General features: G+C 38.4%; 1 protein-coding gene and 2 long non-coding RNA genes across 6 annotated transcripts; 2 read left to right on the top strand and 1 right to left on the bottom strand.

Moving 5' to 3' along the window:
- The first annotated feature begins 30,987 nt into the window (after window positions 1–30,987).
- LOC126625662 (uncharacterized) lies at window positions 30,988–33,673 on the top strand. Of its 4 annotated transcripts, XR_007624434.1 has the most exons (8): window positions 30,988–31,250; window positions 31,355–31,393; window positions 31,651–31,733; window positions 32,052–32,158; window positions 32,261–32,368; window positions 32,474–32,532; window positions 32,715–32,753; window positions 32,882–33,673. It is a non-coding gene; the product is annotated as an uncharacterized LOC126625662 (long non-coding RNA). The 4 variants fall into 4 exon arrangements; XR_007624435.1 differs by having other exon boundaries at window positions 32,052–32,368; XR_007624437.1 differs by lacking the exon at window positions 31,355–31,393 and having other exon boundaries at window positions 31,671–31,733; window positions 32,052–32,368.
- An 842-nt stretch (window positions 33,674–34,515) lies between these two features.
- Window positions 34,516–36,830, top strand: LOC126625661 (uncharacterized). Its single transcript, XR_007624433.1, has 3 exons — window positions 34,516–34,700; window positions 35,349–35,794; window positions 36,696–36,830. It is a non-coding gene; the product is annotated as an uncharacterized LOC126625661 (long non-coding RNA).
- A 4,585-nt stretch (window positions 36,831–41,415) lies between these two features.
- Window positions 41,416–52,198, bottom strand: LOC126625654 (L-lactate dehydrogenase B-like). The gene is made up of 2 exons (XM_050294681.1): window positions 51,461–52,198; window positions 41,416–42,111 (listed from the first exon to the last, which is right to left on the bottom strand). Exons 1-2 carry the CDS (start codon window positions 52,067–52,069, stop codon window positions 41,668–41,670), a joined length of 1,053 nt encoding a protein of 350 aa, XP_050150638.1. The 5' UTR covers window positions 52,070–52,198; the 3' UTR covers window positions 41,416–41,667.
- Between the last annotated feature and the right edge of the window lie 19,891 nt (window positions 52,199–72,089).

Here is a 72,089-nt window from a genome sequence, read left to right as displayed (position 1 = left end):
ATATATATATATATATATATATAATAAAAAAATAAAACGGCAAAGCCCAAAATAAATAGGCTGGCATGTTGTGTAGAGGGCGAAGGCCCATAAGCCCAAAATAGCTCCAACCAGGCGATCAAAAGTAATCCCAGTACTCCATAATTATTAGGCAATCTGCCGCTATTACCACCAACCAGGTGATCAAAAGTACGCCCAGTACTCCACAATTATTCGGTAACCTGCCGCTATTACCACCAACCAAGTGATGAAATGTACAACCCATACACTAATAGCATTTGGCAACTAGCCATTCATGCCACCAATCAGTTAATGAAATGTACAACCCGTACTCTAATATCATTTGGTAACTAGCCATTCATGCCACCAACCAGGTGATGAAATGTACAACCCGTACTCTCCTTCATGCCACCAACCAGGTGATAAAAAGTAAGCCCAGTACTCCGAATTATACATAAACATTACTCATGTCATTCATACATAAACATTCATGAGCATCACTCATGACAATCATACATAAACATTCATGACCATCATTCATGTCAGCATTCATGAGCATCACTCATGTTAACATTCATGAGCACCACTCATGACAACATTTATGAGCATCACTCATGTCAATCAACATAAACATTCATGAGCATCACTCATGTTAATCAGCTTCAAAAGCTTCATTTATAGAGCTCTAGCTTCAAAAGCTTCATTTACAAAAGCTCTAACTTCGAAAGCTTCATTTACAAAGCTCTAGCTTCAAAGCTTCACTTGCAAAGCTTCACCTACAAAGCTTCAGTGCAGGGTATACAAATACCGCCTCCAAACAACCGCCATTTCAACCCATACATGGATTCAATTTGAAGTCTCCAGCCAACAGACTCTATTGATCGAAGACTTGGGGGACTACATTATGTGCCGTATATTGGGCCTCAACTGGGCCTCATGAAAAATACTTGGAGGACTTATCTCATTATTCATGTACTGAGGAGCGAGCCCTTATTTTATAAAAGGGGACTCCCTCACCTTCATTAGAGAGCAACGCCGCCAGCTGAGCAACCACCTCGCCGGGAGCATTACTCTTAGCCCATCACTTATGTATTGAGGAGCGAGCCCTTATTCTATAAAAGGGACTCCCTCACCACCATTAAAGAGGATCACCGCCTACTGAGCTACTGCCTCGCCGCGAGCATCAACTCTAGCCCATCATTTATGTATTGAGGAGCGAGCCCTTATTTTATAAAAGGGACCCCCTCACCTTCAAGCACCACAAGCCGAGCCAACCAAGGCAACATAAGCCACAAGCTGAGCAGCGTTGGAACATGTGCTACTTATAGTTGAGCATCATTTTACTTTGAGCACTGCCTCATATCAAGTACCATTTCAAGATGACATCTAGTTACTTCGGCCCACACATGGACTGAATTTCAAGTCTCCAGCCACAAGACTCTCTTGACTGAAGACTTGGGGGGCCTCATTCTCACCCTCAGAGGTCAATGCCTGAGGCTCCTCACTCCTTCTCAAAGCTCTCACTCTCAGAGCTCTCTCTCCCTTAGATAAATACATAATCAGTGTGGACGTAGCCCAAACCTTGGGGTGCACCACGATACATCTTGTGTTATTTACATTTCATGCAGATTCACGGTCGGATTTACGTTGTTCCAATACCTCCGATTTTGTGCATCAACATGTTCAAATGTTTTCATGTGTTCTTAGCTAGGACAAATTTTTTTCCTTAAAAAAAAACAGCCAGTTGTCTCAAAGTAGACGTTCACGTTAGTAAGCGACCCGTCCTGCAACAATAGGATTCTAAGGTGTCACACCCTGATCCGGAAAGTTCACTTGGACTCCAAATCGAGTTATGTTGGCCGACACCAAGAGGGTGACGAAGCCATAAAGTATAGTGATGTGGGAAAATATGAATAAATTTAAATCTAAAAGTGCCAAAATACAAGAGTGCGCTGTGAGCGGAAATGAACCCATTTCACATGTGATGTCAAAGAATAAGTAAAGTACATTAGAGTGGATTGAGAATCATACCATCGAAGGTAATCTCCAATACCAAGATTTTCCACGAATCCTCATCAATAAGAAAGCTCAGCTAAAAAAAAAAAAAAAAAAACTTGGAGGGTTGAAAAAATGCAAGGGTGTGTGGCCCTGGAAATAAAATTTTAATAAAAATCTTCTAAATCGTTATAACCCCTCGCTGTGACACCTGTATAGTTTTCAAAAAAAAATCATACCACCTATCAATGTAAAATCAAAAGTATATCAACAGTAAATCCATAAATATACCACGACACAGCATCTCATGAGCAATACAAATAATCAGGTGCTCAATAAATCAAAGCTAGCAGATAAGTCGTAGTCACCTATAGTGACTTGTATGACTCATCCATATCTCATCAATCAATGATAGCACATAAGTCAGAGTCACCTATAGTGACCTATACGACTCATCCATATCTCATCAATCAATGCTAGCACATAAGTCGGAGTCACCTATAGTGATCTGTAGGACTTATAGACAACCTGTACAACAATGTCGGAGTTGCCTCTATAGCTCATCTACCAATTCCTGCACATGAGTTGGAACCACTGAATGTGGTCTATACAACAACAGATTAGGAGTAAATAAATACGCTCAAGTGCTACGATCACGTGAAGGCTAGGCCCTGTCCTCGGGCGAAGCACTAACACCAAGGTGCAGCATAATGAGCATTAAATGCATAAAAACATAACCATACACACTGAAATCACTATCATCAACATGTACTCACCTAAAGCTTACCTGGGCATCCGCAACGTCATTTGGCATAACCATTTTAGCGTCCCAACATTCTTAATTGGAACTAAACCCAGTGATAGACCAGAATAAAATCATGGTTAATCTCTACACTGTTAAACATCATAACTTTTTTCCTTAAAGAAATCAAGTACCATGTTAAATTTGGATTGTTTTATGGTCATTTAATTGTCTTGTTAGACTGGCTACGTACCCTCAAACGGAATCAAGCCATTCGTAGTTCAACTTAGTACTTCAAAGCAATCATAGTAATTATATGCTGATAATATGCATATAGATATACCATAATGCAATCCAAAACTGAACCATACCATAGTATTTTAACACACACACACACACACACACACACACATATATATATAACATGGCATAAAATGCATAGAACAATTTAAAAGAATTTGTGGAATTAGCAGTCATATCTATATACGATAAAAAGAAAAGACCCACTCACCTGAGGTCCGCGCTACGACTCTCTAACATGAAAATCGAGACATCACAAACCATCGTCGTCTATAACAATTATCAAATCACATCTCAGAGTTCTTATCGATGAAACACGTAACTTACATAAAACATATCCCCAAGGACGTTCTAGAATGATTTGAGACCCATTGAGCAAAAGTCAATCATCGGTCAAAGATCGATGGTAGGGTCCACAACCCTACGTAACTTGATCTAGAAGATCCATATTTCAGATTTTCGATCCATAACTTCCAAAGATCCACATTGTGCTTCTAAGACATCATACTGAAGTTTCATTATGATCCAACGGTTGGATCTCCTCCAATTACTGATTCAAGTGGTGGTCAATGTTTTATTTTACGAACTTACAAATCCAATTTGGGAAGATCCATACATCAGATTCCTAATCCATAAGTTTCTAATATCCTCAAATATTACGTACTATAATCTATTAAAATTTAATGACGATCCAACGGTCGGATCATCAGTTGCTGTAATAATCAAGTGGCGGACCTTAATGGAACTAAGTTCAAACGACGGAATTTCGTCAATCGGACTTCAAAAATGGAACCAAGGTATTCAAATTTAGCCTAGGAAGGTTAGGGGACCCCTCGGCCCATGCGCCACCTCATGTGGAGGTTGACCACCCCTAATTGCTGAAAATTCAACTATTTCTAAAAATTACCAAAATTCATAGAAATGAAGATCTCAAAGAGAGGAATAACTTTCATACCTGCCACGAAGTTCAAAAGTGGATGAAAAATAGTCAATTTTGCCCACAAAGCCGACAGGTGCCTAAAGCTTCCCAGTGTCAATTTGTTGTTTACGGTGGTTTAACGGGGTCAAGGTTGGTTGGGAAACTTTCAAGTTCCTTGCAAGTTCAGAAACCTAATCATACCCTTAGTTTAGAGAAAGGACCTCGAAAACCCGGGGACTCGTGAGCTCCGGCGAGGTGTTCTGCTACTCCATCGTGATTGTGGACGTTTCACAGAGTTTCAAGGCTCAAGGGAGTCTAAAACAACTTCACATAGATCATAGAGAAGTTTTGCAAGGTTTTGGATGTCGGGAAAGGTCAGTTCCTTGAGTTGCAGTTTTGACCGGAATATCAAAGGATTTTCTGACTATTTCCCGTCGATTTTAGGACTTCAAAGTAGTAAGAACATCTTCTACTTGTTCAGGGCTTCAAATCCATGTAAAGTTTGTGAAATTTGGTTGAGATTTGTGTGAGATATTTAAATTTGAAATTTTTCCAGTTTTCGACGACGCAGCGGCTTCCAATTGCTTTTCCAATAAACCATGAACCTCAATGCCCCAAATTAACCGTGAAAAGCACTAATTAACCTCATATTTTCCTTAAGTCATTGAATTGGATGGACAACGCATCGGCAACCAAATTATTCTTCAATAGTTCCCTACATTACAACATGATAGAGATACAATCAAAGATCATTAAGCTTTGTGAAAATCATAAGCATTGACAAGGCATTCATAACTACGAACAACATGATACTCCTGTCAGGAATTCACTTAACGCGATTGTTACTAGCAACCTCCACTACTTATAAATATAAGTTCATAACTATTAGGTGAAACTCCCTTATATTTTAGCATCAAATCCATGCATGCAAACTAAGTGTACACCCTTAATCAACAAACAAGAATAAGTTCTGAATCAAACAGTTAAGTAAATTGCATTCACAATTCATGAAATCACAACTGGAAGTAATCAATTCATATTGCAAATATGTTCATGGCTTTGAATTTCCCCTTAGCTAAAACGAGTTTAGCTCCTCATGTTTGTAATTAAACAAAGACAATTAAATTTAAACATTGAAACAATGGATAGAATACACCTAGAAACGCTCCAACAATTCAACGTCTTGAATGGCAAGCACGGCTCCGAGGTCTCCTCTCCTATCTCCTTGCAAAGTTGTGGCACAATGGGATGAATGAGTATGAGGGATGTATAGGACGAATTTGTGATGAAATGTGGGTTTGAATTGTGTTGAATGATGTGTTCTGAATGAATGCTGCAGCACTTGTATTTATAGGGAGAAAAAGGCACAGCCTAGGTAGCTTTGGAGAAGGATTGGCACTCCAAATCCCCAAGGAAAAAGGTTAACTAAATGGCAGAAACCAGGAAGAAATAGGAATAGGTTTAGTGGCAGGAAACATGACTTCTAGAAAGGCTAGGTGCGGCTGATTTGTAGGAAAAGGGATAGGGCTTCTAGAAACAGGTTCTTATAGTCTGAAAATAACTCCCCTTTGCAGCTGGAATTAAGGTATGATAAGATTATGATAGGATAAGATAAGATAAGGTTAGTTTGGATAAGATAAGGTTGGATAAGGTTTTGGATAATGTTCTGTCATTTTAGCTAATTCCTTATCTTCTTTGTCTTGAATTTATTTTCTTCATCTTTTTAGCACATTCATAGCCTCTTGAACTTCAAAAATGTCCATCCACCTTGCTCCATGCATGTGCTATCCATTCTTGGCCCAAAACTACTCCAAAATGCTCCAAATTGCACTTTCTTGTCAACTTTGTCATATGAACCTACAAACACACGAAAATAGCTTAAAACACTATAATAAGTAAGAACTAACAACATAAATGCAAGAAAACAAGCTAACTAAGTCGCATAATTATGCTCCTATCAAACCCTTAAGAGTGTGATGTTACCTTAAGTGAACTTACAATTACTAATCACAAGAAGCCCTCCTCAATTCCAACATAAATTGCATCAAATTACTTGTCTAAAAATCCTAATGGTCGCGAATCACTAAGACAATTAGATAGTTTAATCATGGTGATTAATAATTCAAGGCAAGCATGCATCCATCCATAAGCAAATTAATAAAATCACATATTCATGCTAAGGCTCAAGGCATCGCCCCAGCAAAAGAACTAGTTATGAACATTCATAAAAAAAATATTATTGAGAATAAGGATAGAAAACACCTAGAAAATAAACTTGAAAAACTCTCTAAAGTGTGCGTGCGTTTGCCCCTATTTCTTGCGTTCCAACCCTAACGGCTAAAAAGTCTTATTTATACTACTACAAATTCAAACACTAAAAGGTTTTGTAAAAACTAGGAAATAAAATAATAAAAAGATAAGTAGGAATTCATTTCTATTCTGACTAGGAAATCTGCCCAGCAAAGAGATAGCCACGTTTCTGGATCTTCAGGGCTCCAAAACAGGCCCAAAATGGCTAGATTTAAAGATTAGGACCTCCTCTTCAATTTCCAAGAAGAACCTAAGAACAAAATCTAGGCCTGGCAATTCCTAACACGACACGACACGAAGTTAACAGGTGTTCAGGTCGACAAGATAAAGAATCAGATCGTTATTGGGTAACCCGATAAGCACCTGTTAAGATAACGGGTTGGATTGGGTATACACGTGGGTAACACGATACACAATAAGCAAAATATTAATTTTATAATTTTATAACCCTAAAAATTACTATAATAATTATTTATATACATATATTAATTTAACAATTTTATACCCCTAAAAACTATAATAATTATATATATATATTAAATTAAATATTAAAAATTGGTGACAATTGGATCAGCTTAAATATACATACCATTCAATTTCTTAAGTGTTATATGTACAAAATAAATAAATTTAAATCTAATTAATAAATATATATATATATATCATTGAACTTGATGGGATACGAATTTAATTTCAACGATCTAACAATCAAACTTGTTTGTATATGCTTCGAGATCGCATCAGCAAAAAATTGCAAAAAACAAACATTTAGAGATCAAGTAACGGGACAAAACTTTTCGATGATTATCAACGAAAAATCACGATTTAACGGTTATTTTAACTCCAATTTTGATGATTTTTTACAGCTACGCTCCTTGACCCTATATGAATACAATGAATGAACTCAATCTTCAATTTAAAATATTTACACTAGTGGATACCACAAAATCTTATGTTATACTTCATGAAAGTTTAAATAAACTCTTCAGTGTTAGTTAATCTATTGTTTTGATGGGATACGCATTCTACGAAACTAGTTTCAACGATCCAACTGTCGAACATGTTTGTATATAATTTGAGATCACATACACCAAAAATAGCAAAAAATAAACATTCAGAGATCAAGTAACGGGACAAAACTTTTCGATGGTTATAAACGAAAAATCACAATTTAACGATTATTTTAACTCCGATTTTGATGATTTTTTACAGCTACACTCCTTGACTCTATACGAATATAATGAATGAACTTGATCTTCAATTTAAAATATTTACACTAGTCTTATGTTATACTTAATGAAAGTATGAATAAACTCTTAAGTGTTAGTGAATCTATTGTTTTGATGGGATACGCATTCTACGAAACTAGTTTCAACGCTCCAACCGTCAAACATGTTTGTTTATACTTCAAGATCGCATACGCCAAAATTTGCAAAACACAAACATTCATAGATCAAGTAACGGGCTAAAACTTTTCAACGATTATGAACGAAAAATCACGATTTAACAGTTATTTTAACTTTGATTTTGACGATTTTTTACAGCTATATGAATACAATGAATGAACTCGATCTTCAAGTTAAAATATTTACACTAGTGGATACCACAAAATCTTATGTTATACTTAATGAAAGTATGAATAAACTCTTAAGTGTTAGTGAATCTATTGTTTTGATGTGGATACACATTTTACGAAACTAGTTTCAACAATCCAACCGTCAAACATGTTTGTATATACTTCGAGATCACATATGCCAAAAATTGCGAAAAACAAACATTCAGAGATCAAGTAACAGGACAAAACTTTTCAACGGTTATCAACAAAAAATCACATTTAACAGTTATTTTAACTCGGATGTTGATGATTTTTTACAGCTATACTCCTTGACTCTATATGAATACAATGAATGAATTCAATCTTCAATTGAAAATATTTACACTAGTTATACTTAATGAAAGTATAAATAAACTCTAAGTGTTAGTGAATCTATCGTTTTAATGGGATACGCATTCTACGAAACTAATTTCAACGATCCAACCGTCAAACTTGTTTATGCTTCAAGATCGCATACACCAAAAATCGTAAAAAACAAACATTCAAAGATCAAGTAACGGGACAAAACTTTTCGACGATTATAAACTAAAAATCACGATTTAACGGTTATTTTAACTCCGATTTTGATGACTTTTTACATCTACACTCCTTGATCCTATATGAATACAATGAATGAATTCGATCTTCAATTTAAAATATTTACACTAGAGGATACCACAAAATCTTATGTCATGATGATCGATGAAAATTGAGGATTTTGTAAAAGGAATAACATGCAAGCTTTGAGTTCCATTGGCAAGGTTTAAAGTTTTGAGAAAGGCTTTAGAACCTTGAAAACAAAAACTCTTTCATTTTGCATATCCTTGCACATTTAATATTTTGTAATAGACTAGTAGTGTATGGATGTTTGTTTATTAGGCTCTTATTTTCAAGTGTAGATGTAGCACTTAAATGACAAATGTGTTTTAATGTTTTAAAGTAATATATATGTCACAATGTGTGGTATGTGCAAATTTAAGAAGAAAAAAATTATTTTTCTTAACGAGTCATAATGGGTCATAACGGGTCGGGTCACTTTACTCGTTGGGTAAAGTGACCAACCTGTTAAGGATCCGTTAAGATAATGGGTGTGACATGACCGACCCGTTAAGATAATAGGTGTTACACAAAAACGACACGAACACGATAGACACGACCCGGTTGCCAGGCCTACCAAAATCCATCATCTTCCAGTCCAAAAGTCACAAATAAACTCTGCAGCCCAATTTGCCAGCACTGCACGCTGGGCATAAATTAATTCGCCACAATCTAATGCTTCGAGACAAAATTATGAAATTTTGACACAATCTTCTTGACAGACTCAAGAACCCACTCCAATTGGAATCACTAAAAAATTACACCGTTTGATTACTTTATGCTCAAAGCAAGTTCGCATGTCCAACATTAAAAAGACATAGCAAAGCATCAAAATCTCACCAATAACCTAAATATGCCAAGAATAGGGAATAATATATAGTACAAAATTGACTCATCATACACAAATACTTGCATACACGTAAATTAAATAACAAAAATTATACGAAATAACTTAAATTAATAAAAATTAAATTAATGAAGAAAATACATTTTAATTCGTTCTTCACTGATAATTGTATACAACAATCCTATAGAAACAAATTTAATTTGTTAGATTGAATTCACAACAGAAAATTTTAAATACAAAATTGAATCTCTTACCGGATAAAGCGTGATAGACTGAGGAGATGGAGGTGGAGAGAGATGGAGAGAGATGGAGGGAGTGGAGGGAGAAACTGAAAAGAGTGGAGCAAATGGAGAGTAGCTGCTGCAAATGAAAGCTTGCAATTTTCGCCTTTCGCGGTTGGGGTACTCTAATTATAAACATGGCCTCTTTGTAAGACGAATGGTTCGTCGTATAAAGCATCTTCGCGCTGCCGATGTCATATTCATCCCGTGAAGTACCTTTACGTGACCAAACTTTCTTTCGTCGCACATTCTACCTTTAAGCGACAACATAATAGCACAAGTTATTTATTTATTTTTAAATTTAATTAATCAGGACTAATTTTTTTTAATAATTAAAAAAATATAATATTTAAATCATCTATATATAAGGTATGACACATCCCGACCCGGATTGTCCACTAGGACTCCGAATCGAGTTGTGCTGGCCAACACCTGGAAGGTGACGAAACCATAAAGTGTAGTGATGTGGAATATGTGAATAAATTTAAACCTAAAAGTGCCTAAATACGAGACTGCACTATGAGCGGAAATGAACCCATTTCACACGTGACGTCAGAGCATAAGTAAAGTATAGTAGGGTGGATTGAGAATCATACCATCGAAGGTAATCTCCAATACCAAGATTTGCCACGAATCCTCGTCGATAAGAAAGTTCAGCTATTAAAACCTGGAGAGGTGAAAACAAAACAAGGGTGAGTGGGCCTGAAAATAAAGTTTTAATAAAGACCTTCTAAAACGTTATAACCCCTCGCTGTAAAACTTGTATAGTTTCCAGAAAATCATACCACGTATAAGTAAAAAATCAAATGTAAATCAACAGTAAATCCATAAATATTCTAAATCATTACATATCAGCAGTAGCATAATAAAATCAGGAGCTTATCAATCTATGCTAACACATAAGTCGGAGTTGCCTAATGCAACCTGTATGACTCAGAAATCAATCTATGATAACACATGAGTCAAAGTTGCCTAATGCAACCCGTACGACTCATAGGCAACCTGTACGACAGTGTCGGAATTGCCTATTATTACAACCTGTACGACAGTGTCGGAGTTGCACATATCACAAATCTAGTCATGCCATAACTCAATCATTTCAAATAACATAATAAACTCACTTGAACTTACCTGCACGTCCCGCGTTCACCTTAGCACTTCAAAGCATTCATAGTAATTGTATGTAGGTAATATGCATAAGGATATGTCATGATGCAATCTAAAACTCAACCATATCATAGTATTTTAGAATATATAAATATATGTGACATGGCATAAAATGCATAAATCAATTTAAAAGCACGTGTGGAATTATCAATCATATATATATATATATATACCATAAAAAGGAAAAGACCCACTAACTGAGGTCTACACTACGACTCCCTAGCACGAATATCAAGACATCACGAACCATCGTCGCCTATAACAATTATCAAATCACGTCTTAGAGTTCTTATTGATAGAACACGTAACTTACATAAAACATATCCCTAAGGACATTCTAGAATGATTTGTAACTCATTGACCAAAAGTCAACCATCGATCAAAGGTCGACGATAGGGTCCATAACCCTACATAACTCAATCCAGAAGAATCGCAACTTGGATTTCCAATCCGTAACTTCTAGAGATCCACATTATGCTTCTAGAATAACATGCTAAAATCCTACCACAATCTGACGGTTGGATCTCCATTAATTGCCAAAATTAAGTGACAGTCGACGTTTTATTTTACGAACTTACAAATCCAATTTGGGAATATCTGTACTTCGAATTCCCGATCCATAAGTTCCTGTGGACCTCAAATATTACTTACTATAACATATTAAAGTTTGGTGACGATCCAACAGTTGGATAATCGATTCATAAAATGGTCAAGCGATGAACCTTCATAGAACTAGGTTCAAACAACGGAAATTTTGTCAATCAGACTTCACATATGGAATTGGAGAGTCACCTTTAGCATAGGAAGGTTAGGGGATGCTTCGGCCACGCGCCGCTGTACACGGCGGTCAGCCGCCCCGACTCTTCGGAAAAATCAACTATTTCTAAAAATTCTCAAACTTCATATAAATGAAGATCTCAATGAGTAGAGCAAGTTTCATACCTGTAACTAAGGCCAATTTGGCCAGGAAAATCCCCAATTTCACTAAAACCCGTCGGAACCCTAGATTTGGGTGGCTTTCGATTCAACTTCTCTGGTGCTCCGCCACCTCCAAAGTTGTTTGGGATTTGATTTAGGCCTCAAGGGGAGTTTAATGGTGGTGGTAATTGGAGGGAATCGTTTCACAAATGGTGGTTCTCGCCGCCGTGGCTTCGGGACACCCACGACGAAATTCGTCGTGCAACGGGACCAATCCACTCGAATCTATGGTGATCAATGAAGGAGGAGGGACGTGATAATGTTTGCAGGTGTTGGAGGACCCTAATTCGTCGGGAAAAATGGCAGAGATCATCGAAAAAAAGCCCGAGGAGGCCGGGTCTAAACTGGGTCACAAAAGGGATGTCGGGTACAGAAAGGGGCTCTAGTTCGCTGGGTCTTTCTCCTCTCATTTCCCTTCCTTTCTTCTCTTCCTGATTGGGCAGCTTCTTCCTCTCCCCTCTCCTAATTCGTCCATCTCCCTCCTTTTCTCTCCTGTTACTCTTCTCTCTTCCTTTGATTGGGCAGCTCTACCCAATCATTTTCCTCTGTTTCTCCTCCTCCCCAATTCCATTTTATTCCCCTCTCAGCCACAGACATGTGGCATAATAATTTAGTAGTATAAAATAATATAATATAATTAAAATAGTGATTTCTTCAAAGTACTTTCGAGTTCGTAGCTCTGTGAAACTTTAACTGTAACTCCAAATTAATTTCTGCTTGCACTTACACGTTCGTATCGTCTAGTACTTCAGGAATACGCTAAAAAATATTTTGTACATCTCACTATACGTTGGTCAACGAAAGTCAAAACGACTCTAGGGCATTTTCGTAAATTCACACTTTTAAATTTTATAAAATCGTAGAACTAGGGACGGGTTATCACAAGGTAAACCAAATTAGGCAATCAAATACTCAAAGTAAATATTTAATCCAAATACAAATAAAAAAAATATTTGAAGCTAATTTACATACCAAAAAACTATTGCACATCATCTTCTTCTTTTGGGTTGGATTCCAAAGTCTGCAGTTGTATGATTCCTCTTGGTGTGATTGGATTGCTTAAGGTGATGACATCGACGACTAACTTGACAGGAAGTTCAGGCCATTGATAGATTAGCCCCTAGTCGCATCCACAATTGAATTTGTGTGAAAATCGTGGAATATTATTATTTTTAAATAAATTAACATATTGGGTGTTTAGTACATTGATAAAGAATTCGAACTGTAACACTTTTTCCTTTATACGTTTAGGTTTTGCAGTTAGGTATTTTGAATTTTACAATATATTTTTTTTTCAATATATTTACACTAAGAATTGAGAGAATCTAAGACCTCTCCCCTTAAAATAGTGAAATAGAGGTTTAGGGGCTGTTTGTTGCACTGGACTGTCTCGGACTGGACTAGCTGCAAGGACTAAGCTGGACTGGCTTAGAGTAGACTAAGCTGGACTAACTTAGTGAAGCGTTTGGTGCAGTGTCGGACTAAGAAGCAGGATAATGAAAACAACACTGTTCACCAGATTTGTGTTTGCTTAGACTAGGACTACATTATTATTCTATTTTAATATCTCCAATACCTGTGCCCAACGCCCTAAAATTTTTGTCATTGTGTAATAGAGTAATGCTACAAATCTCATGATCTAGGTTAATTGGAGCATATTTTTGCCATGTATATTATGAATCTTAAAAAAAAAACAGGACAATTGTTTTGTTTTTAGTACCTGCTAATAGAATTGGGAAATATTATAGTTGAGTTTAAGATGGCAAATTGGTGATCAGATATTTATAAATTTTCAGAATTCTTCAGCTTATCATATAATGACCAACATTACATTTCAAGTGGATGAGACTCCCCACCCCTTAAGGCACATTCAGGCAGCAAAGTGAGTGTTTGGCAACTTGAACTATGGAATTTCTCAACTTTATTCTATATAAAGGCTTTTGCAGCTAAGCCCTTATTGGCTTATGGGATCCGTGTACACAAACCCTGAGCTCTTTTAATCCACATCCCTTCTCTAAGCTCTTTTAATCTACAAATGTAGTTTGGTTTAAACTCTATCACCCAAAAGAAGAAAAAGAAGAGTGCCCAATACATGCAACTTCAACAAATGCAAGTACATAAGAAGATACTTGTGATAAGCCAATCTTTGCCATTGATTGACTCTTAAAACATCATTCACAAGTACATAAGAAGATAATTGTGACAAATCAAACTTTCATCCAAGATATTTTACAAAATGCTAGTTAACTATAGTATAGCATTCTAAAGTAGATCTTCATAATTTACAAAATCCTAGTTAACATTAGCCAAAATACTTCATAGTGCAAAGCTAAGTTATAAGCCATAACCTAAGATTGTACAATTAATAAAATACATCTATGTCAAAAGGCACCACATAATAAACTCATCCGCTTGCTTTGTCGCTTAAAAGCCTTTGGAAGAACACTTTCTTGAGTTCCAATTTGATTGCCCTGAACACTGCCACATTTTGTGATTTTTTCTAAAATAAGAGTCAATGCATCAATTTGATCCATAGGAGAAAGACCCATTGCTTCAAGTTCATAAGCTATGTTAGTATGATCTGCAGTACCTTGAACTAAAGCTTCAATTACCATTTGCATCCTCTTCCCACTTTCAACATAAAATTCTTTCAGTCCACTAATAATTGTCTCGGTTCCATCACTTATACTTCCCACAACTCTTTTCCTCTTTCTTTGGCTATTTTTCAGATGGGGTGCTTGAAGGGAAAATTATGAGATTCTAGAATGGGATTTCATAATGACTATCATGCATATACAAATCAAATTTAATATACGAAAGCAGCGGAAGCATTTATAACAAATTATCAAAGCTATAGTCATGCAAATCCCCTTCAAGGTTCATAGGTTTATATATAATGCATCAAAACAATTTTTAGAATCAAGAACAAAGTGAAGGTTAGTCTTATACCTCTTGATCTAGACTTGAGACTAAGGATGGACCACCTCCAAGCCCTTTGCTCCTTGAAATCCTTGAGCCTAGCTTCCCTCCTTGCCTCCTCCACTTTGTTACAATGAGTGCTCCTAGGTTCTCTTCAAGTTCCCAAAGTAGGAAACCTCTAAAGATCCTCACCCACTAGTGTAGTGAGAAGGATAAAGGAATAACCAAAAGGGTGTAAGAGATGTTAGTAAAAACCCCCTTTGGTGGCCGGCCTTTGTGTAGTTTAGAGAGCTATTTTTTCTTTTGCCTCTTTGTTGTTTTAACACACAAAAACCCTAATGAACAATATCTTATAAAGTTCCTTATATAGACAAAAGAAACCTAGTCAACACTTGACTAAATATCTCACCCTTTCACCTTAAAGTGGCCGGCCTCTTTGTTGTTTGTTTGGGCTTTGGGCTTTTATTATTTCAAGTCATCCAATGCTTGAATAAAAGCCCAATGGGTTTAGGCCCAATGGGCCCAATTAAACCCGAACGTTTCTTAAGCCCAAAACGATCTTTATCGCTTTTATGATTTCTTTAGACTTTCTAAATTAATCACAACAATTAATTAATCCAATTAATTATTTCCATCATCCATTAGTTACTCACTACAATAGTGTTGTGGCGAACAATCTTTTAGGTTCTAATTAGCAAGGCAGTGAGGTGATTGGCATCAATCCAATTGCTTATATTTAATTCAATCACTTAGTGAATTAAAACTTCATTTTAATTCACCTTTCTTCTTTGACGACTACATTTAATCATCTAGAAGAACTCACAAGCTATGAGTGACATCTAACCATATGTCATAGCTACCCAAGCTAATGTAGAAGTTTATTCGAAGAACCTAGTCAGTTGGAATTATAATGTAATTCAATCCTTCTCTAATATAATACTCTCAATCACATCATTAGGGTATGGATATATCATGTCAAACCCCTAATGTGATTATTCCTTCTTATATGATCCAATTGAGTCGTATAGGAACGCTTTCCTTTATTACGCTCGATACTTCGGCCGAAGATTCCCGAATCATATCTTAGAGTATTCTTCCTCTCTTATCGAGAATTAGAGATTCCTTGTTGCGCATACACTTGCCTTCATGACTAAGTGGCTTAACCCCAACTATGCCGTTGACATTCTGATAGAGTGACGTTGACATAATCAAAGATTAAGTACTTAACCACAAGACAACGACGATGCCTCAGGTTAAAGGACTACTTACATTATTCCAACCATTAGAGTTACTTGCTTGACATGTGAGTAGACCTCCATGCATGTACTCTCTTTCGATTGTGTTCAGTGAACTCATTCCCTTAATGAGCACCTACATACTTGTCTTAGTGTCACAACACGAATGGGATGAGACTTTCCATCCTTCCAATTGAAGCGGACACAGTATGTACCAGTCTAAGCATTGTCAGTATCCCTCCGACAATCCAACGACCAGGAACCTTTTGGACATAATGGTTATGTGAAGAAGGTCTCTGTAGTCTAACTTCATTAGATTACTTCTTCAATCGATCCATTGTCCATGGATTCACTATTCAGGACATATATCGTTTATTGAGATAGTCCTAATTAGTATCTTTGCCATTTGATGTATAAGAATCATCCATACATCGATTCATTTGTCCTGAAAGATTTCTTCCAAAGATTGACTTTCAGGGCATATTTCCAACAGTGCTTTGTTGGCTTTGTTGGTTCATTGAAGAAACAACATTTTCACCTCTAATATCTCATGCACCAACTTCATCATGACTTTGTTCCTCCATCATTTCAACAGGGGTTTCCATCATTTCAACAGGGGTTTTGGCTACATTACATGTAGCCTGATCTTTTCCAAATATATATGCAAATCTATCATATAGTGGAAAAGGTTTGCTTCGCCATCCATCAGCTTCTTTATTTTTCTAAGATTATATCAACAAAGCAAAACTAAAATTTAGCATGCGTAACAAATATAGCAACAAGAATAAAACTAATGTATAAATAAAATAGGATATGAACCTGCACATAAGTTTGCCATGCGTCATCACTGTCAACTTCAACGCACTTTTTCACATCATTCCATGCAAATCCACTTGTGTTTATCATGTCAAGGACCAAACTATATGTTTTTTTTCCATTTCTTCAACTTTGACACAATATGTGGAGTTGCCTTTATATTTGAATGAGGACATAAAACATTGACAGCTTTTGCTATTTCAATCAAAGTACCTTGTTTGAAAGCACCTGTGTCACACCGTTGCTTCCGAGCAACAAAATCCTCAAGAACGGATAGTAATACTTCTTCCTCAAATGCTTCCCATTTACGCCTTATTCCTTTTCGCTCTTGAGCAGCATTCAAATTATTGTTATCCATACCTAAACAAAAAATATTTGAATGTACTAAAATACAATACAAAGAATCAATTTGCATAATATCCAATCAATTTGCATAATATCCAATTAATTTGCATACCATCCAATCAATAAATCGAATGACATTCACTGATGAGCAATGTAATCATTTTGCTAATATCCAACATATGCATGATAAAAAGGAAAACTAAAATAAAATGTTATCATGAACACATGTAGCTAGTTCGGTTGCTGGTTCCTAATTGCTCTCCACTGATTATACATTTCCTGAGCCATGGCATTCCTCTTTGCAGTCCATTGGTCAGATGTTTCAACATTACCAACATATTCACCTTCTTCTGTATTTTGTCCATCTTCTATTATTGGCAAATTCTCCATTGGATCTACAAACATCTCTTGTCTAATAAGATTGTGTAGTAGGCAACAAGCGGTAATTATTCGACCTTGTGTCCTTATCGGATAGAAAGATTGACTCCTTAGTATCCCCCACCTTCCTTTTAGCAAGCCAAAACAGCGTTCAATTACATTCCTTGCCTTAGAATGCTTCATGTTAAAATATTCTTCCTTATTAGAAGGTGTTCGTCCCTCCCATTCAGATAAATGATAAGGTATTCCTCTATAGGGTGCAAGGAATCCTTCACCATTTGTATAACCACCATCTACAAGGTAATAATAACCTAATAAAAAAAAAAGACCTTATTAGTATTTTGTAGTTCACAAACAAAACTAGACCTAACTTACAAAGTTGATGTGCTAGTATTTGTAAAGTCATACACACCTGCTCCTCTACAGATACCAAACCATCCGTTTTTACCCTCGCATCTTGACGAAGTAAGTCACATAATATGCCAAAAGTCCTTCTATCCATTCTCAATTCATTGACACATTCAATATCAGTATTTCCTATTATGCCATTCAGATAACACAAACTAAGCTCTCCTCTAACAAGTGAACGGTTAGTCAAAGTGTGTCGTTCAACATGTCTCTGTTTGGCCCTTAGCATCAGCAACACAAGAATCATACAAATGCAAATTGTCTCTAAATAAGGCATCTCTAACAATAAGATCAATAAAAGCTTCCTTCGATCCATATCTATCCAAAAAAAATAAGGAAAAAAAAATAAGGACATTATATATGTAATATTTATTGTTATTAAGGGTGATGGAAATAAAGTGATTATGATATGAAATGAACTAGATCAAAAGAAACGATATACAAAGAAGAATTCTGAAACGACTAACTACATCAACAACCCAAAAAGAACCAACGAAGTCACAATTAATGTTGGATCAACAAATATACGGCTAATAGGGGAAAAAGACAGTCTCCCATATGTAGCATGTGTGTTAAGATTAGTCAATTAAGAAATCATGCCCAGAGAGCTTAATCCAAGAAATTACTTTGTTCAAGATTGGGGATTAAATGCCCGGAGAGTTCAATATTTGTCACAAAATACCTAATCATTATTTCTTCTTTCTTTCTTGTTTTGTAGTAGTGAGTCATAAAAAGGGGCTGGGCTTGGCCGAGTGGTACAAGTTTTGCTTAAAACCCATATGTTGCAAAGATTTATTAGATGCAAGATTTAACCGTTGATTTCCAAACCATTCAATCGCACATACAACATAAACAACATTCCAAAAACGGCATTCAACTATATTTCAAACAGATCAACAACAAGTAGACCCAAATCAGGCTCATCTTTAGTTCTTCATTTCAAATTTTCACATGCAAACTAAAGCAAAGCAATGTGCAAAATATACAACGGAAATATATCACACCCCTCAAAATTTGTTAGTATTAAGAATTTCGAAGAAAGTATTCGATGTTTAAAAATCAACCTTCCTGTTGAATCACGATGTACAGCACGCCTTGCTCTTAGCTGGGATTTCTTGTGCAGGGCCCGGGATAAGGATTTTCTTACCAGCAAGAGGTGCAGGGTTCCCAAAAAAAATACAAATCCCCAATATCCCCAAAGCCCAAAACTTTCAATCACACACTTCCTCCACCAACCCTAATTCCAAATTTCCAACAATACCGTATTTTTACATTGCCTAAACAGTTTGTTTTTTCTATAATATCACAGAAGTCATATTCACAGAGATGCAACACAGACTTTCACACATCCAAGGACTACATTCAATATATCCATGTTGAAAATTGATCTATGGGTTTGGGAATTATACCTTTTTCTAGACTCGAGGGTTTTGAGTCGTTTGTTACTTGTTTTCCCTTGGGTTCTAAGCACTGGCCACTTCCATTTATGCTCCTCTTCTCTACAACCAACAACCACAGAATATTGCAATTCAGCATCAACCCCACACAGTACAAAACATTCACATTGTAATATCATGGTTGGGCATTGACAGGACATATGGAATTTCTTCCTGCCTATCTCCAATGCCATTTAAACAAGGTGGTCCGAGGAAGGTAAAAGGAAATAAAAAAATTGCAGAAACAAAACCAAACAGAGGATACGACTTCGAACATAACCACAAACCATTAAATAGTGCATAACAAAAATTTCTTCAGCTTACATAATTTCTCATCAAACAATTCACAAACATCCAACCCTACATGCAATTTAATAAACTGGTAAAGATTCCCAACCACAGTATGTTAAATTTTTACAATGTACTATACCAAAACGATATACATTATGCAAAGACATCAGCTAGAAGAACCGGTATCATTCTCATTCATGACTTCTCCGATTCACGCTTCAAACAGCATTGGGAATCTAGATTGGATGAGCTTTAGGATGGAAAATAATGGACAGAATGTGACACAATAGCTATGGAGATCCTATTCACCTATTCAGATTGGCAAATTTTGCAAAATTTCGTTTGATCACACACATCATACAAGATTCAGGAATTGGAAAACAAAAAAGATGGATGCCATTTTCGAACCACATTTGCTCAAAAACAACTATACATAGGGGATCAAGAAACAAACAAAAACTCATAAGCATTTGACATTATCGTTATATCATATGCAGAGCCTACAGAACAGGTCTCATACCGCACGTTTAGTTGTAGAAAACTTAACTTTCAGCTGTAAATGCAGACAATTCTGCAGTGTAGTGAGTAATACTTCATATCATAGTGAGATTTGTGGCACTCATTCATTAACATTGGAACACCACGCTCACATATTAGAGGGAAGTGTATGTGTTTTGTGATAAGGGATAACGGAAAGTTGCAGGAAACACGATAGCAGTCTTTGAAGATGATTAGTTGTTGTTTCTAGTTTCTATGAATAAACATGAATAATAGTGTCCAAGCTTCAAATAAATCAGTAGTATGAACGGTGATGCACAATTTAATGATCTCATCCCGTACTTTTTTTCTTTATGCTTTTTCAATGTAATTCCTATTGCAAAGACACCAACTTTTCGCAACAATGAGATTAAAAACCAAATCAACCAACTATCAAAATCCAATGAGCAGTAAACAAGCTATACATTATGCAAAAAAGGCAATCAAATGGCCAAAAAACAGCCACAAATTCCAACCTTTTTGCGCAGCTCGAGACACTTCCGCCGCAATGCCTCCCCTTGCTTCTACTCAGCTTCCTTTCTCCTTTTCTTCTTCCTCTTGTGAAACCCAAACACGAAATTGCTTCACAAAATCAAAACAAGCAAAGCATCAAAACCCAAAAATTCAAAAAACCCAATTCAGAAAACGCGAAAAGAAACAAAATTTCAGAGCTTAGATTTCATCACTGAGCAAATTTTGTGATGGTGGTTTTTACTACCTGAGGATTTGAAAGAAAAGTTGAAATATGAAAACCCCAAATTCTATTCTCAATTTGACCTAAAAATCAAAACCCTAATTTGTTCAAGTGCAAAGTTTTATCATTGAAAATTTCTCAAACCTAAAACAACAAAATCAAATGAAGCTCAGTAATATCACCATCTGCAAAACAAATTGACGAAATAAATCGAAGATTCAAAGTTTACCAGGCAACTCAAAGCAGATGAGGGCAAGCAGATGCAGATGAGGGAAGATGCAGAGATGAGGGTGAGGAGGACGATGATGAGGGAGCAGGGCAAGGACGACGATGAGGGAAGACACAGAGATGAGGACGAGCAGGACGAGCTACGTAGGTTCTTGGATGAGTGACTCTCTCGCGGCTTTCTCTCAGGGCTTACGAGTCCACTCGAATTTGGGGATCCTTGTTAAGAACTCGTAAGGAGGTGTATAATCTGAGCGAGTCCGACTTAACGTCATTAAACCGAATCCTGGTGCAGACCAAACAAGGGACTACAGTCTAGTCCAGTCCAGTCCTACCTAATCCTGTCAAACAAATGGGCCTTTTAGGGTTTCAAAGTGAGGACTAGGTTTTCAAGGGGGTTTACGTTTAGGATTTTAGAATATTTTTTGCTGAGTTGTAGTAAAGCTTATGATTTTAGGTTTAAATCTCGATGTGTGATTTATTTATTCAACTAATAAATCACATATACTCATCCACTAAATTAAGGTGTTTGTTTGTTATAAAATCTCCTAATTATTTTTGTAATAAGAAGAGAAAATTCAAAGGGAATGTTCTCATGATTTTCATGGGCATATCCGTCGTTCGTCTCCTCAACCACTATATAAGGAGGACTTTGGGGAAAAGAGAAGACACACCAACAAATACAATTCTCTTAACTATATAGAGGAGAGGTAAAACTCTCAACTCCCTTGGAATTAAGGAGGCAATTAAGAACTACATCGGTTTGATCCTTGTGCAATGATACAAGGTACATTTGTGGTAGATACAACCCAATTCCCCATAAGGTGACATTCTTGTCCATGGTTCGGGCAAAGATTCATAAGAATAATATGGTAACCTATAATTCCTTAATTCTGCTAAGTATGTACTTGTTTGGAGTCGATTTTGCACACACTTGGCCTATATACTCTAAGTTGTTTGATGAGAGAAATTGTAACATCCCACATCACCCAGCGGTGTGGATCATGTAAGCCTTATATGTATATTCTCATCTCTTCCTAGCACGAGGCCTTTTGGGAACTCACTGGCTTCGGGTTCCATCGGAACTCCGAAGTTAAGCGAGTTCGCACGAGAGCAATCTCAGGATGGTGACCTATTGGGAAGTTCTCGTGTGAGTTCCCAGAAACAAAACCGTAAGAGTGTGGTCGGAGCCCAAAGCGGATAATATCATGCTAGGGCGGAGTCGAGCTTGGGATGTGGTGGGGGCCTGGGCCAGGATATGACAATTTGGTATCAGAGCCAATCCTTGGCCGGATGTGTGCTAAAGAGGATGTCGAGCCCCTAAGGGGGGTGGATTGTAACATCCCACATCGCCCAGGGGTGTGGATCCTATAAGCCTTATATGTATATTTCCATCTCTTCCTAGTATGAGGCCTTTTGGAAACTCACTGGCTTCGGGTTCCATCGAACTCCGAAGTTAAGCGAGTTCGGGCGAGAGCAATCCCGGGATGGGTGACCCACTGGGAAGTTCTTGTGTGAGTTCCCAAAAATAAAATCGTGAAGGCATGGTCAGGGCCCAAAGCGGACAATATCGTGCTACGGCGGAGTCGAGCCCGGGATATGGTGGGGCCCGGGCCAGGATATGACAGACATATTAAGGATCATGATTGACTTTCAGATAAAGATTAAACTGATCACATAATCAATCTAGATTCAAAGTCCTAGTAAATGACGATGAGACTAGGGTTAAAGTTTTGGCCTAGAATAATGTCGCATATATTAAAGGAATTTGCCGAAGAATCAAAATATTATAAAAAATTATGTCATTTGTTAGACTTGGCCATCATGGAATTTATCCTTATAAATACAAAAAGGTTTTGCAACGTAGAGAGGCCTTCAACTCAACAAACAACTCAAACACTCTACGCGAAAACTCTTGCTCTATGCGAAACCCTTTCCACAACCCTGAGAAAAACACTAACTATCCTAACTCCTCTATCTTTAGTTTGGAATAACAACATTGTGTTGATAACAGGCGACATCTTAGGTTTGGACTACCAATGTTAGAGCCATAGAAGTAGGCAATCAAGAAACACCTTCAGCTTGGACTAACGACATTGCTTTTAGTCGGTTGGTTATCTATCCAAGTCTTAGCGGACGAAGAATTCTCCATTATTTCGTCCAAGAGGTCATCTCATCAGCTTTGGCGAAGTGAGGTGTTCCTAGTTAGCCATTATTTGACACAACCAAAGCCGAACCAATTATCGAACTTCGCAATGATCTAGTAACCCTTTTGTTAAGTTATAGAATAGAAGGCCGGGACATGTTGTTTCCTCGACCGCAATTTCTTCGGTGCAGAAGTCAGTAGCGCATTCAATACCACCACCACCACATCCATTCTACAAACCCAACCAAGCTTGGTTGCGAGTTGGAACGCTCGCATACACAAATAAAAACATAGTTAGCTCATAGTTACTCGGCCTGTTCGTAATTTAGGCTTTGTAATTTTTAGGGTGAACATTGTACCAAATTCTTTGCAAGTTAAACTCTAAGTCATAAGTGTGAAAAATGATGCAAAATAATTTCAAGTCAAAAAATGAAAAAAAAAACCAAAACAAAACAAAATTAGTCATTTTACCCTTTTAGTTCACGAAGAGGGTTCTCTTAATATATAATGTAGATATAAAATAAAAACTACAATGTGTAATTTGTATCTACAAAACTCAAAAATACAAACTTCATTGTACTATCTAACTTCGAGTTGACCTAATTCCAAAATATAAAAAAAGGTGATTTTGTACAACTGCTAAACTTGAAAGCATGTATGCCAATACCACCAGAACTTTAAATTTTTAATTTGGGTAAATTACATTTTACTCCCTCAGGTTTGGGTGCGATTGCAACCTCATACATCATCTTTAAAATATTTCAATCTCATACACAAACTTGTATTTAGTTATCATACATCTGTTAGTCAAACCATTAATTTAACCGTTAAGTGATGGCGTGACAAATGTATAACCTATATTTTGCTGATGTGGCAGTTAAAAAAAATTATTGGAATTGGGAGGGGTTGGGGATTTTTTTTTTTTCTAATTTTTAAGGTTATAATTATATAAAAAATTATTAGCTAAATACTTTTATTAGTTATTTAGCCATGTGGCACTGTTTGGCAGCCACGTCAGCACAAATGTGAAATCCAATATTTCCACATCATCATTTAGCTGCCATCCTAATAGATTTTTTAATTATTGTATGAAATCGAAATAAAATAATAAAGTTGTATGAAATTGAAATGTTTTAAAGATGTTGTATGAGGTTGCAATTGCACCTATACTTGAAAGGGTAAAATGTAATTTACCTTTCTTAATTTTTCCGCCTAGATTCTCTTAACTGTTTAAATCTACCACACATTACTTTCCATCCATTTTGCCATTAAAATATGTAACGCACCCCTCACGTGGAGGATATTTTTACGAAGGCAATTTGACACATCCCAACCCGAAATGTCCATTAGGACTCCGAATCAAGCTGTGATGGCTGACACCTGGAAGGTGACGAAGCCATAAAGTGTGATGATGTGGAAAATTGTGAATAAATTTAAACCTAAGAGTGCCTAAATACCAGAGTGCACTGGTGAGCGGGAATGAACCCACTTCACACGTGATGTTAAAGCATAAGCAAGTACAGAAAAATGATATAAGAATCGTACCCTCGAAATGGTCTCCGATACTAAGATCGCCGCGAGTCTTTGGTGATAATAAAACTCAGCTAATAATACTTGGAGGGTGAAGACAAGACAAGGGTGAGTGGCCATGTAAGTAAATTACTAATAGGAAACATATAACACATGTAATTCCTCGTTACAACACCTGTATAATTTCCAGAGAAATCATAATGTACCATAACACAGCAACTCAACAATAATACCAAATAATCATGCGATTAGTATCTCATAATAGTACACAAGTCGGAGCCACCTCTAGTGACATCTACGATATATTCATATCTCATCACATATTTCATCAATCATGGCTAGCATGTAAGTCGGAGTCACCTCTGGTGACCTATACGACATATTCATATTTTATCACATATCTCATCAATCATGGCTCGCATATAAGTCGGAGTCACCTCTAGTGACCTATACGACATATTCATATTTCATCACATATCTCATCAATCATGGCTAGCATATAAGTCGGAGTCACCTCTAGTGACCTATGCGACATATTCATATTTCATCATATATCTCATCAATCATGGCTAGCACCTCTAGTGACCTATGCGACATATTCATATTTCATCACATATCTCATCAATCATGGCTAGCATATAAGTCGGAGTCACCTCTAGTGACCTATGCGACATATTCATATCTCATCACATATCTCATCAATCATGGCTAGCATATAATAGTCGGAGTCACCTCTAGTGACCTATACGACATATTGATATCTCATCACATATCTCATAAATCATGGCTAGCATGTAATAGTCGGAGTCACCTCTAATGACCTATACGACATATTCATGTCTCATCACATCTCTCATCAATTATGGCTAGCATATAATAGTCGAAGTCACCTCTAGTGACCTATGCAACATATTCATATCTCATCAGTTATGGCTAGCATATAATAGTCGGAGTCACCTCTAGTGACCTATACGACATATTCATATCTCATCAGTTATGGCTAGCATATAATAGTCTGAGTCACCTCTACTGACCTATACGACATATTGATATCTCATCACATATCTCATCAATTATGGCTAGCAAATAGCATATAATAGTCGGAGTCACCTCTAGTGACCTATACAACATATTCATATCTCATCAGTTATGGCTAGCATATAATAGTCGGAGTCACCTCTAGTGACCTATACAACATATTGATATCTCATCACATATCTCATCAATTATGGCTAGCATATAATAGTCGGAGTTACCTCTAGTGACCTATACGACATATTGATATCTCATATAATAGTCGGAGTCACCTCTAGTGACCTATACGACATATTGATATCTCATCACATATCTCATCAATCATGGCTAGCATGTAATAGTCGGAGTCACCTCTAGTGACCTATACGACATATTGATATCTCATCACATCTCTCATCAATTAACTAATATCGTATACTTACTTGAATTTACCTAAACTTACCTGAACTTACTTGTGTGTCCTGCGTACCTTTGCACTTCAGAGCGTTCAGAACAGCACAATTATATATAATGCATCATATACTAATTCATATACAAATTATAAACTTATATGCATGGCATTCAAGGCATAATCTCATTTAAACATATTTCTGGGAAAATATCAAGTGTAAACTTATATACTTAAAACCAAAAGCCCACAAATATTGCTCAGTTCCTTAAACAAGGCTATGGTCTCGGTTATTTAATCTCATTTCTTATATGGCTGCATCTAATGTCTCATTAGACTGCCTACGTACCCTAAACAGGGATCAAGCCATTCATAGTTCACAATAATCAATTATAGTAATACGCATATGGATAGATCACGATGAAATCTAACTCAACCATCTCATAGTATTTTATAATATATAAATATATATATATGTCATGGCATAAATTTCTTAGTTTATTTAAAAACATTTATAGAATTATCAATCATGAAACATATGATGAACAAGGAAAGATCCACTCACCTGGAGTCCGTGCTACAACTTCCTAGCACAACCATCGAGGCGTCACAAACGATTGGCGCATTTGACCAATTATCAAACCACATCTCAGAATTCTCGTTTATACAATACATAACTTACATCGCACATAAGTCTACGCAATTCGGTCCATAAGATCTACAAATCAGATTTCTGATCTGTAACTTCCAAGGATCCATATTATGCTTCTAGAATAACATACTAAAGTTTCGGAATGATCCAACGGTCGGATCTCTGCCAATTTCCAAAACCAAGTGGTTACAAACTTACAAATCCAATTAGAGGAGATCCATATATCGGATTCCCAATCCGTAAGTTCCTATATTCCTCAAATATTATGAATATTAATCTATCAAAGTTTGATGACAATCCAACGGTCGGATCATCGATTCATATAATGGCCTATTAATGTATATTAGCGAATTTTGGTTCTAACGATCAATCTACGTCATTTACTTCTCAAAAATGAATTCAATACATCACAGATAACCTAAAAATAGCATTGGCAGCCCTCAGGCCACGCGCCGCCGCACCAGCCGCCACCGGTGGCGGTCGGCCGCCTCGGCTAGCCGGAAAAATTCAACTATTTCTAAAAATTACCAAAATTTACAGAAATGTAGGTCTCAATGAGTAGAGTAAACTTTATACCTGTAACCAAAGCCAATTTGTCTTGGAAACACTTCAATTTCACCAAAATCCGTGCAGACCCTAGAACTTGGTGTGCTTCAATTCGACCTCCAAACTTGTTCCAACACCTCCACCACTACTTGGGCTTTGTTCTTGGGTTCTTGGGAAGTCTAATGGTAGTGGTAATTGAAGGAAAACGTTTCACAAGTGGTGAATTTCGAGCAATGTTCCTCACGGCACCCACCTTCGATTTTTGAATAAATTACCACCAAATTCCTTCTAATTTTGAAAGGAAATGGAAGAGGGAAGGTCTAGGGATAATTTCTAGGTGAATGATGAGTGACTTTCGTCGGAAAAATGGTGGGATTTAGCTGGAATTGGAACCGGGTCGAAACCGGTGTTATTTTGGGCGCACGGGTCGACTGGTTGGGTGCTCCTCGCCTCCCTCCTTTCCCTCTTGGTTCTTCTCTCCCATTTTTCACCCTCACTCTCCTCCTTTCCTGATTGGGCAGTGCCCATCTCTTTCTCTCCCTCTCCATTTCGCTGCCATCAGGCAGCTTTCCTCTTCTTCCTTTCTTCTTTTTATTTTTCCCTAATTTTTCCGACTCCTCCCTTTGTAAAAATAACAATAACCATAATAAATGAATAGGATAATGAATAACGACCTTTAAAAATTTATAAAATCATAAAATTTGGGACGGGTTGTCACACAATTAATTTGTATGAACACACCGCTACAGTACTTTTCAATTCACTTCCTATAGGAGTTAATTTGTATGAAGGAAAAAGTTCTTTTATTTTTTTTGGGTAGTGGGTTGGAGTCAGGTCATGAAGAGAAATTGAGAAGTTGATTTCGAGTTCAATTTTTCCGAGGGTTTTTGAAGAATTGAAGTGAAAAATATTCAAAAATTTAGTCTTACATTTAGAGTGAGTTTTCAAGATTTTTTTTTTTTTGTAGGTCAGCTAGTGGGTGTATGGTTTACCTTAAATATTAATTTTTTCAACCTCTTAGGGAGGGAATTGTGGAACTGGGGCTATACAAACTCCCAATTTTTGCGCCCATATTTGCACATGAAGTATTATTTTGCAGCCAATTTGGATTCTAGCCAGCCCTGAGAAGTGAATTGACAAAAGTATCCCTCTAGGTCAGGGACATGTGACATGTTTCAATGACAAAATGGATGAAAAATAACTTAGACCATTTTCAAATGAAATGTCAAATTTGAAACATAAAATTTAAAATTGACAGCTTATTGTTGGAGAGGCATTTCGGAGGCCAGTAAGATTATTTGAATGGGTGCTCGGTGGTGAGTGGGAGATGGTACAAAGATCAAAATTTGGGGTGATAGTTGGCTTCCCCGAAAGCAATTTTTTAAGGTTATAAACCCTATACCCGATGGCTTTGATCAGTCATCCGCAGTGCACAATTTATTGCAGAGAGAGGGGGGGTTTAACGTGGAATACAGAGGCTATTGACAGAATCTTTTGTGTAGAAGAAGCTGCTATGATTAAGCATATACAGTTGAGTCCTTTTCAGACGAATCACATACTAATATGGAACGCGGAGGCTAATGGAAAGTTCTCGTCTCAAAGTGCATACCACTTGGCTCGAATGCATGGGGATGTCAACGGTGGCCAGGCAGGCGGATCGGTACTAAATGGAGACGTGAAGTTTTTGTGGAAAGCAATTTGGAGAGCCAATGTTCCCGAAAAGGTAAAAATATGTGTGTGGCGTTGTTGCTTGAATGCAGTACCTACTCCTTCAAACCAGAAGAAAAAGAAGGTTCTCATGGAGATTTCATGTATCTTCTGTCGTGGAGATGAGGAAACAATTAAGCACCTCTTAAGGGATTGTCCTCGGTCAGTCGCTGTGATCGCAGAACAAAAATTCTGGATTGGTTTGCCGAAATTGCTGGTATGTTATCAAGGAATAGCTTTGATTCTTTTTTGGTTATTATATGGAATATTTGGCTGGAAAGGAATTCATTTTTATGGAAGGGCAAGGCGGCTCACCCTTGGCAGCTGTTGTGCAAAGCCGAGTGCTGGCTGCGTGAATACCAGAAATGACACCGTGTGGAGAAGAAAGGAAAGGCAGAGATTAATCAGAAATGGCAGCTACCGGAGAAGGGGTGGATGAAGTGCAATTTTGATGGTGCTTGGGATGAACAACGAAGCATGGGAGGAATGGGCGTAGTCATTCGAGATGTCTTTTGTGGCAGCCTTAGCGAAGAACATTGCAGGAATCTCCTCGCCGTTATTAGCTGAAGCTATGACAGCAAGGGAGGCGGCCCTGTTTGTGCATAATTTGCAGGTGCAGAAGATGATTATGGAGGGGCGATGCAGTGCTTGTCCTCTCTGCACTACAAAACACGGGGGAAAGCTGCAGCTACCCCCAGGGCATTTAATTATGGACACAAGGCAACTGATGCAAAGGATCCCCAGCTGGAGTCTCAAGCACACTCGAAGAAAGGCGAACAAGGTTGCACATAGGCTTGCACGGTTTAGCTTGAGTATTGATGATTGTGTAACTTGGTTTGAAGAACCACCCGATATAATCGTTGATCTCTTATTGAGGATAGTAATACTTAATATATGTTGGGTGCGAGATGCTCTTTTTCCCTTCGAGCAGGTTGAAATTCCCGCCAAGGTTTTTATCGACAATCTTGTGCACCCTATTCTCAATATTGTACGTATTCCAATTTCCATCAATTAATATCGTGCTTTATCAAAAAAAAATTGACAGCTTATGTGGCACTTCAACATCTTTTAAAGTTTTACTCTCCACCCGAAACGTCAAATTTTAAACAAAAATAATTCATAATTGTTTTATTTGCATTGGTAATGAAAGAAAGTGAATTAAAAGGTATAAGAATATTTAAACATTGCATTAGTAATGAAAAGAAATTAAAAAGTTAAGGTAACCAATAAAAAATTAATAAAAAGCATTTTAATAATTAATTAAAAAAATGAAGCTGCTGTTAAATTTGGCAACAAGGGGGAGAAATGTCATTCCATGTCAGGCTACATCAGATTTGGCTTCTCGGTTGAAAAACATTATTGCTGACTTTTTATTACCGTTATTGCTTATTTGAACATTTTGACATCTCCTTTGGAGATGATGTTAGGTTGTAGATTCCAACATTTAAGAAAGACCAGGTGGTAAAAACTAAAAATTTAAGGTTCAGGTAGTATTATCGCACATGGTTACAAGTTTAGTTGGAACTTTCACCAAAAAATCCTATAAAAATATGAGAAAGTGACTGCCAATTATGACATTGGTATGTAGTTTTTGTTTTGTTTGAATTCAGTAGTGTATTTTGAAAATCAAAGCCTGTTGCTGATTACGATTTAATAGTACAAATTTGGGATACTTGAAACCAAAGCTCCCACAAATATATGGGCTAGTTTATTGTGAATAGTTTCATTAAGTAAAGGGAAAATACTCTAAAATGCGATAATTTCTTAATCTTAGGATAGAAATAGGACAAATCGATCATGCACACAATGCACAAACCTAAATTATTAAAATACCCACATATTATACCTATACTAAAACCCCAAAACCGCATTACTGTTCACGGACAGGGGGAACAAAATGCCCTCCAAATGCTTTGTTATCTGCAATTTTTTACCTTTTTCACACAGTGAAAAGGCGGCTTTGCCCTCCTCGCCCACGCGTTCAACATCGCTCCATCTTCTGGTTGCCAGCCCTGCCCATGCGTCGATCATCATTTAAAGGTTCTACTTCGGCTTTTTCTCCGCTTGTCCTTCCGTATTCACTTTTCTCTCTCTCAAGACTTTGCTTCTCTCACTCTCTGCTGCTGTCAAATCTCGGCTTCACTCTGCGACTCTCACTCATCTCTCAGCTTTGTCTCTCTCACTCTTGAGGTACCCTGCTGCTAGATTTTGTTTGTCGTTGCTAATCTACAGGTAAAGCTTCAATTTCCATATTAAGGTTCTATTGTTCTTCATTTCTGGAATTTTGGTGTTAAGTTCAGTAATTTTGGTCTTGGTTGTCTTTTCTATTTTATCAGGATGGATTTGTTATCTCCAAAGTCCACCACCATTTATTAGTGAGTTTTTTTAAAAAAATATTTTTTTATTATTTCTGTTTTAATTTTTTTTTTTGGTAGTTTTCCATGTTGAGGTGGGATTTTTGGATGAATTATTTTTTAGTTCTTCTGGGTATTTTCTTTATATCTGTCCAGGTCGATGATTTGTTTGTGTGTTTCGTTTCAGAACACGTTGCTCTACATTTTTTGGAATTTGGTTTTTGTAATTTTGGGTGTTTTGTTTATATTATTAAATCTATTGTTTGGTTGTATGGTAGGCTTCTGTGTTTTGTTTCAGGTCACTTTGCTCTTCGATTTTTTGGGCTTCTGTGAACAAGCTTGGAAGCCGTTTATGCTCAAGGTAAATAATTTCGGTTTTTTCCTTTGAGCCTTTTATGCGGAAAATTTTGTTTTTTTAATATTGTAAAAGTTGTGTTTTCTATAGTGTGAAAGTCAAATATGTGGGATTTATTTATTTTTTAATTTCGATGTCTTTGTTGTGTTGTTTTATGGTTTTAGATGGTGTTAGATGACTTGGTGTTTCCGTTTCTGTGTTGCAAATGATTTTATCTTTGGTGGTAGCAAGTTTTTGTGAAAATTAAATGTGAAAAACAATCAATTATTTCTTAAAGCTTTCATTGATCGTCTAACAATGGTTGCTAAAACACCCTTTAAACAGATTACTTATACAGAAGCAGTGGATCTATTAATTGATGCTGTGAAAAAAGGTAAGAAGTTTGAGAACCATATAGAGTGGGGGATTGATTTGGCATCTGAGCACGAAAGGTAGTCCCTTAGAATTATTCTACTGCTTTGTCTTATTATGGTTACTGATTAAATAGAGTTTATCGATTCGTTGATCTGATTTTGTGCAAATACCTGATGGAGGTAATGAGGTATTACTTCAAAAGCCTGTTATTGTTTACAACTATCCTAATACATGAGGCTCAACGATGATTTAAGACAGTGGTTGCAATGGATGTTTTGGTACCAAAGGTGGGGTATATACTCTGAACTTGGAATCATTGAGTTTGCTGCTCTGTTTTATACTTCAGCATTCTGTACTGTTCACTTATCTTACATGGTTTTCTTATATTTCAGGTGGGAGAGTTGGCTGCGAGGAACCAAGTGGAAGAGCGTTACGATGTTATTATGAGCAGGTATTATTCCGTTTTTGTCTGTTTTAGTTACTGTATCTGCCATTGTTGTTGTTCTTATTATTCATTCCAGTGGAGTCATCTCTTGCATAATTTTTTTCTCCATACTTAGGAATGGATAGTTTTATGTAATGTTTGAATGAACTGACAAATGTATGTATTGTGTGAGGAATGTTTTATTGTAGGATTGAGGAGATGGGTCTGCCTGCTGAGCCATATGGGTGGTACATTGACTTTCTCCAATCGTTTTTGTCAATTTTTTATTTTTTTTTATGAATTACACAGCTTTTGGTTTGAATCTTTGTCTGGTGATTGAAGATTGATTTCTTTGTTTCTTCATTGTCGATTTCAGGTGCTCACATGGCTTCATTGGAGAAGTGAGGATTTTGTTTAAGTGTTTTAGATAATCTGAAAAAATATGTAGATACTGTTTGGGTTAAAACTTGAACTTTGGGCTCAAGAAGGAGTTGGCCCAAAAGGAGATCTAGAAGGGGAAAAAGCCCGAAACTCAGCCAAAGCCCAGAAGACAGGAGAGGCCCTTTTCTGACTAGGTGCAAGCCATTTGGACCACTTGCTCACCTGCCTAGAGACCAAGTGGTGTAGACCAGCCAGCTAATCAGCCCAAAAGTACTTTACAGTGGCAGTACAAGTAAAAAGTTGATGAGTCACTACCCTTCAAGATCCATTCGGGCAAGATTAATGCTACAGGAGGCTAAGCCGAAGTATCTATAAAAGAAGAAAGAGAAATCAGAGATAAAAACACTCAATCAAACAAACAAATACAAGCACAAACTTTGCTCAAACCAGATTTGCCTTCAACGAAGCTGTAGTCAGCCCAAGCTTTCATCCCTTTCGGGATCAACCTTCACCAAAAAGCCTTTGTAATAGCTATGCTACCTTGTCTAAATCTTGTTGTAGTATCGATTTTCTTCTGTAAACTCATCTCCCTACCCCTCTTTCTAAGCTTTCAAACCCCTTGATAAATCACAAAGATAGGAAGTTGCAAGACGATCAGCCTTGCCCGACAAGGTGAAACCTTGCCCGACCCTCTTTGTTTTTGTCTTTTCATTCATTAGTCTAGCAATATGTTGTATACTTTCAGTTGTATCCAAGTTATTTATAGCAAGTTGGTGATTAAAAGACTCCTCGGTTCTTAAATCCGATTAAAATATGTCTTCATAGTTTAAATCAGATCTCTAAGTTCTAAGCTCTCGGGCATGTAAGATTGATCATTCAAAAGTCCTTGGTCTCAAGGCATAAAAAAGAACCTTATGTGGACTTAACCCATCCACGACAGTCCTTGATAAACAAGAAGTCCGAAGTTACTTAGGGCGCAAGTAATTGACCTATCCCATAGTTTTACTTCTGTTATATTGTGATTATCATAGAACGTTTGAGTATAGAAGGAATTCTGATGGGAAGCCTCAAGGCCTATATCTAAGGTCCTACAAAGGCATCCATTTGGATTCATTCTGCTCTTCGGGCTCGGGTAATTAGAAGTATAATGGTTATAACACTTCTACAATCAATGAAACAAACATTATATGTTCGAGTACTGGGTTAGTTATTGACTGAGAGCCTCAAGGCCTACACCTAAGGCCCCACAAAGGCATCTGTCATAACTAACACGGCTTCTCGGGTATATATACAACTAAAACTCAACATCTGTTTTACATCTGTCATGCTAAAGATGGCAATGGCACGTCTGAGCACCTAAAAGTTAATCTTGATTGTGAGCCTCAAGGCCTACACCTAAGGCCCTACAAAGGCACCTTTCAAAGTTAACTATGTCCTTCTCTTTCAGTCTTGCCCGACAAGCCCTGCCCGACAGGTTTTGCCCGACAAGTCCGCCAGTAAGCAGAAGCCCGACAGAAAGCATCAACCGGCGCCAACCTCTCGGGAAGCTGTGTGCTCGTCGGCTAGGAAACATCCCCAACGGAAATTCTAGCCACGAACAGATACTATGATTTGGGGTTGCTTATCTTTGATGTTCTGCTTTTACCTTTGTAGGTGAAAGTCATCAAGAAAATATCTGAATATGTTGCTCAACGAAGGAAATTTGGTGAAGTACACGACACCATATGGAGCACATGCAGTGGAGCCATTTACCGCTACTGGTGTCCCTACTGATCCATTACCATATACCAATCCAAGTCCAAAATGATCACAAAGTAAGCAAGCAAAAATCAAAGTTTAGATGTTTTTGCTATTTTTTAATTCTAATAAACAAAGATTTAGACAAATAAATGTTGGACTTGGCTAAACCTATTGATATTATCGTATTAGAGAGAAGGAAATATTGGTGTATATTTTTATGCACAAACTCAATTAGATAATTATAACCCAACCAGAAACACTTTAATTCGTTAAAATGCATGCTCTACCAACACATTCATCAAAGCTTACGCACTATAGCTATTCATAATTGCAGTAAGAAATGTACTTTACTCGCTTTTGAAGGCTAAATTGATTTATAAATGCGATCCAAAATGTGATTGTGGCATTTCTTGCATCAATTGTACTTCTCAAAGAGGGCTGAAGTATCGTTTTAAGGTAGTGTTATTGTAGCTACTTTGTTTGGTTATTTGGAAACATAGACACACATGATTACACAAATCACTGCTTGGCTATTGTCAAAGTGGCACGTGCTTAAATGAAAGTTCTAAATAGCGAGCATTAGCAGGTTTTTTGAACGCTAATGAAAGATTAAAAATTAGAATATAATAGAATATAACTTTGTGTTTATAAATTTTTGATCCTTTTTCTAACAACTCTTTTTGAAACCATTTTACTAATATCTGACCTCCTGATTCTTTTAGAGGTCGGACCACAAAAATTTATCTTCAGTGCTTCATAAAGCTTCAGAGGGTGCAATCATATTGAAAACTTTCCCCAATACAATTATGGATGTTTTTGCATTGGTGTTGGAATCTATGAGCAGAAATTTTTTCCATTGGTTTTTAACATCTAAGCATCTATTCTTTCTGCCATTTAGGTTTAGGTGAAGGAAAAATTAATTATATAGAAAATGAATGAATAGTAGAGAATTTAAAGTGGAACAAATAAGATTATACTCTTGCTATGTCAATATATATGTTTATGTTCAATGTTTATGCGTATATCAATGTTTATGTTTGTGTTCATATTTTTGCGTATGTCAATGTATGACATTGCTGCAATTAGTTTGGTTACTTTACAGGAAAGCTTATATGAATTTTTAGTCGATGAATTCCAGTTTCCAACACTTCATTTTCTTCAATTGCAGGTATTTGAATTTTACATGTCTAAATTTTGTTCTCAAAATAATTAAAAAGAACCTTTTGTTCAGTGGGCAAAAGCTACATTGTTTCTACGGCATAAAACTATTTTCACACATTTGAGAAAATACAAATTGAATTTGTTGTAGGTAGGCTCAAATTTAGGTAAGAACCATTAATCTCTAATCCTTTTCATTTTTTGTTTATACCAACTTCACATTATTCTAAAGATATATTTACGGAAGAAAAAAAGAGTTTCCACCTATGATACCCAAGAAAGGTAGTAGTTTTTTCTTTCTTTGTTAACTTATTAAAAAGTGATTTTCTAAGCATTGTTGTTTTCAATTTATTCACTTGCAGTGTCGGAAAGTTGTTGATTATCTCATTGACCATGCCCCTTACTGCCCACACAAGCGATCGACATTCCAAATCACTTTTTGTAAATAATGTCTCTGTCATTGCACATTTTCTACCCTTAAATTATTTTTGTGGTATTCTTTATCATCAAATTATGTATTAAGATCTGTAGATCTGTTGAATTTGAAAATATTATTCAACAATGTGATCAGCTATTCAAATTGCATTACAAAATTTAATATGTAGAATTAAGCTTTGTAAGTTTGATCTTTTCTTTTGGGTGATGTATTTCAGATACTACATTCTCCAACTAAGCTCTTGAAAAGCTTTTTTATAAACTTATAGTTGTTTAAAGTGTTTTATTCATCTTTGCAATTAGTCTCATAAATTATACCAAATTTGTTAATCCTTTGGCAAAATAAGCAAATCATTTTAATTTGTTTAGGCCAGATCATATGAATTTTGAGGTACTATTTTGATTGTGTAATTAACCATGTTTCGTTTCTAACACTGCATTCCTTTTTTTTTTTAATGAATTTGTTTCATTCTTAGTTCTAAAATGTAGTTTACAAAGAAAATCCATGCGCCACTAATCTACACAAGTCAATGTTAAAGATCAATTTTGACAACTAAAAAATAAAAGGTTAAAAGATCAAGAAGAGTTGATGAAAGAAGCAGTAAGCATTTTACAAGGTGTTTTGTGAATATATCAGAATATCAGTAATTTTTTTGTATGTTTTGTGAATTTGTTGATATTCTAGCAAGAATTGCAATGGTGGAAGGGAACAAATATAAAAGCAGGGTTATTTCATCCAAAAGCCTTGTTCTCACAACATTGGGTACAATTGCTTAAACTTTCATTTCATTATACCTAAATTGAAACAATTTTCAATGTTTTATATATTTCAAATATAATCTTTCATATAATTTTTAATCCCGCAACAACGTGCGGGTAATAATTTCTAGCAACTACTATAAATCATCAGCCAATTGCATCAATGTTCTCATTTTGAAGAGAGGGCTGTCGAGAGAGCTCTGTGAGCTTTGAGTTTCTAGGTTGAGCTCAGATTTCTGAGCTTCGATTTCAAAAAGAAGGAAGTCCAAAGAGAGGCAAGAATAGTGAGTTGGGTTTTGGGTTGACCTCATACCTCTGATTTCGAACAAAAGGATGAGAGAGAAAGGTGAGAAGAGTGAGCTGAGTTTTGTACCATATTTTCTGTCATTTTTTCCATCAACTAAAGCTTCTGTAGGCATAGTAAGGTAGGGTGTTTAGTTCCAAGTGAAAGAAAAATTTTGTCCTAGCTAAGAACATGTGAGAATATTTGAACACATATGCAAACTATTAACACATTAAAGTAGGCATGCATTCAAAAACAATTCTTAAAACCCATGACTTTCAAAGCCTAGTGAATGGTGAACCACAAGACTCTTTAACAACATTAAAGAGAAGGTAAAATTTAGAGATTCATTACCCTTGAAGCTCATCCTTGTTTACACAAGGGATTCACCCAAGTGGAGGGTCTTCAAGTCACCTCCTAGCTCCTTGGATCTTCCTTGTGATTTTCCTATGCTCCTTGAGGATGTGAGGAAAGGATCTCCAAAAACACCAAAGGTTTGGTGTCTCTAAGTCTCCACACCAAGGGTGAGGTGTGAAGATGAAAATGGATGACTTAGAGAAGAAAAGATTGCAAGCTAAATCTCCTCTAAGTGGCCGGCCTCCTTGTTGAAAAAGAGAGAATAGGTTTCACCTCTTTTCTTCAAGAAAAAACCCTTATGAGAAAAATAGCTATAAAGTTGCTTTTATAACTCTTTTCTTAGGTGAGTGGCAAACTTGCAATTAAGCAAACCTTCACCCTCTCCTCACTATGGCCGGCCTCTTTATTGTGATTGGGCTTATTGCCCATTTTGTTTTAGTTGTCATACAACTTAAACATAATGGGCCTTGTGGACCAAAACACTTTTGGGCCCCGAAACCCAAAACCAACTTAAAAGCCCAATACGAACCTTTCATAAAATTAATTAACTAATTAATTAATCTTGACCATTCTCAATTAAACCATTTAATCGCTTATCCATCTCATTTATATTTCTTCACTTTCACCCTTACTCGGTGTACGATCCATTAGGTTCCAATTAGCGAGGCAGTGGGCGATTGTTACTCTTAACGATCGATTGTGAATTGAAACAATATTTCAATTCTCCCTTTGTTGAAGATTAGTGTTTCCTAATCTTCAGGGCTTCCACAAACCATGAGTGACACCTAGCAGCATGTCATGGCTACCCAAGCTAAATAGAATTGGTTGGAGAACCTATCCAGTTACAATTACAATGCAATACGGTCCTTCTCTAATACAATACTCTTAATCACATTGTTTGAGTGATAGTTTGTTTCATGTCTACTATCCAATGTGATACTTCTTTATATGACTCAACTGAATATGATTTGGAACAAACTTCCTAAGTCATATTCATTTGCTTTGGCCAAAAACTCCCGAATCATATCTTAGAGTATTCTCCTTCCACTATGGAAGGTTAGAGATCCCTTGTTGTGCATTCATATGCATACATGACTAGATAGCTTAACCCCAATAATGCCGTGGACACTCTCAATGGAATGCCTTTGACATGATCAAAGATCAAGGACCTAACCATTAGACATCTATGATGCCTCAGGTCAAAGGACTACTTTGCATATTGCAACTATCGAGTTCTTACATGACATGTATGTTCGAACTCTGTTTTGATCGTTGTTCAATGTACTCGATTACTCTTTCGAGCATCTATGTGTTTGTCTTAGTGTCAAACACTAAATGACTTGAGACTAGTCACACTCACGCTTGAGTTGACATAACACATACTAACCTTAGCGGATTGTCAATGCCCAATTGGCAATCCTATGGCTAGGAACGTTTTAGGAATGAACATAAGAGAAAGGTCTCGTTAATCTAACTTACTTAAATCACTTGTCTCTTAGATCAAATACATTCCTTGGATTCCCTTATTGCTTAAACACATGATACAATAAATAGTGATTAACAATAAGCTTTGCCCTTCATTAAACATATAAAGTTTAATACAATAAGTATTCCAAAAGCTATTACATCAAATGAGTGGCTTTGTGGGCATACTTCCAACACCAAGTTCCTTCATCAATGATTTATGGAATAAATGAGTTGTTTGTAAGATAAATTAATACTTAGAAGTTAAATTAGGGTATGTGTTTCATGTTGGGGCGTATGGGTTGTGGAATAAATTTCAAGTTTTGAAGTACTAGAAAACTGGGATGGAACAATTTCTGGTTCAAGTGTCCAATTTCATAAATTTGTGAAATTTTTTCCGTAATGTGCATGTGGTGTGCATATGGTATGCATGGCTATATCTTAATATGAGAAGTGGGAATGTTCTCTAGTTATGATGCACATATGTTGTGAGCGAGTATGACCACAACCTAGTTGGCCTTGGCGAAAAACAAAATTAAAAGAAAAAAAAAAAAACTTAGAGGACGTTAAGGGTCATGCGTGTCCATGAAATAACGACAAGTATCATGTTTCCATGTGCACGGTTAAGTAGTGGTTGATATACGCAGTAAGACTTTTCAAACTGTCATTGTAACCTTATATACATAACAATTTTGTTTTAATTGTATCCACAATACCAATATGTTGCCGTTAAAGTTTCTCCCACTCTGTCCATATCATGTGCATGTACTGTACATATTATGTACATGTGGCATGCATATAGTGTATATGGTACATATTTACATCTTTGATACTCTTCGCATTAACGTAGTTTGCTACTTTTTCCTTTGATTCAAAGGCAGGCCTTGCAAATACGAAAAAGCGAACAAGTTCGTGAAACAATTTCCTTTGATTCAGTTGGGGTTCATGCCCATTCAAATTGCAAGTTTTAAATCCTTGAAATATTTGAACCCAATCAAATTTGATACCAAATTCAAATTAATGAATCTTCGATCTTCATATAAAGTTTAGGGTCATTTATCAAATTGCATCATTTTCCTTATTTCGAAGAGAGCGCTGTGAGCTATGGGTTTTTGGGTTGATCTTAGATCAGTGAGCATAAGATTTTCATGTCATGCACATGTCATGTACATGTGTACATAGAGTGTATGAGCGAGCTTAATACAAAGAAAGCAAACGAGTATGCGAAACAATTTCGTCCATATCCTTCTCTCTTCCTTCTTTCCACTCTGGATTCTCTCTTTTCCCTCAGATTTATCTTTTCTCCAAAAGGCAACTAACCTTTAATACGTTTTTTTCATTTAATTGTAGCAAAAGCCAAACCCTATTTTAGTGCTTGTAAATTTGGATTGAGAGGGAGAAGACAGAAGAAATGAAAACACGCGTATAAATCAGAGAAATGATAAAAAAAAATCAAAAATAAAAAATGAAGGATTTGGGTCTCCTCCAAGAAACACCAAACCAATTACTTGAACTCCAAAAGTCCATCAATCAAAAAGCAAGACTTAAGGAAACCTAGTTCACAAAACCTACAAATGAAAAGGTAAAAATTGAAGAAGATGGGTGGGTTAGGGAGAGAGTTCTTGTGCATATTCGAAATATAGAGAAAGGGGAGAGAGAGAGAAAGAAAGAAAGAGAGAGAGCTTGGATGAAGAAGATGGGTGAATTAGAGAAAGAGCTCTTGGATGAAGAAGATGGGTGGGTTAGGGTTATTCGAATTGGAATTGGGCGAGAGAGCTCTTCTCTCTCTCTCTCTCTCTCTCTCCTCTCTATTTCTCTCTCTACAATATGAGAAATGAATGCTGAAATTTCTGGATTACCTATTTATATGGGTGGATAATTTGGTTATTTCAAGGTGTAGGGAAAATCCTATTTATGTCTTATTCTTGTGCATTGCTTGTGCATACCATGTGTATATTCGAAATGTTCTATTTCTACTCAAAGATTAAAAAATGGTCTCATTTTGAGGTATTTCTCTAAGTTAAAACTCAAAAGCCCATTTTGATATAATAATGAAAGCCTCAAAGGCCCATTAAACAAGACAACAACCGGCCCGTGTTTCAGTGGGTATTTGGGTAAGTCCAAGCTAATCATCATTTCATCTAAATTTATTGGGAGCATACACAATTGCTTTCATCAACCTGGTCTAACCCTTATGGTATTCACAATTCCGTTATTAATATGATTTACATAACTTTGACTTTATAGTTTAAGAAAATATATTTCCCTTAATGCCTTGAGAGCATTCACCAGGATAACCACTATGATATGCTGAAGTCTTGAGTAATATGGTATGTTGTTCAACCTGGATTTATTAATTAGATCGAAAGGTAGCTTCTAATCTCAGTTCAGCAAGAACATAATACAACTGCATCATTCATTACAACATAAGAAGCACAGCAAAAGCCAAAACCTAAACCAACACATGGTTCGTTTCTTTAATTTGTTTTGATACGTCATGAGCATGTTTCATATTAGCGAGCGACCTTACAAAACTTGGACAACTCTTCCCTTCAAACCGAACAAAGAAATTCTTCCAATCAAGTTCAGAGTCCCAACTGACCCTGCAAATCCAAAATGGTATTAGCAGAATCTCTCAACTTTTGTTCCTCCTCATCGGTCAAATGCACGTTGGTAACCCCCAACACCCCACCCCTCCCAAGCTGGGCAGGCAAGCTCAAGAACACGTCTCCACCATCCACCCCATAGAACCCCTTTGCAAGCACGGAAACCGGGTGAATCTTCCTCTGATCTCTCAGTATGCTCTTAGCTAGCGCAGCTGCCGAGTACCCAATTGCCCAGGAAGTATACCCTTTCAGACTTATCACCTCATAGGCACTGTCTATAACCGCCTTGTGAATGCTCTCTAGCGTCTCTTTCTCGTATGCTATTTGTTGCTTTTCTAAGAAACTCAACACCGGCACTCCCCCGACACTAATGCTCGACCACAATGCCACCGAGCTGTCACCATGCTCCCCAACAATGTAAGCCTACAATTCATAAGCAATGTATCAAATGTGTAGCAAAAAATAATCACAAGGCAACACGTGGAATCTTGGGTAAAAGAGGACAAAAATACCCTTGAGGCATACTAGGATTTCTACGCGCGAGCAGCGAGCAATCATCCCTAAACCAAGTCAAAAGTGCCCAAAATAGGTATCAACTTAAAACCTATTTCATTCCATATATTTCTTACCTCTTTTTTCCTCTTTTAGCTAATCAATTAGCTATTTATTTTATTCTTTCCATAACTTCTAAAACCTTCCTTCTAAAAATCATGATAAATGGCCAATTAAGGGGTTAATTGCCTATTTAATCCCTTAAATTGTTAATTAAGTGATCCCTTTGACCCATAAAACACCACATGGCCGGCCATCCTCTATGTTTTCTACCTTTTCTACCATATTTTCCCTTTTTAATTACCCTAATTAAACCTAAATTCAACCCAAAAACCCTAGCTAGGCCGGCCACCTCCTATCCCTATATATAGGCTCACATTTCCACCAAAAAACAATTCCAACACTTTGGCAAAAATCCCAAAATTCTCTAAACACTCATTCTCTCTAAATTCTAACTTTGGCATCGGAGGTTCTTCGGCCAAAGCCTCCCCATTCATCGTGGGCGCGTGAGGCTCTTGACCTTAACCTAAGGTGTTAATTGTTTTGTAGCTGCAAAATTGTCCAAGATCAAGGAGGAAGAAATTTGCATCCATAAATTGGTGCTTTCATTGAGAGTTGAAATCCATACTCGTAGAAGACTCTCACACAAAAATGTTTTTTCTTTATTTTCTAGTCCCTTTGAATATTTTTCATACATTCTTATTATTAGAATTTTTCACTTGCAAAGGTTCTTTGATAAAATGTATAAGCAAAATATAATGGCTAGAAATTTAGAAAATTCCACAAGTGAAAATTCTAATGTTCAAGAAATGGGATTGCGGAGATCCGTGAGGCTAAATGCGACAATAAGTGGAGCAGCACCACCACCACGAGTTTCCACCACGGGAACCACCGCGGTGGCTACCTCGGTAGCCACCTGTGGCGAGATCCATGGTGCCTTCACCACGGCCCGAGCCGTGCCATCCAAGGCTCATGGCACCAAGGCCACTGCCCAAGTTGTGTCATCCAAGTTTGCACAGGCCCGAGCCCAAGCCTCGCATTCGCATGCATCACATACTAAGCAGCCTGCTTCCGTCGAGCAGCCCACTCCTGTGGCCCAACCTGCTCCCGTCGAGCAACCTGCTCTCACGGCCAAGCCTGCTCCTGCTGAGCAGCCTGCTCTCGTGACCCAGCTTGCTCCCGACAAACAGCCCACTCCCGTGGTCCAGCCTGCTTTCGTTGAGCAGCCCACTCCCATGGCCCAGCCTGCTCCCGTCGAGCAGCCCACTCTCACGGCCCAACCTGCTCATGCCGAGCAGCCTGCTCTCGTGACACAGTCTGCTCCCGACGAGCAACCCACTCCCGTGGCTCAGCCTGCTCCAGTCGAGCAGCCCATTCTCAAAGCCCAGCCTACTCCCATGGTTTTCCAAGCAGCCCAAGTCGGCCCAAGACTATCTCAACCATCCGGACCTACCATCGAGCCGAGGGCATTCTCACCACATTTTTTAGCGAATTTGACATTTCCCAACTCAAATCTCGCGCCCGGAGTCCATTACCTTTCCACTGCCCAAGGAGGCGCATTCCTTCCAAGCTCTTCCAATCCAAATGGCGAACAACACTTGTCTCGACAAGTCATAGAGTTGACAAACGCCCTTGCACAACAGACAACCTTGGTGAATCAACTTTTGCAACGTATCGGGATCCAACGTGCCCCGAACGAGATATCCCGAAGTAGGACAAGGGCAGACGAACCTTTCCAGCAGTGTCCCGGCAAGTAGCCACTCGACCAGCCACGAGCCAAACGTTCGGGCAGTGTACATTTCCGATTGGGCCCCCGAGATAGCGTATACTCTCGTCTTAGCGCACGAAGGAGCGTGCACTCTAGACTAGGCCCATGGATGAGCATACATTCACGGTTGGGGTCATACTCCGATAGTCAACATGAGTAACCTTCCGGGCAAAGTGTTCATTTGCAGCTAAGCCTGCAAGGAGCATCCTCCACCTCACATCAGAGTAGGCAGCACGATGGACGGAGAGAAGCAGTCACTCAATCCAGCTCAAGTTCAACCAGCAGCCTGTGAAGAACTCGCTCGCCTGCTAGGAACACACCACATGCATTGCATCTGTGGCATAGATGAGCCAAACACATGGAAAAACAGCCTAGACCAGCAAGTTATGGCTGGGGGTAACCGAAAGCTCCGCTACCCTAACAAAGGCAAATTCAGGAAGAAGTAAAGAGATTCTTGACTAAGCGATTGCATGATTTCCAACGCAACGAGGTCATCGACGAGGCACTACGACGGAACATGACCAACATAAGCAGGTCACCCTTCACGAACGAGATTGAGCAGGCAGAGCCTCCACGCTAGTTCAGCATGCCACATTTCACATCTTTTAAAGGGGATGAAGATCCGGCGAGACACTTAAAGCACTACCGAAGCGCAATGATCCTTTATCGAAACAACGATGGTCTCATGTGCAAGATATTCGCCACCACTCTACAAGGCGAGGCGTAAGATTGGTTCTACACCCTGTCGCCACAATCTATCAGGAATTTTGACGAACTTTCTTTGGTTTTCAGCAAAGAATATTCATCCTATCGCTCGATCAAAAAGAAGTCCGACCATTTGTTCGACGTTAAGAAAAACCCAAAAGAGTCTCTTCCCGGCTATGTGAGAAGGTTCAAAGCATAGAAGGCAAAAATAGTCGGATGTAACGACTCGATAGCTAGAGCAGCCTTCCAAAAAGGACTTCCAGCAAACCACCTACTCTTCGAAAAAATGATAATGAAAGAAGATCTAACTCTGGCAGACTCTTTCGCTTTGGCAGAGAAGCATGCACTTTGGGACGAGGCTCGCCAATGCATATTAAAAAACTTGAAGAAGTACCCAACGTCACATCCATACTATCCAAACCGGAAGAAGCAGAGGACTTATTCACGTGTTTGACGGTATCTAGAGCAACAATAAGCTCTATCATCATGTGAGAAGAGTTGGGGGCCCTACTACCTGTATTCTACAGTTTAAAAGCTCTCATCGATGCTATTAGAAATTCAAAAGTTAACTTTGGCAATATTTGTTGTAACCTGAAATCTCTCCTCGCACGCAGTCATCATCATGAAGCACTATTCCGATGAATCCAGATGCACGACAATAAAGGCATAGACCTTGGCAGATGCAAAGTTTTCTGACGAACGCAACAACTCGACCCAAAAGACACGCCAAGGGCAGACGAACACTGGAAGAAACACTCATAAGCAAGTTTTATCCTCGTCGCCCCAGAAGATTCTACATAAGAGCAACATGTACCGACAGTTGAACACTACCTCCTGCTGCGTGTCACATAGCCCTAGCCGACCCTTACTCTATTATTCAGCTCTAGAGTGGCCTAATACTGGCAGTTGAGCATCTCCTGCCACATGTAACATAGCCCTAGTTCCATGGCTCCCTATCATGCCTTCACGCCTAGCCTTAACAACGTAACAGAGCGGCCCAATGACACCCCGAAGGTAGCTAAGCACACTTCAGCCGCGCTTGCTCCACCCGATGAAGACTTTTGGCATTTGCATGTCAACAGTGCATCCAACTACAAAGGTTCAGAGCAGACGTGGTCCTTGTCACCCCAGGCGGTTCGATGCCCGAACAGACGATCATTCTAGGTTTCAAAGCATCTCTTGTCACCCTAGGCGGTTCGATGCCCGAATAGACGATCATTCTAGGTTTCAAAGCATCTAACAACGAAGCAGAGTACGAAGCCCCACTAGCAGGCCTTTGAATGACAAAAGACTTGGCGGTGAAAAAGCTTTCAATTCATTCTGATTCCCAGCTAATCACCAATCAGACTACTAGGGGCAAAGGTATGATGATCGTGGCAACCGACTACTTCACCAAATAGGTAGAAGCAGAGCCCATGACGACCACGATTCATACAGACATAGAGCGCTTCATATAGAGGAACATCATTTACCGATTTGGCATCCCTTAATCCATCGTCACCAACAACGGCCCGCAATTCGTGGGCAAAGATTTGGCAAAGTTCTTCAAAAAATATGGCATCAAGCAGCACATGTCTACGCCAAGATATTCTCAAGGCAATAAGCAGGCCAAAGTATCCACCAAGATGATCTTCAACTGCCACAAGAAATCCCCCACCAGTAAGAAAAGAAAATGGCCAGACGAACTCCCTGGATGTCTATGGGCATATCGCACCACCAACAGACAAGTAACCGAAAAGAGATGGCCACAAGCTTAAATCTGGCAAAGGAGAAATACGAGCAGACTATCACCCGCATTGCAGCTTACCAGCAGTAGTTCCTTTCCAGCTACAACAAAAAGGCCAACATCTGGCAGTTCCAGCCCAAAGATCTAGTCCTAAGAAAAGCCTTCATCATTGCCCACAAAGAAGGCTCCAAAAATATGGATCTCATATGGGAAGGTCCGTACAAGATCAGCAGAAAAGGCGGCAAGAGTAATTACACCCTCGCCACCATGAAACCATAAAAAGATCGAAAAGTAATGGAGCGCCAATCTGAAGAAGTACCATGTGTGACCTCCCACTATATCAAAGCCCGAAGACTCAAGAAGCTCGACGGGCACCACCTCATAAGTCGAGGACTATCCAGTTGTTATGCAGTTCCTACCTTACAGCTAAGTTCTCGTTCATTTCACTCGTTTTTCAATAAGGAATTCAGAATTAATCACAACTTGGCTTGGCTACATGCTTACAACAACTAATCACTCCGGCACTTCAAAAGAAGACCGCGCCCTTCTTAGGGACCATAGCAAGAATTGCGCCCCCCGAGGGACCAACCATGCTCTCCAGTGCAAGAGGGTAAACCAATTATCCGACACCCATATGGGTTAGCTCTCCAAGACGAGAGGATAAACTTTACACTCTGAATATCCAGACGTGGATGAGCCTGGCTGCCCTAGTATAACTAAATGCACGATGGCTTGTGCCGGGATTCCTAGAATTAGCCACAATGGTCTTTTTCAAGGCTTAGCTAACTGAAGGATTTTGGGTCTTTTGGCCTAATCCGCGGGGAACCGGGCCCTAGAGACGGAGGGGGCACATTACGCAGTATGCCCTATAGACAACTGCCCTGGAACTCTAAAACTGCTACCGAGTGCACTAAGGTAGCCTACGGATTCTGGAAGACTGCCTACGGCTTGCCTTTTTAGCAGTAAAGTCGCGCTAGACTTATACAACTGCACATTCTTGTGAAAGGTTAAACAAGCTAGCGCGCATATACGAAGTTTTATCCACTGCCGGCATGCTACATAGTCGATAAGCTTCACCTTTACCAAGCGTGGAACAACTTACACCAAGTCCTAAAGTGTTGTGATACTTGCTACGCAACCTACGGAATTGAAGAAAGTCAAGGTTAACAGCCTAGTGGTTACGCGGACTTGTCTGCTTCTGTAAGTAAGGCATCCGGCTGCCAACCCTATAGCTAACAACTTTGTAAAGTTCTACACCAACACCTACGACTGCATAGGCTACGCGAGCTTGTCTACTTATAAAAAAGTAGCATGCCTTCCACTGGTCTATCAAATGTAAAGCTTAAGGCATGAAATAAGCGAAGATGAAGAAAACCGAAAGAAAACATGTTTATAAACAACTAGCAAAAGCTGAAAGAGTTCAAGCAAAACAAAAGCTACAAGGAAAAACAAAGAAAATCATAAACGCTACCTAGAATACTACACTACAGCAGCTTGGACATCCCACGACTACTCGGTCGCCACACCTTCAGCAGCCGTAACGCTCTTAGCAGCGGCATCATCTGACGCTTCACCCCCGGCTGCCCCAGCCTGGGCACTAACTTCTCCAACTACTTCACCAATGGAAGCCTCAAAAGTAAAAGCAAGCAAGTATTCCGGAGAAATAGATAAGGTCTTGAAACCTTAAGCCCATCCTTCTCACCCTTCAACTGCTCATTTCTTCTCAAGCAGACTAACACGAACGCGCTGCAGATCATCCACTCCCTTCTTAGCATAGGCAGCAATCAACTTTTCATCCTTTGCATAAGCAGCGAAACGAAGCTTAGAAACTGCAAACTCAAGATCTTGAATCTCAGGTATTGTAACATTCAATCTCCTTTTCTGTACTTTCATGCTTAACTTGGATCACGTCAAGCCTAGTCTTCAAGTCAACAATCTCTTGGCGAGCGGTCTCAAGTTGCAAAGAAGTGGGGGCAGAAATATTAGACCCCTTCAAAGCAACGAGCTCAGAATCTTCCATAGTATTTGCCATCTCCTTAGCAGCCTTGCTATATCTGCATCATAACAAGCAGAACAATCATTCTATATTGGGTCGTATGCTTCGCAAATGAGCTTGGGCAAACAACCTTTATGACGCCATCAACAAACTTGGCATAAGCGTCCATGTTTTCAAGAGATCTGGTTTCAAAAGCACATAGATTCAGAAGCCTCACCAGAAGCAGGCTTAGTGGATTTCTCACAGCTGCCTACGCGAGCAGTCTCCTCATTCCCAGTAGGTGAATCAATCTCAGCAGCATAAGGAATGGGCCTTGGCGCCACTTTAGCAGCAGAGTCCACCTTATCGTTTTTCATAATAGCAAGCCTCTCCAAAGGTGAACCGGACTTAGCTCCCAACATATGTCTTGGTACAAAATTTGGCACTAGGGGCATGACAGGACCTTTATGCCGAACAATCCTATCAGCAATCATACTAGCCATTCTTGACATGGCAGGCGCCACATGCTTAGATCTAGCAGCCTCATTTTTCATCCCTTTGGAAAAAGTCAAGTCAATCATAAGCTTGGAGGCAGTCGGCGAGCCCGCACGAGCAGCGAAAGAAGTCTTTCGTTTTTTCTCAGCCGGCATCTCTTGAACAGGCAGGGAAGATCACTTTTCCCATATTCACTTGTAGTAGGATCCACAACAGTGATTGGACGAGCCAATGCATCCACCTTGATCCTATTCACCTCTTTTTTTGGGAGCAGCCCACGTTTCTCCTGACGAAGAAAGTTAAAGTAGCCAACGCCATTTGTGGTACCCAACATGGGAGTTCAACCCAACATTCCAGCATCAGTGCGGCACGAAAAAGATGAAGAAAGCAATGAAAGACGGTCCTTTGCACGGACAAGATGTAGAAGATTGCTAGAGGAGGGGGAACAAATATCCTCTAAGATATCTCTCTCTTGTAGGGTAGAATAAATCTCTCTCCAAAGTTGATTTAATAACTCACTTAAGGTGGACTTAAATAGGCTTTGAGAGAAATTTATAATTTCCCTTTCCTAGAATGATCTAATTTCCTATTAAAGAGATAATCAACATCAAAATAGGAAGCAGTCTTAAGTTTCCTAAAGCAAAAAGATCTCTACACCTGCTGCCCTTTCTTGCGAGCAGCCCAACAGGTGTGGAGGCATTTGTGGAGTCAAAAATAATCACAAGGCAACTCATGGAATCTTGGGTAAAAGAGGACAAAAATACCCTTGAGGCATACTGGGATTCCTACACGCGAGTAGCGGGCAATCATCCTTAAACCAAGTCAAAAGTGCCCAAAATAGGTATCAACTTAAAACCTATTTCATTCCATATATTTCTTACCTCTTTTTCCCTCTTTTAGCTAATCAATTAGCTATTTATTTTATTCTTTCCATAACTTCTAAAACCTTCCTTCTAAAATCATGATAAATGGCCAATTAAGGGGTTAATTGCCTATTTAATCCCTTAAATTGTCAATTAAGTGATCCCTTTGACCCATAAAACACCACATGGCCGGCCATCCTCCATGTTTTCTACCTTTTCTACCATATTTTCCTTTTTTAATTACCCTAATTAAACCTAAATTCAACCCAAAAACCCTAGCTAGGTCGGCCACCTCCTATCCCTATATATGGGCTCCCATTTCCACCAAAAAGCAATTTCAACACTTTGGCAAAAATCCCAAAATTCTCTAAACACTCTCTCTAAATTCTAACTTTGGCATCGGAGGTTCTTCAGCCAAACCCCCCTATCATCGTGGGCGCGTAAGGCTCTTGGCCTTAACCTAAGGTGTTAATTGTTTTGTAGGTGCAAAATTGTCCAAGACCAAGGAGGAAGAAATTTGCATCCACATCAAATATCCAATCTTCAAAATCATGAGGGTCTAAATATACCGAAATATCAACCAAAATATCAATCCAAACATCAACTGAACTTTCGTTCTTTGAAATTACAAAAATAATATATACATACATACATACATACATATATATATATATATATACATATATATATATACATATATATATATATATATATATATATATCAACCGAAATATCAATCCAAACATCAACCGAACTTTCGTTCTTTGAAATTACAAAAATAATATATACATACATACATACATATATATATATACACGCACATACATATATATATATGTGTATATATGAAATATCAACACAAATATCTGCAAATTACACAAATATCTACAGTAAGATATATAACTTGAAACTTGCAGTCACATGTAGTAAAAGGGGTAAACTGCGGTTTAACCTCTAAATTATTATCCCACTTAAAATTGATCCTCTAAGCTATTTTTTTTAGTAGATTAACCCACTAAACTATTTAAAATCAGTCAATTAATCCCTTAACATTAGATTTTGTCCATAATTTCATCAAATTCAAAGGCAAATTAGTCATTTCATCATCAATTCTTACTTGTCAACAATAACCACCAATAAAATTATGATAAATGTAAAATTATGATGCATGAACACAAAATAATGTGTAAAACATATAACATAATAAGAAAACATAAAATAAAACCAAACATTTACATAATGGACCGCTTTACATTGTCATTACATATTACTTTGTGTCCATATGTCATAATTTTATTGGTTACAGTTGATAAGTAAGAATTGATGATCAAAATACTAATTTTCTCTTGAATTTGAACAAGTAGTGGGAAGAATCTACCCAGAAGGGATTAATCGACTAATTTCAAATATTTCAGAAAGTTAATTTACCAAAAAAATAATTAAGAGGATCAATTTCAACTGGATAATAATTTAAGGGGTTAAATAGCATACCTTAGTAAAAGACAATATCAATAATTCAAATTAATGTCGTATCTAATATATCCGTGCTACAAAAATACCGAGAAAAAAAACACAGAAATATGAAATATCTATAAAATATCAGTACTGTCAAAAACCACATAAAAATTAACAAGCATTTGCATTGCAATGTGATGAAGTAGCAAAAATGCCCGCAAAGCAAAAATCACCTGCACATCCTGAGCATTGACATCGAGGTGATCGGCGATGAGGAACCGAAACCGGGACGAATCCAGGTTGGTACCCGTACCGACAACCCTATTGCTGGGGAATCCGGACAACTTCCAGGCCACGTAAGTCAAGACATCAACCGGGTTGGACACGATCATCAAGATCGTCTCTGGCGAATGCTTTGCTAGCGGCGGGATAATGTTCCGAAAGAGAGCGACGTTGCGGTGGAGGAGATTGAGCCTGGACTCGCCAACGATCTGTCGGGCGCCGGCGGTGACTATGCAGAGGTCGGATCCGACGGTGACGGCGTAGTCGACGTCAGCGATGATCTTGGTGCGCGGGAGGAAGGCGGCGGCGTGCTGGAGGTCGAGCATCTCGCCGCGGAGCTTGTCGGACTTGGCGTCGACGAGGACGAGCTCGTCGGTGAGGTCTTGGGTGAGGATGGTCTGGGCGATGGCCATGCCGACGTTGCCGGCGCCGATGACGGAGATCTTGGTGTGGCGTTTGGTGAGGGAGGGAGCGGCGGCATTGGAGATGGGCTTGAAGAAGGCCTGGGTGAGGTCGAGGTCACCGGCGCCCAGCCTGGAGCCTGAAGGAGTTTTATGCATTGTGGAGGTTGATTTTTGTGGGTTTATGGCGGTTTACAGAGAAGGAGGGTTTGTGGAGGATTTGATATGAGTGTGTCGAAGAGAGCAGTTGAGTGCGGAGGATGTTTTGGGTCAATGCTGTGAATTGACCGTCAAGACTTTGCTTTTGTATTTGTTGACCAATGAAAACTATGGGCAAAGTCGAACTAAAAGGACAAAACAAGCAAAATACAAAGCTGTTTTGGGCAGTTGTTTCTTATTTTTTAGGTTTGGGTGAATTACACATTACTACTTCAAGTCAGGTCGATTTTGATTTCTTATAACATCTTTAAAATATTTCAATTTTATATCTCAAGTACTATTTTATTTTAATATAATATATCTCCTATATTTTTCATCCATTTATTCATTAAGAGCTTACGTGACTGCTACATTTGTATCACTTGGCTGCCAAATGTGTGTTATGTGGCAAAAAAAATATTTAATTTTCTAAAAAAAAAACCTAAATCTTCTCAAAAAAAAGGAAAAAAAAAAGAAAAAATGAAAACGTAGAACCCACCCCCACCTCCCCTGCAACCCCTCCCCACCCCTTTTCTCCTTCCCGAGCCTTCCCAACCACCTCCCTCTCCACACCTCTCTCAACCTCACACTCCACCTCACCGCCTCCCCGATCCTCGCCCTTTGCCTTCACCCACCTCTTCTACAGCTGCTACAACTTCAAGACGACCTCAGCACCTATATTGTGCACCCGGGGCACATGAGCGTGGTGAAAGAATCGGTCATCCCTGTCTGCAACGACATCATGGCCATCCCTCTCTTCACCTTTCTCAACCTCACCGCCTCCCAGATCATCCTCACTCGATCCTCGCCCTTCGCCTTCACCCACCTCTTCCACATCCGCTACAACTCCAAAGATGACCTTAGCGCCTATACTGTGCACCCATGGCACATGAGCATGGTGAAAGTATTGGTCCTCCCCGTCTGTGATGACATCATGGTCGTCAACTGGGTTGCCAAGGCCCTGCGATCTCACTACCGGGATCTGCAATTCGTCTGACGTTTTTGAAATTGAAGGAGGTTTGGGGGAAGAGTCGAAATCGGGGGTGAAGAGAGGAGAGGGAGGTGGTTGGGAGGCTCGGGAGGGAGAAGAGGGGTGGGGAGGGGTTGCGGGGGAGGCGGGGGGTGGGTTGTGCGTTTTTAGTTGTTGTTTGCTTTTTGTTTTTTTGTTTTTTGTTTTTGTTGAGAAGATTAAGGTTTTTTTTTTTAAAAATAAAAAAAAATAAAAAAGGGTAAATTACATAGTAACCCATCAGGTTTGAGGTCTATTACAACATCCTTAAAACATTTCACTTTCATACCTCAAGTACTATTTTATTTCAATATAATACATTCGTTAGATTTTTCATCCATTAATCCGTTAAATGCTGACGTGGCTGACACATTTGTCCCACGTGGCTGCCAAATGTGTGCCACGTGGCAAAAAAAAATTTTACTTTTTTTTTAAACTGAATCTTCAACCCAAAAATAAATAAATAAATAAAAAATAAAAACCCAAATCCAAATCCCATCACCCCCCCCCCCAAAACGATTATGCCTTCCCCAGATCCCCCATCCCACCCCCAGTGATTATCCTTCCCCCCAACCCTCTTTTTGCGACCAACCTCACTGTAGCGCCCCTCAACCCCGCGACCCACCTCACTCAAGCCCCCCTTCTCCCCCTGCTCATCTCTTATTCCCCCTGCAACTCAAAAAAGAAAGGGAAGAAAAAAAAAACCAAATCGCGTCTACACCGCCATCACCGGGTTCGTAAGGTGGAATCGGGTGCGGGGATGGGTGTGGGTGCGGAGGAAGACAAACTGGGTTGTTTTTTTTTTTTTTTCGGGTTGCAAGAAGGGGTTTCGGGGGAAGAAGATGAACATGGAGGAAGGAGAAGAGGGAGGGAGGGTCAGTGCGGGTGCGAGGAGAAGACGAACTGGTTGCAGGAATGGGGATCTGGGGAGGGAGAGTCGCGGGTGCGTAGGAAGATGAATTGGGTTGTTTTTTTCTTTTTCAGGTTGCAGGAAAGGGTTTCGGGGGAAGAAGATGAATATGGGGGAAGGAGAAGGGGAAGGAAAAGGGGGAGGAAAGGTGAGTGTGGGTGCGGGGAGAAGACGAACTGGTTGCAGGAATGGGGATCTGGGGAAGGAGGGTCGCGGGTTTGGGGGTGTTTTGGGTTTCTGGTTTTAGGGTGGGGTGGGGGGGGGGTACGAGGGCGGGGTTATGATTTCAGTTTTTTTTTTAACTTTTTTTAGAAGATTTAGGTTTTTTTTTTTAAAAAAAAAACTAAAAATTTTTTTTTTTGGTCACATGGCACACATTTGGCAACCATGTGGTAGTCACGTCATCACTTAACAGATTAATGGATGAAAAAACTAACGGACGTACTATTTTGAAATAAAATGGTATGTGAGGTATGAAAGTGAAATGTTTTAAAGATGTTGTATAGGTTTGTGCAAGACCTCAAACCTGAGGGGTTACTATGTAATTTACCCATTAAAAAATTACTTTTTTTGCCACGTGGCCCACATTTGGCAGCCACGTGGTATAAATGTGGCAGTCATGTTAGCTCTTAATGGATCAATGGATGGAAAATGTAACAAATTTATTATATTGAAATAAAATAGTACTTGAGGTATGAAATTGAAATGTTTTAAAGATGTTGTAAGAAATTGAAATCGACCCCAAACTTGAGGTGGTAAAGTGTAATTTACCCTTTAGGTTTTTTAGGACTAAATTTTGCAAAAAGAAAATGATATTTAGAGTATTGGATACGTTGAAATTATTAACCGTTAGCTATTTGATCATACATACAAAATTAATATTTAACAACTATGAAACTCAGAGTATTGTATATTGTTTGGGTCAATATTTGAATATTGGGTTTGAATGAACGAAAGCCCAAAATTTTTAAAACAAGGTGATTCTGCCCGAAGCTCACCATTAAGCCTAGAGACAAACTGAAGCCTTCTTAGCCAAGACATAAGCCACATGTCTATAACTGAAGTGACAAGTGATGGAGACTAACTTACTTTCAACCAAAAACACTATCTAGTGGCACTACAAGTAAAAAAATGATGACTTACTACCCTTAGAAAGCTTTCGGGCAAAAACAAAGCCATAACCCTCGGGCCAAATCGCCTATAAAAGGAAGAAGAGACAATAGAGACAAGGACACTCAACCAATTAAACAAACAAACATACAAACTCTGCTCTCAAGCCAGTTCATACACTTCAAGCTGAAATCAACCCAGATTCAGTCCTGTTAGCAATAGTTCCCTTAGAAAAACTATCTTTTGTCTAGTATAAAAGCTCTGCTACCATTGCCAATGTTGTAGTATTGATCCTTTTGTGTAAACTTGTTTAGCATCCATCCCTTTTAGTCTACAACCTTTGTAAAACCAAAAAGATGTGGCTGCAAGAAGTTCAACCTTGCCCGAGTCTCTTTGTTTGTGAAAGGTCTAGGATGGGTACTAGTTTAACCTAGATGGGGTGAATAGGTTCCAATTTAAAAATCCAATTCAATTTTCAATTTAATTTTCAGTTCTCAAATTAAATCCACATTCACATCACATATAAACTATCCTACATATATGCAATTATAAAGATAAATAAAATGTGCACACAGGATGTAGAATTTAACGAGGCAAAACCCACCACTAGGAAAATCCTCGGGCTCCCAAGCCAGGACAAACACTAAGAGAAATAAGTACAGAAAGACTTACAAAACTCATCAACTAGACACGCATACTAGTAGGCAGTTTTGTCTCCACGCTTTGCTACTCGATCTTCTTCAGCCTTCGAGTGGAAGTGGCACGACACTAACGTGGCCGTCAATCATTGTCTCCTCGAACTTTGCAAGATACTAACTCAATCATGCATAATATATGTATGATGGAATGATTTTTGAAAATCAACCAATTACAAAAATCACAAGGCACATTTTCATAATTGATTTCGATTAAAGCCTGAATAAAAACAGTGAAGAAAAATTGAATTTTGTCTTTTAAAATCACACGGCTAAAACTGTTTTTCTCACACTAGCACACTGAAGTAAAGATTAAATTGTAATGCCCTATGTGTGTATTAGACTAGCTATGCGACAAGAACCAAATATATAATCATATATGCTCACGCAACATGAAGTGACTACACCATCTATGAAGCATTCATAACCGCATCCATGCTATTTTTCTCATTGAACTCTTCTCGGTGCATCTGTAATTTAAAGCATGTGTATCTCAATAAAACCTCACTCATGCATAAGCGGCAATTAAAACAACCCCTGATCTAACGCATGCTGTAGCAACCAAAACAAGAATTATGATATGATATGATATGATGATCACTTCTAAAACCCTAACGCATGCTCTGCAAATAAATGGTTGCTTTCAATGCATATATATGTTGTAATACGACAGCCGCCAGAAACCCTAACCTAATGCATCTATAAATAGACTGCAGTAGAAGACTTTAACTTGATTTCAAATTCCTTAAGATTGGAATGACATGTTATGAGATAAAAATTAAAACCAATAGGAATTATCAATATGCTAAAGGTGCAAATCTACAAATCAACAAGTAGTCTAGGGATATGCGGCTAATTAAAAAGACATGGGCTTTTAATTCAGATAATGAAATCTTAATTAAAATATGAAACTAATGAATGTGCGAAGTCCAAACTAAATAATCCATTTAACATAGACTTAGACTATATGAATGCATATGCATGCCAAATTTACCTGAGTGAATGTCTCTGAAACAATTGCCATTTTGTGATTGAGAGCACGTGAGACAGACTTAGACTAAAATAATTACAACTGAAAACAAGCATTAGTCTAAGATTACAGACTCAGGCCTTTTGTTTAGGAACTGCCAATTTTACTCTAACAGTTTGTCCTTTAAATTAGTAGATCTATTGCTTAATGCACTTTTCAGTATATATTCAAGTCATTTCCACCTGATTGCGAGCCTCAAGGCCTACACCTAAGGCCTCAAAAAGCCACATTTCAGAACTAACTTCAAGCTCTTATTGCAGCACACAAGACAAGCAAGAGCCTGACTACCAAGCATATACATCCAAAGTGCCAATCCCTTGGGGAGTTGTGTTGAGGTCCAGAGACCTTCTCGAAAGAAATCTTTTCCCGAACATAATTTTGGCATGCCCGGTGGGATATATTAGTCTTGTATGCCAAGAAGGAAGAGGAATGAGCGAACATTCAGATGGAATACTAAATATGGGCCACCCTAGTGTCTACTAAGATCAGAAATGACAGATCATCTAGAAGATTTCCCCTCCTTACGAGGACCAACTATTCTGGGAAGCCTGACTTCATCTGAGAAGTCAGGAGGAAAAGTGACCAATGAAGACTTACAAACCACTATGGTGCTAGTGTTGAAAAGTATGGAGAAGATATCTCTGGAGACAAGAGGAAAGGTGAGTGGATTATGTTCCTTAACAGAAAGTTTGCAGTGAAGACTAGATCTGGGGTATTCTACTTCAAAAGACAATTATGCTAGAGAGATGATTAGAGAGGCAAGCCCTGAGAAGGAACTAGCCATTCCCTTATTTCCCTTACTCGAGGAAAGGAAGGAAAGAGGAAAGGAGAAAGTAGGGCCTAGGGCTTGCCAGCCAATATTAGAAGGATCTATATTGCCCCCCAATTCTATTGCTAACTAGGGGCAATTGGAGATGGCTTTTCATGAATAGTTTTATAGGGTGAAGCCCGAGATGACTATCTACGATCTAGTTAAGGTGAAGAAATATGAGCATGAGTCCACATAGTGTTGGAAGTATGCCCACAAAGCCAATCATTTGATGTAATAGCTTTTGGAATACTTATTGTATTAAACTTTTATATGTTTAATGAAGGGCAAAGCTTATTGTTAATCACTATTTATTGTATCATGTGTTTAAGCAATAAGGGAATCCAAGGAATGTATTTGATCTAAGAGACAAGTGATTTAAGTAAGTTAGATTAACGAGACCTTTCTCTTATGTTCATTCCTAAAATGTTCCTAGCTATAGGATTGCCAATTGGGCATTGACAATCCGCTAAGGTTAGTGTATGTTATGTCGACTCAAGCGTGAGTATGACTAGTCTTAAGTCATTTGGTGTTGGACACTAAGACGAACACATAAGTGCTCGAAAGAGTAATCCAGTACACTGAACTACGATCAAAAGAGAGTTCGAACATACATGTCATGTAAGAACTTGATAGTTGCAATATGCAAAGTAGTCTTTTGACCTGAGGCATCATAGATGTCTAATGGTTAGGTCCTTGACCTTTGATCATGTCAAAGGCATTCCATTGGAGTGTCCACGGCATTGTTGGGGTCAAGCTATCTAGTCATGTAGGCATATGAATGCACAACAAGGGATCTCTAACCTTCCATGGTGGAAGGAGAATACTCTAAGATATGATTCAAGAGTCTTTGGCCAAAGCATATGAATATGACTTAGGAAGTTTGTTCCAAATCTTATTCAATAGAATCATATGGAGAAGTATCACATTGGATAGTAGACATGAAACAAACTATCACTTAAACAATGTGATTAAGAGTATTGTATTAGAGAAGGACCGTATTGCATTGTAGTTGTAACTGGATAGGTTCTCCAACCAATTCTACTTAGCTTGGGTAACCATGACATGCTGCTAGGTGTCACTCATGGTTTGTGGAAGCCCTAATGATTAGCAAACACTAATTTTAAGGGAGAATTGAAATGTGGTTTCAATTCACAATCGATCGTTAAGAGTAACAATCGCCCACTACCTTGCTAAATGGAACCTAATGGATCGTACACCGAGTAAGGATGAAAGTGAAGAAATTAAATGAAATGGATATGCAATTAAATGGTTTAATTGAAGAATGGTCAAAGTTAATTAATTAGTTAATTAATTATACGAAATGTTTGTATTGGGCTTTTAAGTTGGTTTTGGGCTTCGGAGCCCAAAAGCGTTTTGGTCCACAAGGCCCATTATGTTTAAGTTGTATGACAAATAAAACAAAATGGGCAATTAGCCCAATAACATCAACATGGCCGGCCATAGGGTGAGTGGATGCAAATTTGGATTAATTACAAGTTTGCCACTCACATGTGATGAAGTATAAATTCAACTTTATAGCTTTATTTTCATTTAGGGTTTTCTTGATGAAAAGAGGTGAAACATTTTTTTTTCCTTTTCTCGATAGAGGTCAGCCACTTAGAGAAGTTTTAGCTAGCAATCTATTATTCTCTAAGTCATCCATTTCACCTTCACAATACATCCTTGGTGAAGAGACTTAGAGACATCAAGCTTTTGGTGTTTTGGAGAACATATCCTCAAATCCTCAAAGAAGCAAAGGAGCACTTAAAGGAAGAAAATCACAAGGAAGATCCAAGGAGCAAGGAGGTGACTTGAAGGCCCTCCACTTGGGTGAATCCCTTGTGTAATCAAGGATGAGCTTCAAGGGTAAAGAATCTCTAAATCCTTTATTCTGTTTAATGTTGTTAAAGAGTTTGTTGGTTCACCATTCACTAAGCTTTGAAAGTCATGGGTTTTATGAATTGTTTTGAATGCATGCCTACTTTAATGTGTTAATAGTTTGCATATGTATTCAAATATTCTCACATGTTATTAGTTAGGACAAAATTTTTCCTTCAAGTGGTATCAGAGCCTAGGTCTAGTTTATGGTGAATCCTTTTGGGTTTTGTGATTTTCATGATTTGTGATTTAAATGTTGTAATGTTACAAGCTTTGTTCTTGCTTTTAAATATATAAATTTTGCTTGAAAATTTAGCATCTCAAATGGTGTAGATGTAGTTCATTTAAGCATGAATATTGGAACTAAATTTGGTGCCATGAATGTTGGGAAATTCGTCCAAATCCAAAGGGTGGATTTTTGGGTTCTTGTTTGTCTTGTTAAAATGGTTCTAAAGTGACTTTTGGAACCCCTAAGTACCCTAGGATATTAACCCTCTTTTGTGTTGTGAAAATTTGAGTTTTATTGTGTGAAAACATCCATGGAACTCTTATGAGTTTTCATGTGTGTTCTTCAATGTTCTTGAGTTTCTTACCAAGAACAAAAAGGTTTGGAGTTTTGATTCAAAATGTTTGGTGGTTTTAATAAAGTTTTGGTTTATTTATGAAAGGTGATGGATGATTGGTGATGGGTGATTAAATGCCATTAATGTTTCACAAAACATTTTTCTTACACCCTTCACAAATCAACCTTTATCCTCACCACTTGCATAAACCACTTGCACTAGATTTTTTAAAAAAATTTGAGTTTTCACCAAAACCTTTTCACACCTCCTTTTCACACCTAAAACCGGCCACCCCCCTAGTGGGGGTACTTTTGGGGCCTTTTATGCAATTACATAAAGTTTTTGATACTTTTGTGTATTTGCACTTTGACCTAAAAGTTTACGTTTTTACGTTAAGGCCCAAAAACTCTAAAGGACAAATTGTTTTGCTCCTTTAATGATGTTTTTACATTGTTAAAATTTTGGGTTCTAGTTGTAATTACATGAAGTTGTGGACTCTTGTGTTTTTACAAAGTGACCCCAAAAGTTTTTGTTTATTAAATAATGGCCCAATTGTTGAGGTCATTGTTTTTGGCCCAAATAAGATGAGAACAAAATGGTTTTGTCTCTTTAATGAGAATTGGATTTTCATTTCAATTAGTTCCATTTAAATAAATTCTATGAATCCGAAAACCAATTGTTTAAGTTGCTTTCTTAGTTAATATGATTGATTAAGAAAAGGGTAATTATGAACCAAAGGCCTCGATAATTGAGCTATGTGATTGGCCGCTTTACATTATGAATGTTTGGGTTAAGTAGTTTAGATTTGAATGTAATTTGATTAGTTCAATTTGTTGTAAATGGACATAAGTCCATCAAATGTGTTGTAAAAGGGCATAAGCCCTTCTCTTTATTTCAAGTATTCCTTTTTGTTTAAATGTATGCAAATTGGAATAGTTGGGTCCAACGCCCAATAGGAAATAACGGTTTAATTAGATTAAACGCGTAACTAAAATCACCAACTATCTACCTTAAACCCAAGGTCCAACACAAGGCTCGTGTTGGATCAAATCAAACGGTTCATAATCATCCTAAAACCTAATATGACTATATAGTCCATATGAGGATGCAATGCGTTCGTTAGTAGTTCCATATAGTCTCGCTTGTTTCAACGAAACAGTGGGAGTATTATATGCTACTAATTCATATTAACTTGGACCAATAGTTGTGATAGGCCCAAGTTCTTTTAATAAGATTAAAATGATTTTGATGTAGCCCAACACTATTCCCTCAACAAAATGAATATTAAGTTGATAAGCGAGAGATGTTTTGAACATCTCTTTGTAGGCCTTCCACCGTGGTGGGCTCCAATCGTTTGTGACTCCTACACCGGCTTCACCCTATCATGGGGAAGTTCAAAGTATGTGCTTACATCCAGGAGGAGTCCATAAACATATGATGAAGTGAGTGTAGGCAACGAGGATGGCCGACATCGTATCATCGTAAGGCTATTCTTGAACCCCTACACGAACTAAGCATGGTGGGAATAACTTAACTAAGTGCAATGGTGCCGACATCGTATCATCGTGAGGCAAAATTCTCTAGAGGCCAAACTAGATGGGTAATTACAAAAGTTGTAAATGAATAAAGCGTTATTTTCTCATCATTATTTTTGCTAACCAACATTGTATCATCGTGAGGTGGGCTTGGTAATGGTGAGTCTCCCATACCCTGCTTAGAGTTCAAAATAACTCTCGAATTCCATTGAGGGATGTGGAATTTGCCAAAAATAGTGGGTGGTACTATTTGATTTAAGACCCAATCAAGTAGTTTTAAAACAAACAATCTAATACGATTTCTGTTATGTTATGTAGTTAACGACATGCCTAAAATTATACCCACCATTATACTTGACAAAAGGGGACTTAGAGGCCAACATTTCCTTGCTTGGTATCGCCACATTGAGAATGTCTCAGAGGTGAAAGACATATTGTATGTGCTTAAGCAATCCCCTCCTCATGTACCTCCTACGAAACTAGCTTCAAATGAGGAGTGTCAAGATTATGCTAGACACTATGAGGATGACTTACAAACCAAATGCTTAATCCTCACTTCACTTAGTGAGGAGCTTATGAAGCTACATAAGCACATGGACACTTCTTGTGCCATGGTTGAAAGTTTGCATAAGATGCATGACATTGAGACTAGTAATGTACGATTCTCAAAAGTTTGTAGTCTAATGAATGCCAAAATGGCAAAGGGGACATCGGTCCATAAACATGGACAAAAGATGGAAAAGATCTTTCAAGATCTTAAAAGTTTAGGAACTTCCATCGATGGGAAAATGGCCCAAGACTTTTTTCTTACATCTCTCTCGGATGATTTCACTAAGTTTATTGTAAACTATAAAGTGAATAGATTCGATCATACTTTAACCGAGATGATTGACATGTGCTGTAAGTTTGAAAAAAGGTTTCAAAAGGGACAGTGGGAGTGAGAACGCAATAACAAGGAAAAAGTTACATAAGAAGAAGGCAATAAAATCCAAAGGAACATGCTTTCATTGTGGAAAGGATGAACGTTGGAAGAAGAAATACAGGGTGCGCATTGCGAGCCTTATGACACGAACTTTTGAAGAGACTATTTCCGTCATAGAGAGTGCTTTTACAGTGAGATCCAATTCCTGGATATTTGATTCAGGCGCTAGTCAACATATTTGTAATACAATAAAGGGACTAGCAGGGAGCAGGTCACTGAGCAATGGGGATATGGTTGTGCGAGTTGGGAACGGCACTAAAATCTCTGCAAAAGCAATAGGCACCTACATGCTTAAACTACCCTCTGGGGAAGTGCTGGAACTTAAAAATTGTTTATATTTTCCTTCATGTATAAAGAATTTGATTTCTATCTCTAAGCTTTTACGAGATGGGCACTCAGTATTGTTTGACAAAATGAGTTGCACTTTATACTTGAACGGTCGTATTATCTCTCATGGTAATATGATAGGGGGACTTTTTGACCTAGAGACGAATAGTGGGATGCACTGTATTGAAAGCGGGAATACCTCAAAACCCAAAAGGGCTAGAGAAGAAGTTAACCAAGAAAGGATGTGGCATCTTAAACTTGGACATGTCAACCTTGATAAGATTCGCAAGATGTCGAAAGACGGATATTTCCGCCCATTAGGTAATGACCAGATGGGTACTTGTGAATGTTGCTTGAAAGGGAAGATGACCAAATCTCCATTTACTGGAAAAAGAGAGCGTGCCACTGAAATTCTAGGGTTAATCCACACTGACGTATGTGGACCTATGTCTATTACGTCGAGAGGAGGTTTCTCCTACTATATCACATTCACCGATGATCACTCTCGGTTTGGCTATGTGTATCTTATGAAGTACAAGTCAGAATCCTTTGAAAAGTTCAAAGAATTCAAGAATGAAGTTCAGAAGCAAACTGGGAAACAGATAAAGACCCTAAGATCGGATCGAGGGGGTGAATATCTGAGTAATGAGTTCTTAGATTATCTCAAACAGTGTGGAATAGTATCACAGTGGACTCCACCGGGAACTCCACAACTTAATGGAGTTTCTGAAAGGAGAAATCGAACCTTGATGAACATGGTTCGTTCTATCATGAGTTCCGCCAATCTACCAGTAACATTCTAGGGATACGCTCTATATACAGCAGCTTACTTGCTTAATAGAGTACCTTCCAAGTCAGTTTCACAAACACCCTATGAGATATGGCATGGAAGAAAGCCAAGTCTTAATCACATTAAGATTTGGGGTTGTGAAGCATATGTGAAGAAGCTTGAAGCTACTAAGCTTGAAGCGAGATCAGTAATATGCTATTTTGTGGGATATCCTAGAGAAACTATGGGATATGAGTTCTACCATCCAGACGACCAGAAAGTCTTTGTCGCCAGAACTGCTAAGTTTCTAGAGGACGAATTTGTTCTCAAATGAACTATATGCAAAGAGATGGAAATTAATGAGATTAATGATGAACCACAAACAAGCACTCGACAAGTTGACAACCCTGTTCCTGAACCCCTAGCTTCACGTAAATCTGAAAGGGTTAGCAAGCCACCTAAGAGGTATGGCTTAGATAATGACTTTGGGGAATTGCACCTTCTAGGTGACAATGACACAAAGGAAGATCCTAGAGACTACACTGAAGCAATGTCCGACATTGATTCAAAGAGATGGCAAGAGGCCATGAAATCCGAGATGGATTCCATGTATCAAAATCAGGTCTGGACTCTTGTATACCCTCTAGAAGGTATAGTACATGTTGGAAACAAATGGGCCTTCAAGAGGAAGATAGGCGTTGATGGGAACGTGGAGACTTATAAGGCTAGACTAGTAGCCAAGGGTTACAGGCAAATAGAAGGGATTGACTATGAAGAAACCTTTTCTCCTGTAGCCATGATTAAGTCCATTCGAATTTTGCTTGCTATAGCTGCGTACCATGATTATGAGATCTGGCAAATGGACGTGAAGACGGCCTTTCTGAATGGCTACCTAGAGGAAGAGCTTTATATGACTCAACCCGAAGGTTTCATGTCCAAGTCTGAAAAGACTAAGGTATGCAAGCTTCAGAGGTCCATTTATGGACTTAAGCAAGCCTCCAGGAGCTGGAACATTCGTTTCGATACTGAAATCAAAACGTTTGGTTTTACTCAAAACGAAGATGACAATTGTGTTTATCAAAAAGTCGTTAGGGATGCAGTGGTATTCCTAGTGTTATATGTAGATGACATATTACTATTCGAGAATGACACTGCAGTACTTTCTTCTGTAAAAGTGTGGTTGTCCAAAACCTTCCACATGAAAGATTTAGGAGATGCATCTTATGTACTTGGGATAAAGCTCTATCGTGATAGATCCAGAAAATTAATTGGATTATCCCAGTCTATGTACATAGATAAGGTGCTGAGTAGGTTCCAGATAGAACAATCTAAGAAAGGTATTCTTCCTGTGAGACATGGAATTCACCTTTCTAAGTCCATGGGACCTAAAACTCCTGAAGAGATACGGCAGATGAGTGCTGTTCCTTATGCTTCCGCCATAGGAAATCTCATGTATGCCATGATATGCACAAGGCCTGATATCGCATATGCTGTGAGCATTACTAGTCGATATCAATCTAACCCAGGATCAGAACACTGGACAGCTATCAAGACCGTCCTTAAGTACTTAAGAAGAACTAAGGACATGTTCCTCGTTTATGGAGGAGCAACAGAGTTGCAAGTGGAAGCCTATACAGACGTCGATGATAGAAGTTCCAACTCCGGATATGTATTCACTCTGAATGGTGGGGCTGTCAGTTGGAAAAGCAAGAAACATAGTGTAATTGCTGATTCCACGACAGAGGCTGAATATGTCGTTGCAGCTAAAGCCGGCAAAGAAGCGTTCTGGATGAAGAAGTTCATAACTAAACTTGGAGTGGTTCCAACCATTACATCACTAGTAACTTTGTACTGTGATAATAGTGGGGCGATAGCTCAAGCCAAAGAACCCAGGGCACATCAAAAGAACAAGCATTTTGACAGGCGCTTTAATATCATTAAAAGATATGCTGCCGAGGGGAAAGTCAACATCCACAAAGTTACCTCAGCCGATAACGTAACAGATCCACTAACGAAGCTAATGTCTCAAATCCAACTTGACCGCCATATGGAAAGGATGGGTATTAGATACATAGGAGGATGGCTTTGAGTGCAAGTGGGAGATTGTTGGAAGTATGCCCACAAAGCCAATCATTTGATGTAATAGCTTTTGGAATACTTATTGTATTAAACTTTTATATGTTTAATGAAGGGCAAAGCTTATTGTTAATCACTATTTATTGTATCATGTGTTTAAGCAATAAGGGAATCCAAGGTATGCATTTGATCTAAAAGACAAGTGATTTAAGTAAGTTAGATTAATGAGACCTTTCTCCTATGTTCATTCCTAAAACGTTCTTAGCCATAGGATTGCCAATTGGGCATTGACAATCCGCTAAGGTTAGTATGTGTTATGTCGACTCAAGCGTGAGTATGACTAGTCTCAAGTCATTTGGTGTTGGACACTAAGACAAACACATAGGTGCTCGAAAGAGTAATCGAGTACACTGAACTACGATCAAAAGAGAGTTCGAACATACATGTCATGTAAGAACTCGATAGTTGCAATATGCAAAGTAGTCCTTTGACCTGAGGCATCATAGATGTCTAATGGTTAGGTCCTTGACCTTTGATCATGTCAAAGGCATTCCATTGGAGTGTCCACAGCATTGTTGGGGTCAAGCTATCTAGTCATGTAGGCATATGAATGCACAACAAGGGATCTCTAACCTTCCATGGTGGAAGGAGAATACTCTAAGATATGATTCGAGAGTCTTTGGCCAAAGTATATGAATATGACTTAGGAAGTTTGTTCCAAATCTTATTTAATAGAATCATATGGAGAAGTATCACATTGGATAGTAAACATGAAACAAAATATCACTTAAACAATGTGATTAAGAGTATTGTATTAGAGAATGACCGTAATGCATTGTAGTTGTAACTGGATAGGTTCTCCAACCAATTCTACTTAGCTTGGGTAACCATGACATGCTGCTAGGTGTCACTCATGGTTTGTGGAAGCCCTAATGATTAGCAAACACTAATTTTAAGGGAGAATTGAAATGTGGTTTCAATTCACAATCAATCGTTAAGAGTAACAATCGCCCACTACCTCACTAAATGGAACCTAATGGATCGTACACCGAGTAAGGATGAAAGTGAAGAAATTAAATGAAATGGATATGCAATTAAATGGTTTAATTGAAGAATGGTCAAAGTTAATTAATTAGTTAATTAATTATACGAAATGTTCGTATTGGGCTTTTAAGTTGGTTTTGGGCTTCGGGGCCCAAAAGCGTTTTGGTCCACAAGGCCCATTATGTTTAAGTTGTATGACAAATAAAACAAAATGGGCAATTAGCCCAATAACATCAACATGGCCGGCCATAGGGTGAGTAGATGCAAACTTGGATTAATTACAAGTTTGCCACTCACATGTGATGAAGTATAAATTCAACTTTATAGCTTTATTTTCATTTAGGGTTTTCTTGATGAAAAGAGGTGAAACATTTTTTTTCCTTTTCTCTATAGAGGCCGGCCACTTAGAGAAGTTTTAGCTAGCAATCTATTCTTCTCTAAGTCATCCATTTCACCTTCACAATACATCCTTGGTGAAGAGACTTAGAGACATCAAGCTTTTGGTGTTTTGGAGAACATATCCTCAAATCCTCAAAGAAGCAAAGGAGCACTAAAAGGAAGAAAATCACAAGGAAGATCCAAGGAGCAAGGAGGTGACTTGAAGGCCCTCCACTTGGGTGAATCCCTTGTGTAATCAAGGATGAGCTTCAAGGGTAAAGAATCTCTAAATCCTTTATTCTCTTTAATGTTGTTAAAGAGTTTGTTGGTTCACCATTCACTAGGCTTTGAAAGTCATGGGTTTTATGAATTGTTTTGAATGCATGCCTACTTTAATGTGTTAATAGTTTGCATATGTATTCAAATATTCTCACATGTTCTTAGCTAGGACAAAAATTTTCCTTCACATAGGACTTTATGATGAGATTTAGGAGGATAAGGATGAGGTGCCAATTTCCTATCAACCATGCCCAACTTAGATATATTGCTCAGAAGGCATTGAGGCTGCCTTTGAGAAAGAAGTTTTATGATGTATAGTTCAATAAGTTGCAAGAGCTGGTAATTGTTGCCACAAAGTATAAGAAGTTGTTGACTAAAGAATAACAAGTGAATCACTCATCCAAGGTATCTCATTTCTACAAGAATAAAGTTGCAATTCATCAAGTAGAGCTTGAAGGAGTAGAGCCAAAAAAAAGTGATGGTTATAGAGGAGAGGGAATTGAAATGTGTGCAGCACAGATGACTACTCCCTTTAAACCTTTAATGGTAAAAGGGTTAGTCCAGCCAGTCAAGGATCAGAAATTGTTAATGAATGATGGTTTTGATTGATGGGGGAGCTGCAGTCAATGTAATCAAGAGGGCACATAGAGGCAAATGGGACAAAAAGTGCGAGAAAGCAATCCAAGATTTGTAGTAGAGGACCTATGCATCTATATGGTAGTATTTGAAGCAACAATGAGCTCTACCCTCATACGAAAAGAGCTAGGGGCCCGACCACCTGTTTTCCACAATTTAAAAGCTCTCCTCGATTAGGAAACCAGATACCCAAAAATAAAAGCTTTGATTTTGGCACTACTTTTTGCAACCAGAAAGCTCAAACAGTGCCTTCAGACGTACGTAGTCATCGTCATGACGTAATATTTTGCACAATCCAGATGCACGACGTTAAAGGCGCAAAAACTGGCAGACATTCTAAGGAGCGCAATAACTTAGCCTGGAAATGCTCAGAGGCAACCGAGCACACCGTAGCCGCACCAGCAGAAAATTTCTGGCATTTGCATGTCAATGAATCATCCAATTACCAAGGATCAGGAGGAGGCCTAGTTCTCACTACCCTAGACGGTTCGATGCTCGAGCAGGTCATCACTCTAAGCTTCTAACCATCAAACAATGAAGTAGAGTATGAGACTCTACTAGCAGGTCTCTGAATGGCGAAAGACCTAGCAGTTAAGAAGCTCGCGATCTATTCCGATTCCCAGCTAATCACTAACCAAACCTTAGGGGAGTACGTAGAAAAGCATCCAATGATGGCCTGATACTTCAAGAAATTATGTAAGCAGTAAGCGATGTTCCAGGCATACACTTACTCAGGTTCCACGAGCAAAAAATGCCCACACAGAGGCACTAGTAGGTCTAGGCTCTGCCTTAGACCATCAACTCAAGTGCTTCATCCCAGTCGAGTACTTAGAAAAGCCGAACATATATGAGGAACCAACAGTCGAGGTGGCGTAAATCAACACAACTCCGAGTTGACATGATCCCATCATCGACTACATAGTCAACGAAACACTCCCCGTAGACAGACGGAAGTCTAGAAAGCTCCAGATAAAGGCAGCATGCTACTACATGTGGAACGGCATGCTCGTTCGCAAATCCTTCCCGGGACCACATCTCCGCTACCTATCACCTCCTGATGACCTGAAGATTTAGCTTAATCCAGGAAGGCGTTTGTGGAAACACTCTAAAGGTCGTTCCCTAGCGTAAAACGCTCTTAATGTAGGTTATTACTAGCTAACCATACATCCAGATGCCAAAGAGTATGTACAAAGGTGTGACAGCTGCTAGTGCTTCAAGCCCATGCTCGTACTAGCTGCCAGCGAACTCCACCTGCAGATGAGCCTTTGGTCATTCATGCAGAGGGCGATTGACCTGGTAGAACCAATGTTGTCTGCCACTTGAGGGGGGTAGAGGCAAAATGATCGTAACGACTGACTACTTCACAAAATGGGTCGAAACCAAACCGATGACTACAACTACCCAGACGAACATAGAGTGCTTCATATGGAAGAACCTCATATGTCGCTTTAACATCCCTCACTCTATACAATGGTCTACAGTTCGTGGGCAAACACTTGGCGAAGTTCTTTGAAATATGGCATCGAGCAGCATATGTCCATGCCCAAGTATCCATAGGGCAATAGGTCGGCCAAGGCATTCAACAAGACCATTCTTGATTACTTTAAAAAGTCCATCTCAGATAAGAAGGGCAAATGGCCAGACGAGCTCCCTGGTGTTCTGTGGGTGTATCGTACCACTAAGAGACGAGTAATCGGCAAAACTCCATTCTTCTTGGTGTTTGGCTCTGAGGTGATCATCCCTCCTAACTTCTTGATGCCGATCATCAGCATTGTACTACTGAATATGAGTAGAATGAGAAGGAAATGGCCACAAACTTAGACTTGGCAGAAGAAGAGCGGGAAAAGTTATCACTCGCATTGTAACTTATCAGCAGTAGATCCTCTCCAGCTACAACGAGTGAAGGAAGATCCAACAGTTCAAACCATGAGACATAGTCATCAGAAAAGCCTTCATAAGTGCCCATAGGGAAGGCTCCAAAAAGATAGCTCTCAACTGGGAAGGTCTATACAAAACTAGCCGAGTAGGCGGAAAAGGCAGCTACACCCTCACCACTATGAGCGACAAAGAGACCGAAAAGCAGTGGAACGCCTACAACATGATAAAGTATTACGTGTGACCTCCCACCATTCCTTGGACCTTGTTCAAGATAAATCAAGTTTGAAGACTCAAAAAACTCAACGAACAAGACCTTGTATGCCGATAACTATCAGCTGTTATGCTATTACTGCCTACAAGCAAAGTTAATACATTTCTCTATTTTCAATGAAGATTGAAGGAATTATTCACAAGCCTGGGCCAAATGCATAAACAAACTGACCACCTTTGCCAAAGCAGAAGACATATATGCCCTTGCAAACATAGCTTGTGCTCTTCCCTTATCAGGAAAGAGTAAACTAATCCAGGATATCCAGACATGGATAGGCTTTACAACTACTCAATTTCCTTTGAATGCATCGACTACCTTTGCCAGATTGCTTCCATAATTGGCCACAATAGACTATTTCCTAAAAAGGCTTAGCCGACTGAAGGATTCAATCTGTGGGAGCCCGGGTCTCTAACTGGAAGAGATGCTAAGTGCAGGATCCCTTCCCATGAAAGAATTGGTGTGACTAGATGGTCCGTCCTCGATGTGCAAGTATTCATGAGCGTAATTCAGCTCCAAAGTGTTGCAATACTAGTTAAGCAACCTACAAAATCAAGTTACAATTGCTGCTCAAGAGATCTGTATCGAGCCGTGTGCATCTTATAAGATCAAGGTGTTGGAGATATGCCCTGAAAGTCAATCTTTGGAAGAAACCTTTTAGGACAATGTCTATATGTATGGAAAACTCTAATACATCAAAAGGCAAAGTCACTCATTATGACTATCTCAATAAACGATATACGTCCTAAATGGTGAATCCATGGACAATGGATCGATGGAAAAATTAATCTAATGATGTTAGACTATAGAGACCTTATTCACATAACCATGATGTCTAAAAGGTTCCTGGTCATAGGATTGTCAAAGGGACACTGACAATACATAGACCATTACATACTATTATAAACACGAAAATTCATGAAACAAACGAGACAAGAACACGTTTACTAAATAATATTTGTATTTGATGATTTTGGGTTACAATCTCTCTCAAATTTGATCTTCTGATTCGATCTCTGTAAGGTGTTGATTTATGGATTGTGATGCTGATCCAAGGGCCGTCGAGGCTTGATCTCGGATGAATGGTTGAAAGTTTCTTCAAGGGGGCCTTTTGGGCTTGATCTTGAAGGTTGATGGATGAACGGATCTTTAAGGGCTTTTGGGCTTGATCTTGAAGAACTGTTGATGAATGGATCTTCAAGGGGCATTTGAGGCTTGATCTTGATGAACAGTGGATGGATGGATCTTCAAGGGCTTTTGGGCTTGATCTTGAAGAACTGTTGATGAACGGATCTTCAAGGGGCCTTTGGGGCTTGATCTTGATGAACAGTTGATGAATGAATCTTCAAGGGCTTTTGGGCTTTATCTTGAAGAACGGTTGGATGTGTGGATTTGTTGATGTTGTTGATCTAAAGGGCCGTTGGGGCTTGATCTTAGGATGAATGGATGATGAACGATGAACGTTTTCTTCAAGGGCCGTCGAGGCTTAATCTTGAATTGGTGGAAGTTCCTTCAAAAGGCCGTTGGGGCTTGATCTTGAAGGTTGAGTTGATGAAGAATGAAGAGGGCTTTCTTGATCCTTCGGGATTTGCTTGGGAGCTTTGGAGTTGAAAGCTTCAAGGTTTTGGTGTGATGTCAATTGGTTATGAAATTGGTTTCTTTCAATGCCCTCCTCAAATGAATACATTGGCTTCCTATTTATAGAATTTTCCAAGGCCTAATTTTGAATATAATATGCAGATGAAATAAATCGTTTTTGTCAGGTGTTGACATGTGTCCTATTTGATGACTTTTCTGATTTAT

The sequence above is a fragment of the Malus sylvestris genome, chromosome 6 (genome assembly GCF_916048215.2).
Source record: "Malus sylvestris chromosome 6, drMalSylv7.2, whole genome shotgun sequence".
Lineage (NCBI taxonomy): Eukaryota > Viridiplantae > Streptophyta > Magnoliopsida > Rosales > Rosaceae > Malus > Malus sylvestris.
The sequence above is the reverse complement of the archived record's forward strand: the minus strand, read 5'-3'. Positions and strand labels throughout refer to the sequence as shown.

Bases quoted from the DNA above. Each gene is read 5' to 3' on its own strand.
- LOC126625654 (XM_050294681.1), bottom strand. From the start codon at position 52,069: ATGCATAAAACTCCTTCAGGCTCCAGGCTGGGCGCCGGTGACCTCGAC. The intron at 42,112-51,460 runs GTGATTTTTGCT...TATGAATTGTAG, and splicing joins TCAATGCTCAGGATGTGCAG to GCTTACATTGTTGGGGAGCA.